This window comes from Toxoplasma gondii, chromosome V, assembly GCF_000006565.2.
Source record: "Toxoplasma gondii ME49 chromosome V, whole genome shotgun sequence".
Taxonomy (NCBI): Eukaryota; Apicomplexa; class Conoidasida; order Eucoccidiorida; family Sarcocystidae; genus Toxoplasma; species Toxoplasma gondii.
In genome coordinates, this window is record NC_031472.1 from 1,410,429 (window position 1) to 1,476,216 (window position 65,788).

The following is a 65,788-nucleotide window of genomic DNA, read 5'->3' on the forward strand; positions in this document are numbered from 1 at the left end:
CTTTCTGTCTGTACTCTCCCGGCCTTTGCCGCTCTGTGTTTGAGCATGCGGGATGACCTCAGTGCGTTGAGCGCCACTCTCCTGAAACGACTTTTGCTCCTCCAGTCTCGCTTGGTGCAAAGAAGTGAGAAAGAAGTGAGACATCTTCGGTGCAAAGCCAGCATTCGGAGACAGAAATCAAGGCGAGACATAGACGCAGAGGACCCTTGAGCGGTCTGTGTGCCTTGGACTCCTCTCAATTGAGGCAGATCCTCAGATCCTGGGGACGAAAAGCGGCCATAGTTGACGGATGTGTCTCCGGCAACTCGCGCGCCGTCGACTTCTCTGTTTGACTCTTTTCCTCTACGTTCTGTTTCCTCTTTCGACGCGTTTCTTGGTCTTCTTAGAGACGGCTGCTCGACGATAGGCCGCCTTTTTGATAACGGATCCAACGCTGCACTTTTGTCTCCGTCTGTGCCTCCCAAACCTCCCTCGTCTGTGGTGGGGCTGGTTGTGTTTTCGTAGCGGGGCTGGCTGCACATGCGTCTTGATTTGATTTCCCGATCACTCGCCTGTCTCCACTGCATGCAGAGGCTTCGTCTGCCTGGAGATTTCCCTATTCTCCCCGCACCAGACCTGCGCATGCAACGAGCATAAAGTGATGAAGTCTCTCTTGAGAGCCCTTCTTTGCCTTGTTTCTAGGAATTGAATTACTGGACGACCATGACTGCAAATCTCCCGCCGCAGCTTCCAGCTGGTGCTGGCCCGACGGCGCCCGCCCTGCTCGGCGCGGCGCCCCCGGAGGCTTCCGGCGCCCCGCCTGCCTCGGGTGTACATACACCCGGCACCAAGCTCGCGCCGAGTCCACATCCAACGCAGTTTTTCCAAGCTGCTCAGGTTGAGGGCCGAAACCGCGGCGGCCGCGAAGACCAGTCGCCGCAGCAGCCGCGTAAGTCGCCAGTTGGGCGGGGAAACCCAGGGAAGGGGAAGGTGAGAGGACGGCAGACGCAGAGGGAAACGCGGCGTGGTGGACGAATTCCAGAGACTCTTGGACAAAGAGACACACATAGAGAAGGGGGAGCCGGCCGCCCAGGCAGCCGTCGTCTCACGCTCATGTCCCGCCTCTCTCGTCCGTTTTTTTTTCGACGCCCCCTCTCGAGTTTTCCATCTCTCTCTCTGTTTCCACCGAGCCTCTCTGTGTTCATCCCTGCTGCGTTGCGCACTTTCCCCGGTCGAGCTTTCCCTGTCTCTTCTCTCTCGCTTTCTCTCTCTCGGGATACCCTGTCCGCTCTCTCTCCTCCCTTCCACTTTGCCTCTGTCCATCGTGTGTCGTTCTGTCTCTCTCTGTCGCTGTTTTTTTTCTCAGCCAGCCGGGATGCCGCCTTCCCTGCTCAAGGCGGAGTGTCTCGGAGCCCGTCGGTCGCCAGCGGTCGGGCCCAAGAAGGCGCGCGCCCCCAGAATGCTCCTTCTCTCCCTCCGGTCTCTGTGGCGCCCTCGCCCCACAGTGCCTCGCCCTCTCCGCCTCCGCGCCCGCCCCACGTCGCCAGTGTCTCCTCTCACCCCTCCCTCTCTCCCGCCCCGCCGGTCGGGCCGGTGCACCCCGGTCTGGGCCCTGCGGGCCCCGCGGGTCAAGCACCCCTGCAGGACTCCGCGCGCCCCCCTCTGGCCTCGATGCATGCGCACTTTCTGGGGGCCTCTGGAGCGGCGAGCCCCGCCTTCGGGGGCTTGGGCCCGAGCCTTCACGGCGCGCCGAACGGACCTCGCGGACCCTCACCCCAACTCGCGCCCACGGGTTCGCCCCAGCTCGCTCAGATGCCTCACCGGCCGATGGGCGCCGGCGACCCGCTGGCCTACGGCGCACCTGCGCTGGAGCGCGAGGAGCGGCCTGCGCCCCACCACGGTGTCGCTGCGGGGCCAGGGCCCTTCCAGGCCTACCCCCACTTCCATCCGGGCTTCCAGGCCCAGTTTGGCCCCGGGCCCCGCGGGCCCTTTCCGGTGCAAGAGAACCCCACAGACGGGACCCAGGCCGGAAGCCTCGGGCCAAATGACCCCTGGGGCGCGCAGCCAGAGGGCGCCGGGCCCGGGCCGGGCCAGGTGGCCCAGCCCATGGGGGAAAACATGCAGAGTCCCTACATGAGCCAAATGGGTGCAAACAGAGGACCCGGCCGGTCGGGCCAGTCGGGAACCTCCCAAAGCAAGTAAGCAGAGAGAAGAAGCGTATTTTGAAAGCGAAGAAGATGGGAGCAATTGGTCCGGAGAAGAGAATCGCGTCGGGGAAGTGACCCTCGAAGAAAATGATACAGTCAATTTTTTTCGATTTTTTTCCCTCTCTTTTGGATTTGCTTGCGTTCACAACTCCTCTTGTTCTGCATTATCTGCTGGCACGTCTGCGTCAAACGCATTCAACTTTCTCCCCTGTTTTTTGCGCCTTTCCATCCGGCTCTCCCCGTCTCGCTCCCCTTTTCCCCACACTCCTTCATTTCCTGTTTCCTCCACCGCCCCGGCCTTCGTGTCTTCAGGCCCCCGCGCGCGCGGAGTCGCTCCTCTTCAGCCTCTGCGCCCTCGCCGTATCCGTCCCCAGCGATGTCTCTCACCCCGTCGGAGGGCTCTGCTGTCTCCTTCGGGACTTCTGGTGGCCCTGCCCCAGCGCATGCGTCCTTTCCAGGCGCGGAGCCGAAAGAGGGGCAGGTCCTGCGCGCCCGGGGCCCCGAGAGCGGCGCCAGAGCCCCGAAGAAGCAGCGCGCCGCCTCGCGCAAAAGCCCCCCGGCGCAGCCCGGCCTCGCAGGGTACCCCACAAGTCTTCCAGGTGTCTCCTTGGGCCCCGCGGGCCCGATGCTGGGGCCGAGTCCGGTGGGCCCAGACCCGCATGCGCACCACGCGGCGGGGCTGATGCATGCGCACGAGATGGGCGGCGTGGACCACGGGGCCGCGGGGCCGGGGATGACCGCCGTGGGCCCTGCCGGCGGCCCCGTCGTCCCCCACCCCGGGGGCATGCACCAGCCCCATGTGGGGGGCGCGTAGTCGAGGAAACGATGCAGACAGAGACACAATCGAGGGGCAGACAGGGAGTGGAGAGACAGACACAATCGAGGGGCAGACAGGGAGTGGAGATGATTACGCAGAGGGGTAACGAAAGACTCGAATGGGGTTGCATTTGTCAGTGTGGCACTGGTGACGCGGCCGGAAAAACAACTGGCACAATCAGGTCCGCAAAAAGGAACAGAAGACTTTTCCTTTTCTCAATAGATCAAAGCCCTTCAAGGACTCCTGGAGGCCCCAACATCAATGTGGGGCCTGACGGTCGTGCGTATATCCATGTATTTCAACATGTGAGTATGTATTTGTATATCTGCATGTACATCTCTCTGTAGAGATGCAGATGCAATATATGCGTTTGCAGAAGTTTTTTCAGGGGGTTTGAGTGTAGGGTGTTTTCTTGTGTATTTGTACGAATCCGGTGCATGCGCGTGGCGTTTGCTTCTGCGAGCCGCGGGGCTCTCAGGCGATTCTCAGCGAGTCTTGTTCCACGGGGCCTGCCCGCCACTGAAACTCGAATTTCAGTTTCCGTTCATGCCCCACCTGCTGAAATGGAGAGAGTCTGACATTCCATCTGTTCACGCCGAAGAAGCGGAAACAGGCCAGTGTTTTCGCCTCGCAGAAAAACGATCCTGGCGCTAACAGCGTTCTCGATTGCTCTCGCTCTGCGCGGGGATACGCGCCGCGAGTTCGTTCGAGGGTCACCTGACAGCAGTTGTTCCGTTTCCTTCCCTGGCCCGTTCCTCAGCGTTGCCTCACACTTGCACAGCGTCAAGCTCTTAAGATGGGCGTCCGACGCGGAGATTCAAAGGACCTGCAAAGCCCTAGAGAACGGATTCGATATTTTTTCTGCTGCGATTTTGAAGCTTTCTCAAGAAGACAGTGAACGTTTTAACGAAAAACGCGTGTAGACTGACCGTGAAGTTCCACGACCAAGGCAGCCAACGAGTAGCGAAGGAAAAAAGAAGCAGAAATCTATGGTTTTTACCTTTTGAGCACTCTGTCCCACTCCACTCCACGCTATCGCCTTCTTTGTCGAAACGTGGTTTTTCGGGAGAGTCTCGCGGTGGATTTCCAACCTCCCGAAGTTTCTGACCGGCCGGCTCCTGTGTCCCCCATTCTTTCGAGGGAGCAGATTAACAAGATATCTTTTCCTGCTCGTGAACGTCCTGAAGCGCAGCTGGAAGCGGTTCGTCTCTTTCCACTCAAAAGTTCGGCGGACAGCTGCGTATACGTGCAGCCAACTGGGGGAGCAGAGGAAGCATTTTGTGGCGTTCTGGGTCGCCCCGCTGGTCACTTGCACAGTGCCGATCTCTGCTTTTCAAGTGATGAGTACAGAGGTGAAAGTGTCTTTGGACTTCCACCTCCTACAACGAACAAAATAAAGAAGATGACGCGAGCCGTGAGATGCCGCCCAGATCTGGACGCCCATTGTTTCTGTCAAATTCCCTAACTGCACTCCAGAAGCAGCCTTTGTTTCAACGCAATATATATATATATATATATAGGTATATGTATCAATGTGTGTATTTTCGTGTAGATGTGCATGTGGATCCGTACAAGATAAACGTAAGTATGGATGCAAATGTAATGGCTAGCAGGTCAGACCCACAGAGTCCTTTTGTGACGAATTCGATTTGCGTTTTCAAGGAATGGTGCTCCGTTTTCGAACGAGGTGCACATTGGCCAGACTCTCCACTTTTGGAGCAGAGAGGAAAGCGTTTGCATGCGCGTATGTTTGTTATAAAGCGAAGACATGGAGATACGTGGGTCACATCACAAGAGATTTCGCACAAGAAACGAAGCCAGAGGCCTTCCGCATCCTCGTTGTCTCCGGGATGAATCTGTCCTCAGCGCTTTCTCTCTGCCTCGAGAAGCCTGTTATCTCGAAGAAATGACTTTTCTCCGGTACCCTCGCACCCGACACACAGCCCCGCAACATCTCGCTTTTCGAAATCCATGAAAATTAGAGAGTTTTCTTGCACTCGGCGAGCTTCGCGGCGAACTCTTTTTGCATACAGGCGACTCTCTCGCGCTCCTTCGTTTTTCGAAGAAAAATTCTTTGCCTGTGTGTTTCCGGGCGTCGCTGTCCTCTCTGCATGCACCGGACGTTCTTTCTCCATGCCGTCTTCCTACGGAGGACATGACTGCGACCCCTTCTGGGCATCTTTGTTGACGGATCGTTTTCTCTTGGCGGTGTTACGGGGACAACAGCGGAATAAATACGGTGAACGTCGTGAACAAAGCAAAGACCCTCACGTTCAGCCGTCTTGAACCGCTCCAAGGTTTTTCTTTCTATGTGATTCTCGCGCGTATTTATCGACTGTTTGGGCGCCGCTTGGCTGCAGCCTTTCCTGCTGCTCTCTTTGATGTCGGCGTCGTTGCTTTTCTTCCTGTTTTTTTCTGAATCGTCTTCTTCACAGTCACTCCTGCGCTCGCACTCTTCTTCGGAGCTCCTCCTCGAGCGTTCTTCGTCGCTCCTTTCTTCCCCGTCGCCTTCTCCGCCTTCTTCTCTGCTTTGCTCTCTGTCTTCTTTACTGCTTTTCGCTCTCCCTTCCTCGCTGCTGGCTTCTCGGTCTCTCTCTGCTTCTTCTCGCCGACCCTCGAGGGTGGGCGTGACGTCTCTCTCTTGCCGCGGGGGACTGTCTGAGGCTTCTCTTGCTGCGACGCTGCCGAGCTGGGTCTCTTGCTTGTCTGCTTCGACTCTGCTCTCTTGGCTGTTCCACTGCTTCCACGTTTCTGTGCCTCCTTCTCGATCTTTTCCGACGCTCCGGACTTCTTCTCTCGTCCTTGAGCGGCTTTCGCGCGCGAGACTCTTCCTGAAGCTGTCTCCTTCTTCTCAACTGGAGCCGCAGAGTGTCTCCGCGGCACACGCCCCCGACCGCGAGAGGAAGGCTTCCTCTTTTTCGCAGCTTCCTCGCTTCCCTGCAAATCGACAGTTACGTCTTCTACGTCCGAGTCACAACCAGACGGCGCGCCTGCCGCCTCTTCCGACACTGCCTTTCCGCTCTCTTTCTCATCTTTCTTCGTTCCTGGTGCATGCGAAGCCGCGCGGTGCGCAGGCGACCCTGCAGACCGTGGACGCTTCGCGCCTCCCTGAACCGCGTCGTGCTTCTCTTCGACTTTCCCTGCCTTGCCCGCTTCTTTCTCTTCGTCTTCCTTCGCTCCTTCTTGCTGCTCTGCTCTCTCTCCGTCCTCGTCGCCCAGGCCAACCTCTGCGTGCGACGCCCCTGTTGTTGCCTCCGCGCCGGTCTCCAGAGCGGAAGGACCTGACACAAAAACGAAGAGGAACTCCGCAAGGCCAGCCAGAAGTTGAGGAAGCGGAACTCGACAGCTGCAGCTCGCGAAAGGAAAGGAACGCCACGGAGACAAAAGGTTTGAAATTGTGCTCGTCGTCCTCTCTCCTCTCTCGCGGGTCTGTCGCCCTCCACAACACAGAAGAAAAGCAGTGAAGAAAGAAGGGAAAAGCAGACAGTGCGGCTAGGAGGAATCGAAAGGGACCGAAGAGCAGGAGAAGAATGGAAAGGAAGCGGAGTCTGGAGCGCCTTACGTCTTCTCTTGGATTCTCTCTCGGCTTCGTCTTCCTCTTCGTCTGTGTCTGGTCGCTGTCTCTTTCTGAGCGCGGCCTTTGCAAGGTCTGTCTTAGCCTCCGCATCCTTCGGCGCGTAGCGTCCCGACCAGCACAACACCATGCTGTGCTGCGAACCCCCGTGAGCCTGTGGCGAGGCAAATAACAGAAGAAACGCAAACCATTCGAGACGCGAAAACAAAAAAAGAGGGGAAGACGGAAAAACGATGGAGAGAGAGAAGGCGACACGAAGCAGGAGAAACGCTTTCGCAAAGCCGCACAAACATGCGCCGAAAACCAGCGCGCAAACACGCGCCAGGAAGCCGCAAGACGGTTTCTCGAGAGTTCACCCTCGTCTGTGCTCCACACACTCTTCGATCCCCCTGGCTTTCCTGCAAACGATGACCTGCGACTCGCGTGATGGCGCGCAGCCGAGCTTCATCCCCGAGAGACGCCTTCACGGTTCAGTCCTGCGGCCTTCAACTGGCCCCTGCGGAGTCGCGGTCTCTTCGCGTCCGCCTCGCAGCTCGCGCGCAGCCGCGGGGAGCTCACCTGCAAGACGAATTTCGAGTCGAAGAGCTGCGGATCGACCAGGAACGGCGTACGCCGAATGTCGACGTCTTCCCCGTTTCCCAGCTGAAAGTTCTGGCCGGCACCCCAGGTGTACAGACGCCCCGCGTCGGTCGCAGCTAGGCAGTGGTCGCTTCCGCACTGCACCCAGTGCACTTGGCCTGCCAGTTTCTCCAGAACTCGCGGCTCCTCGACGACGCCGTAGCTCTCCGAACATCCATGGCCTGAGTCAAGCAAACGCAAGAGGCGCTGCGCGATGTTCTCCACTCGTCTGGATCCTCCGGTCGACCTAAACACAGCAGCGCTGCACCGCTCCGCAGACGAAACCTCGCGACCTCAGAACCGCAGACACAGCCGAAAGACACCCCGCAAAAAACAAATGACGTACGCTCGAAGTTCACGCACAAAAAGACGCATGCGCGTCTTCCTGTCGTACATATAAATATATACAAATATATAAATATTTAAATATAAATATATAAATAAATGTAAATTTATATAAATATATAAATAAATATAAAAATAAATACACATATCGTGTCTGTGCCCACAAAACGTCCTCTCTCTCTCTATAAAGTCTAAACGCATATAAACGGGTGAAAAGGATATTTATATATGGAGAGATTTGTGTAGGTTTTTTGTGTGTGTCTTTGTGTGCTTGTTCGCTCTTTCGTCCGTGAGTTTTCTCTCTGATCCTTTTTTTTGTTTTTCCGCGCGTTTTTCGACCTGTGAAGTCGCTTTGTCCCCAGGTGTACAGACAGCCGTCTGTTCGGAGCGCGACCGAGAAGAACTGTCCTCCGCCGACGAAGTTCAGGTCTACATTTCTCAGCGAGCGGATTTCCTCGAATTTATCGACGACCGCGCCCGCCGCTGCTCCACAGCCGACCTCGCCTTGTCTGTTTCTCCCGCATCCGACGAGCGCCTGTTCGACGTTTTGCGTCGCTTCTCCATTGCTCGCGTCCCGCTCCCCAAACCGGGCAGTGGCAGAAGAAGAGAGAGCAGGGGAAGCGAAGGAAGAAGAGAGAGAGAGGAACGTAGTGCATCGTCCGCAGAAGATGCGTCTGATGGAGAGGTTGCGGACCGAAGGCGCCAGTTCGCCGACGGTTCTTCTTTGAGGAAGAAGAAATCCGAGCTTGTCCGCGAGAGCACACTCGCCTCCCTGCGGAGAGACGAGCGCTTCGTCGCGCGCCTGTGCAGCTGAAGCAGTCGAAGAAGAGGAAGAGACGCCGAGTTGTCCGAACTCGTTGCTTCCCCAGACGTAGAACGAAGCGCCTCCGACTTCCAGCGCCGCCGTGTGGTTCTCTCCACAGGCCTGAAGACGCAGAAGAGTTGAAAGAAAGAGAAGCCGGAAGACAAGAGAAAACGAGAGAAAACGCGTGGAGCGCGAGCGAAAGGGACAGAGGCAGGGAGCAGCAGAAGAGAGGAGCAAAAGCGTGAAGAGCAAAGACACGCACGACGCAGGCAGGGCAGAAAAAAAGGAGAAGAGAGACCTCCACAGCAGACGTATCGAGTGAATGGAAGCCCCTGCGAGAAGACTGAAACAGGACCTCTCTGAGATCCGAACGGAGTTCAAGTCAGCGCCGACACTGCCCGAAAAAGTCGTTTCCTTCTTGTGTCTACGAAAAGCGGTCGAAAAACCGAGAGAGGAGGCCGTAAAACACACGAAAATGACAAGAGCGAAGAAACGAAGAGACTCGCGGAGGTCTCTGCAGCGTACCACTTGAGAAATGGAAGGTCGATTCAGGCCGGAGAAAACAAGCGCAGGCAACGCACGGTGAGAAATGAAAGTCGGCGCGACTCCTGCCCCTGCGTCGAAGTCAGGGAACCCCAGTGCGCCGTATGCATCCTACAGAGAAATTTACAAGAAAATGGTTTCAGAAATGCAAGAAAAACGACGGAAAGAAGCAGAGAGAGAAGAACGAGAAGAAGACGAGAAAAGAAGACGAGAAAAGAAGACGAGAGAAGACGGACGGGGAATAACAGGAGGGGAAAGAGAGGAGGAAAAGGAGAGGCACAGGGGAGAGGAGAGGGTGGAAGTGCATTGAAGAGACGCCAGCCACCAAAGAACGGCGAGAGAGACAGCACGAGACTGGAAAAGAGAGCGAGAGTGAGAAGCAGAGAAAGGAGACAGAGACCGGCGACCTGGCTAGGAAACGAGAACAGAGAAGAAGACCGGCAACAGGAAGAGACAGGAGACTTGCTTCCAGTGAAGAACACTGACGAACGCGTCAGAGACAACGAACGGAAGCTCACATGGGTCTTCCTGCAAGCGAAAGTCTGATACAAGAAAAGGAGACACAAATCTGCGCCGGAAAAGGAAAAAACGCATTCGCAACCTTACTCGATAAGTTCCAGCAAGATACAGTTCCCCCTCGCGAGTAAGGAAGGCCGTGTGAGAGTCGCCGCAAGCAACTGCAGTGACATCGTCGATGGAAACGGTGGCTGAGAGGAAAACAGAGAGTCCGGAGAAATGAAAAAATCTAGAAAAGGCACGACTAATTCTGAATGCCAGATAAGAAAAGACCTCACAAAGAAGACAGAACCAATGTACAAATATATTTATATACATATATGTATATGTACGTTTTCTTGGTGTAGGTTTTTGGGAGCGATCGGAGAACGAGTGGGTGTTCAAGAACTCCAATGGTTCGAGACCCAAAAAGTGTATCTCCAGAGAATGGCCCGCTGATTTCAGACATTTACAAAGACTCAAGAGAATCTGCAGTTGCCAGGGTGAAAAACAGCAGACAAGAAGCGGAGAAGACGTCTGGAAGTTCTTTTCGTGAGGAGAGAGGCGCATGAAAGAGCGAGTCCTTCGTCGAACTCTGCGTTTTCGTCTTCCTCCGAGAGAAAACGCGAAAAAAGCGACACCCTCTCATCTCTCTCTCCCTCACGACATTCGCGTTCTTTCCTCTCTGCGCCTTCCGTCCACGTAGACGCCGAATCCCTCTGTCGGTCTCTTTTTCCTCTCTTCGCGTCGCTCTCAGCCTCTTCGTCGAAGGCATCAAAAAACGCACACCGCGCGCGGTGAGAGAACGCGTGGACCTACAAACTCCCGACAGGATGCGCGAGAGAGACGCGAGCAACGCGACGGCAAAAAAGAAAGGAGAAGCCTCACCTGGAGAGAGGGCAGCGTCCCCGAGATCGTCGCCTCTGCCCAGAGCTCCGCCGTCGCCACAGCCGAACGTCCAACAGCGGCCGTCAGCTGTCAAGACAGCCGAGTGCATGGCGCCGCTGGTTGCTCGAATGACATCTTTCTCCTCAAACTCTTTGACTTTCCGTGGTTCCAGGACCTCGCGGTCTTCGTCTTCTTCTGCGCTGCGCCAGAAAGGCATCTGATCCATCTCTCCCGAGCCGAACATGAAGATCATCGCGGTTGGAATTCGCGTCTCGTCGCGCGCCGGTCTCTCCAGTTTCACCTCTAGTCTCTTTTTCTCCTCCTTCTCTTCTTCTCGCTGCTTCGCCTCTTCCGCTTCCTTCTCTTCTTCTCGCTGCTTCGTCTCTTCCGCTGCCTTCTCTTCTTCTCGCTGCTTCGTCTCTTCCGCTGCCTTCTCTTCTCGACAGGTCTTCTCCGTCTCCTTTTCTTCCTTCTCTGCTGCCTTCTTCAGTTCGTGCTCGCTCTCTCCTGTCTGCGCAGACGCCGCGAAGACGGGGACGAAGCCTGCCGGGCGCTTCTGCCTCTCTGCCTCCTGCGCGCCTTCTCCGGACTCTCCGTTGCCTCTTCCTCGCTCCAGCGCCTCCGCGGGCACTGTGCTCGGAGCCGACGCGCTGCTTCGTACAGAGGAAAACGCCTGAAAGACGCTGACCTGAAGAGCTGCAGGCGCCGGCGTCGCCAGGTCCGGACGGAAGCCTTCGCTCTTCCTCCCCGAAGTCCCTCCAAAGAAGAAACCAGCAGAAGAAGACAGCGACGCGGAAGACAGAGGAGAAGAAGAAGAGACGGCGGAGACAAGGTGGAAGCCGGAGCCTGCTGTCGGAGCGAAGGGAGACGCGCTGTTCGACGGACGACTCGACGCCGGAGAGGACTAAAAAAAAGGTCACACATCCGCATCATGAACAACAGATCTGAAATGTACACCTATAAAAACCGCAGTGCATATGCATATAGATACATATACATATATATATATATATATATATGTATATATATATATATATGCATTTGTATGCAGGCAGGCATGTGATGTATGCAGACGCACAGACAGAGTTGCTTGAATCTTCTTGAGGGCAAATACTCAGATGTGAGACAGGCTTGTCGACGTCGAACTACCTGAACAGCATACATTGGTCAGGCAGAGAGACTCGGAAGACGCCGAGACCTTTCTCGGCGCAAGTTTGTTGAATTTCTTTTTCTGTGTTGTTCGCAGTTCCCAGCGCTACACAGTTAGGCATCCCTCACACTCGCAGACATCTGCAGACGGCAGGGACCCCGCATGCGATGACATGCAGAGTTTTTACAAATCTCCAGACGCGGACAAGGAGAGATGCAGATAAGCATAGATACGCGCATACACACATGAACAGGGTACAGAGACAGAGGGATCGACGCATTAGACACGCAAATATACATAAATATATATATATATATGTATATATATATATGTATATATATGTATATATTTTAGCATATGTGGTGTAAAGCGAGTTTTTTTGGGTGTACGTACAGTCGGTAGGGTGCCTGGTTTCGGTCCTTCGCAGCAAGGACAAGTCAAGTCTGTGGGGGCGTTGACGACGAGGCAAATAGGGCATCTCCATTCGACCTCTGGCGGCGACCCGGTTGTCGTTTTTTCTTCCTTCTCCCCACTTTCTTTCTCTTTTTCCTTCTCGTTCAGCTCTTTTTTTTCTCCTTCTTCTTCATTTCCTCTGGGCTTCAATGGATCTTCTTCCTCAGCCAGCTGCGGCGCTCCGCGACTTGAGTCCCCAGACGCGGGTGTATAGACACTCGGAGCTTCTGGCGCGATGCCCTGGGCGAGCGGACATGCATGGCCTTCGCCTCCAGTTTCGGCTGGCCCTGAGAGCGCGAGTCGCTCGACGGATGCGTTTGCGTCCATTGTCGGCGTCGTCGTTTCTGCAGCTCGTCGGGAGAGGAAGAGCAGCGAAGCAGCGAGGGAAGACCCAAACGAACGGCGGACACAGAGAACTGCCGGCGACCAGACCTACGGAGGAGCGTGAGAAAGCGAGAGCAAGCGAGCAAGACTGCGGGAAGATGTTGAACATGAGAACTGGAGAGAAGCCGAGAAAAACTTGAGAGGAGCGCGAATCGGAGAGACGAAGAGCCGGAAACAGTGCAGCTTCTGACAAGAATTCGCGCGTTCGTTCTTCCTTACAAAGGACAAGTCTGTCGCTTCTCCAGGACGATGCAGCTGCGAGGTCGTGATCGTCTCCAGCGGCTGGGGTGTACAGACGACGGAGGAGAGGGTGCTTTTTGAAGGCTTGGAACAGGAAGGAAGGCCGCTTTTCTCGGGAGAAGCGCGGGACTTTTCTCTCGCAGAACAGCGCGTCGGCGCTGACCATTCCCCAACGCTTCTTCTCGTGTCAACCGATCCGTCTGGAACTTCCCCAGACAAAAAGACTGCTTTGTCGACTTTCCGGAAACGCCCCGGCCAGCCGCACCGAGCCGAGAGAGAGTGGGAAGGAGTGGAGGAAAGCAACTGGACGCAAGAAGGAATGGAAGGCGGAAAAACGGAGCAGAACGCGAATGGGAGGACATGAACGGGAGAAAAAGCAGAGAAACGGAAAGAAACGCAGAGAAATAGAAAGAAACGCAGAGACAGCCGAGGAGAAAGAGCGAAGCATGCGCGCCCCTGAGGTCCTCTCCAGCGACAAGTCGGCAGACACACGAGAAGCGAAGCCGCGGGAGGAGACTTTGGACATGTTTCTTCGATTCAAACGGGGTGCTGTGGCTGCCGAGCGACAGGAGAAAAACAAGAAATAGTCGGAGAGTGAGGTCAGTTCTCAATCCTTCGAAAAGCGAGGAAAGCGAGGGAGGGGAACGGCAAGACCCATCGCGCCGCAGAGAAAAGCCTCCCTTCTCTCCCAGGTGCTGCTCGCTGCTGGAGGCCGGCGAACAGTCCGTTCTCAGCAGGTCGGAAACTCTGGAAAACGAAGAGGCGAACCTTCCACCTCGAACGTTCGAAGCGCGCAGCAAGCAATTCCGAGAAGCGTCGGAACCTGCCCTGCAGCAGGAAACGCGGAGAACGTCCTCTCTGGTTCCCTCCTGCGGAAAGGCTCGAAAGAAGACGCAGAAAACGCCGCGGGGGAGGGATGAGAGAGAGGCGGCGGCTCAAGCGACGACACCCGCGGAGCGGAGCTGGAAACTCTGCTGCTCGCGCGAGAAGTACCCCCCAAAGTGCAGTTTCGGTGCTTTATCTGACCGCCTGACTACGCGTTGGCCGACGAGAACAGAGAACCCGCTCCAAGATTGCTGCGAAAAAGCGCTGTAGTCGACATACGAAAACGCGAGAAACCGGACGAGCGCAAAAACCGCAGGCGGCCGCGCTGTCTGGACGCACACCGCCTCCCGAGGGTCTCGCAGTCACTTTTGCTTCCGGTTCCTCCGGTGCAGCCAGGCTCGGACGTTCGCAGTGAAGCGAGCCAGGCGGGAGAGGCGCGCACAGGCGAGCTGAACTGTGTCGTAGAAAACGCATTTTCCCGTCGAGGCGTCCGTTTTCATGGAAAAGGGACAAAAACGCAGCGAATCTGAACCGCCAGCCAACTGCCGGTTGACTGCGCTGCGGAGAGCGGCGGAGCGCAGCTGTACATATATGTGTGTGTGTGTCTCGCTTGAAACTCGACGTTTTTTCTCTCGCGGGCAGAGGACTTCCGCAAAGTCCAAAGCCTCCACGTCGACAGATCTCCGGCGAAGAAAATGTGAAGGACGCGTCGCGTTCGACACACACCGATCCCAAAAACCGGCGCCCTCAACCAGCTCCGGCCTGTGTGTATGTATCTATACGCATGCAGGAAGGAGAAACGGCCGCCCCATTCTCGCCTCAGCCTGTCAGTCCATGCTTTCTGCTTCCGCCTTAGATCGAAAACCGTCTCTCTCAATGTCCGAGAACCGCCGCAGAAATCAGTCTCACCCAGCTGTGCAACTGCAGAACCGGCGAGGTGTAGGTCCACCGGCGCTGCAGCACCGTCAGGCTCGGAGTGGCGGTCCCCTCCGCAAATTCTTTTTTTTGCTGACAGAAAACGAGCCGTTTCATGTTCGTTTCGTCCATGTATTGCAGAAAGTAAGAGGACTCAAAACTAATCAAGGTTCCTCGTTCTATCGGGATCGCACAGCGCCGCGCTGTGTCTCGTCGTCTTGGGCGTTCCTGCGCCGGTCTGTCGCCTCGAGAGAGTTTCAGGCGTCCGCCTCTTTTCGAGTTTCTTTCCTTTTTTTCTCCTCACTTGCCCTGGTTTCTCTTCCTCCTTCAGTCTTTCTGCTTCTCAAGATCCTCGGGTGCAGCTTTTCGCGGCTCTCTCCTCCAGAACCGCGCATCATCTCGTTGTTCCTGTTCTCCTCGATCCCTGAAACGTCGGTTGTTCCTGTTCTCCTCGATCCCTGAAACGTCGGTTGTTCCTGTTCTCCTCGATCCCTGAAACGTCGGTTGTTCCTGTTCTCCTCGATCCCTGAAACGTCGGATTTCCATCCTTTCTCGTCTATCTCTGTCATTAGTCTTGCACCTTCCTCTCTCCTCTCGTGATCCTTCGTTCTCTCTGCATCTTTGTGAGAGTCGTCTTCTCTCGCCGTGGAGAAGCGAACTGTTCTGCAGTCTTCTCGCACAAGCGTTCCTGTCGTCCCTCGCGTCCTCGCCGACTTCCAACATGGAAAAGTACCGCGTCTTCGGCGACGAAAGCACTGGAGTTCATCCCTTCGTCCCTGTCGCGTATATGAAGGCTCAGCTGTCGCCGCCGCCAGCCTCGGTCGTCTCTCGTCTTCTCTCCGCCGGCGCGTCTGTCTGTTCTCTCGCCTTCTCGAGTCTGTTGGTGACCCTGCGACTGCTGCTGCTGCTTGTCGCTGCGCTCTGGGCGATTCTTCTCCAGCAGCTTCTCCTCGTCTTCTCGCTCTTTCCGAGCCTTCACTGGCGCCTCTCCCTCTCTCTCCTTGCCCCCCCGGCGCGCCTCGCTCTCTTTGCTCTCGGCGTCTGGTGGCTGGACGAACAGCCTGCAGGTTCGCTTCTGCCCGAAAACGCCCTGACGTTTTTCTCTGTTGCAAAGGGCCGTATAGATTCTCTCCCCCGCATTTCTGAAGAGCTCTGCCGAACCGCTTCAACCCTGCGGAGCGTCACGGTGTCTCCAGTTTCAAAAAGATTGCTTGTGGCGCTTTCCGATCCGAAAGGAACTCTCCATGCTTTTCGACTCTTAAAAGCATCCGGAGAAAAGAACCTCAGCGGTGTCTTCTGATCTCCGAGGAACGTCTCTCTTCATCCAGTTCCCTTTTCTTTCAAGTCTCCTTCTGCCTTGTTCTCTCTCTCCCTTTCTTCTCTCTCTGTGTCTCGTCTGTCCTCTGTTCTTCTCGCTGGATCTGCTTGTCTCTGTTGCACCTTCTCTCTCGCTGTGTTCCAGACTTCCGTCGGCTGAAGATTCGGGCGCCTCCTCCGAACGCGCCAGCGCCGTGGTTTGCGTTCCTCTCTCTCTCTGCGCCTCCGCGCTCTTCCGCCTCAGCTGCGAGGACCAGCAGCTGTCGAGTCTGTCTCTCGAGCTTCGCGAGTCTCGTCGAGCCGCTCTATCTCTCCTACCGCCTCTCCCCGCAGTTCGTCCTCCTCCACGAGGAGGGCGGCTTCTCCTTCTGCTCGCTCTGGGCCGTCCTCAAGTTCAGCATGCAGTTTCGAGTGAGTGAGGCGCGGTGGGAAACGCACGAGGCGACAAATCTTTCGGGGGGACTGCAGCGAGAAGCACCGGAGAAATCCGCGAAGCCACGATAGGAACCACCGAGGACCGACGGCGTCGCATGCAGCCAGCTGTCTGTACACCCGGAAGCCGAGTTGCAAAAGGCTCCGCGGTCCGTTGCTGAGCACAGAGGCTTGTGGCCTCGGCTTCCTCTCTTTGGACGCACTCAAAAAAAATTCGTTTTCGCCAACGGCGACCCCTCTGCGCCGGCGTTGTCTCCCTGTCGCCCTCTCGTATCTCGTGACTTTCCTCTCTTCGTTGTCTTCCCTCTCTTCCTTCGCTTTCCTCCATTCTGTTTTCTCCCTCTTGCCTCGCTCCTCTCTCCTCTCCTCTCTCCTCTCTTTGCCCTTCTCTCGCTCTTGGTCGTCTCCTCTTCTCTCGCGCTTGCCTTCTGCAACGTCCCTGTGCGTCGCGTCTGAAGCGCCGACGGTCTCCTGCCGTTCGCTGGCTCCTCTTCGCCTGGACGCCAAGAGTTCTTGTGACCCTGCGAATCCGGTTTCCTGTCTGCAGAGCGTCGAGTGGTTTGTCGCTTGTACGCTCGTAGCTGTCCATTGCATGCGTTCTCAGCTCGCGCCGGGGAAAGGCGCCTTCCGCTCGCTCTCTGCGCTGATGCTGGCCCACGAGAAAAACTCGTCTCCTCGGATCCCCCTCGTCATCTTTCCTGAAGGGCAAAAGAGCAACGGAACTTGCATTCTCCAGTGGACAGCGGCAGAGGGAGGCGCTGGAAGAGAAGACCGAGAAAAAGTCGACGCTGGCTTCGACGCCGCTGCCCTGCATGCCTTAGACGGCCGCATCGCTGAAGTCGGGTGTCTGTACACCTCACTCCTCGCCAGTGGGAAGGCGGGAAGCCCCTCGCGAGCAGTGCCCTATGGTCTTCCCCACACAGTAAGACCAAGATGAAAAGCGGATTCCTCCTTTTCTTCCACTGTAGAAACCGCACTGCCTTGCAAGTCGATTCTGTCTTTCTTCCATGAAGTTCTCTCTGTCTCTCCCTCTGTCTCCTCTGGAGTTCTCTCTCTGTCTCTCCCTCTGTCTCCTCTGGAGTTCTCTCTGTGTCTCTCCCTCTGTCTCCTCTGCAGTTCTCTCTGTCTCTCTCCCTCTGTCTCCTCTGCAGTTCTCTCTGTCTCTCTCCCTCTGTCTCCTCTGCAGTTCTCTTTCTCTCTGTCTCTCTCCCTATGTCTTCTCTGGAGTTCTACATCCCTGTTTTTTCACTGCATGCGTTTCCAGGTGAACGCGCCGCTGGAGCATCTGCGCCGAGTGTTGGCCGAGAAGGCTCACGGAGTATCTGCGGTGTGGGCGGCGCCGGCGGCGGTGCAGGCGTCGGTGCAGCAGCAGCTGCAGAGCCGGGGCGTCAGTACGCCTGCGTCTGTCCTCGACTGTCTGCGGGAGGTGATGATTCGGATGCTTCCTGGAGTTACGGGAGTCCAGAGCAAAGGCGGCGCAGATCTCCGCGCCTTCAACGCGTACTGGGAAAGAACTCAGAAGGAACAGTATTTGAAGAACCGGTAGAAAATAACGGCAGGCGACTCTGAGAGGGGCGCGCTTGCGACGAAGCGCCGACTGAAATCACGTCGAACGAAAGTGAACTGCGAGACAGACGCAGCAGGGTCGCAGAACCGAGAAGTGTGTCGCCGAGAAGTAGTTCTGCTTGGCCACCGTCCTTGCTTCTGTTCAACAGCGTTCTGTCTTCTCGTTTCTTCTCTCTTGTTCTTGGAGGTTTGTCTTCTTTTCTTCCTCCTCTGTTGCCGCGGTTGGTTGTTGCGTTTCCTCCCGCTCTTCGTTGTCATTTCTCGTCTTTTTCCGCGTTCATTCCAACATCATCATCGTCGCTGGGTCCTCTCGCCTCGGGTCCCTCTCATGTCCTCTTCGCGTCCCCAACTGCGGCAAGGCCTGCCTCCGAGAGCGCATGCACTGTTTCAGTTTTTCCCTGACTCTTGAGACGTCAAACTCCAAAACATGCTTCCGAAACGAGACGTCTATACCCAGTTGTTGCTGACGCAGAACATGTCAACTCAAAAGAATCGAAAGAGCCTTTGCTCCTTGCAAGAGCGAGGCCGTCGCACATGCAAGTCCACGCTCGTGTCACCGGTGTATGTACACCCTACTCACCACAGGCGCTCCCAAGATTGCAGCTCTTTTTTCATTTCCCTCTCGCTTCTGAGAACTCCCGCCAAGAGCGAGCGCTTGCCAGAGAGTTGCCGGTCGTCAGATGCGTTGAGTCTCGAGTTTCTCTCAGAGTTGACTCCCGGCCGCTGTCTTTCGAAGTCCGGCTGTTTCTGCAGGTGACGAGAAAAGGAGCGAGTGCGTTGTGCTTTTCTGGGGGTTTGCTCTATCTCTCGAAGGTCCTACGCGCTTCTGTCTGCTCTTCCGCTGTCGTGGAAGCCTCCGTTCTTCTGTGTCTTCTCTTGAAAAAGCGCATGTCCAAGTATGCGTTGAATCAGTGAAAATGAGGAACTAATATTGGTCCCGCGGCTCTTACCTCGAAGCGTCTGTCGAGCGCGAGAGAGACTTTCAGAAGGTACGCTCTGTTTTTCAACGTCGGCAATTTCCAAGGTGCTTCTGGAAGTCATATCGATTACTGCAGTTCCTTTTTTGCGTGTCAACATACGGTTTTGATGGAAATGTAAGGAACAAATCTGGAAGGCAGTCAGTCGGAGAGACGACGCGTGACTCTGGGTTTCGTCTGGAACTTCTAAAGAATCAGTTCTTGACTCTAGAACGGCCTCTGAGAATCTTCAGAACCTCTTGTATCAGAAACGTCTCACCAGCAGCGTCGCTCGAGCCACTGAAATGTGAGAAGACGGCAGGAGAAACTAAAAGACGGCAATGCAACATTCAGCAACGAAAATCGCCTGAGAAAGGCGCGCGAAGCAGAGACAATTTCCTCGAGAGAAAACCTCAGTGTTCTGTCTCAGGGAGAAAAGGCAAGCACTCGGCAGATCGGCAGACGCTCTTCTGGAAGTCAGTGGAACAGGCGCGTTGTCAAAAAAAAAACATGAGAATCGTCCCGTAAAAGTGACAAGCGACATACGGTGTTGCTCTCAAGAATCGAACGCATGGGGGGGGAGCAGGGGGCAAAGACTGCAGACGCTCCACAGGCTTTCCTCGCTTCTTTCTTCCCCCTCTACGACCTGCACGGTGACTTCGAACGTATCGTAAGGTTCTCGAGAAAAAAAAACCAAAGCAGGTCGTTCGCTGTCTCCATGTCATCCAGCTCTTCTAATCTAGAGCTGCTTCGTGAGCTCCGACCTTCCTTCCGCTTCTCCTCCTTCGCTTCCTTGTGGTATTCCTTCTTCCTCTGTCGCGTTCGCCTCGCCATCTTTCGCTCCCTTCATGCTCTCTCTGCGTTGTTCCCAGTGGGCGCTCTCTCGGAACTTCCTGTCCCCCGCGCTGCCTTCCGTTCGCGCTTCTCGACCGCGCGTAACCGACGCAGAATAGACGGCGTAGGGGATTCTCAGACATCTCTTGGATGCATGCAGTTGCCTCTCTCGCCTCACCCCACATCGGGCCTTCGAGGAGACACCTTTCTCCTGCGGGATCGAAGTCGCCAAGCCCACCAATGGGTCTTCTGGAAACGCGAGAAAAACAGAGGAAAGCGAAGAAGAAAACGAAGAAGGAGAAAACCAAGAAGATGGAGAGGACGAAGCCGAGGATAAAGATGACGAAGTCGAGGACGAAGAAGAATTTTCCGGCAGAGAAAAGTCCTTGGAGCGGTCGTTTTTGGGCGTAGGTTGGCGATCCGCTTGCGAGTCTCCTTGGCTGTCGGTGTCGCGCCTTTCTGGTCTCTGAGACGTATCTGTCACTCCAGAGAAAGTCCGTGAATCCGGAGAGGAGAGCTCGCGCATAGGCGCGTTCGAAGGAGGCGAAAAAGCCTCGAGCGGAGAAGGAGGCGGCAAGGAAGACGCAGAGGGCGGAGACGCGGGAGGGAACAGGGAAGAGAGACACTCGACGACGTCTGCGAGCGTCAAGCCTTTTCGCCGAAGGAGCGCAAACAACTGAGACCGCAGAGACGCGAGCTGGAAATTGTGTCTCTGCAGAACAGCGAATCGAGTCCAGAACTCGTCTGCACAGAGATGGGGACTCAGCGACTAAGGAAAGAATTCAAAGAAGAGAAGCAAAAAAAGGCGGCAAGAAAAAGAACGAGGGGGGCCAGTAAGGAGGAGGAGAAGGGGACGACTCGCAAGCGAACGCACTACGCAACGAAAAAGGGAAACATGAGGCGGCGAAGAAGCAGGGAAAACAGCGGAAGGGGATGGAAGAGAACAGGAAATCGAACTGTCGCCTGTGCGCTTGACACAGTCTTCGACTTCAGAGGAAGCGCAGTCTCAGATGTTCAGAGAGGGATCCGTGGAAGAACCGAACTGTCGCAGAGCTCGAAAAAAACTCAAGACGCGTCCTCTCTCTCTCTCTCAGCAACCGAGGCTCTTGACCCCATTGTCGCTCCCGCTACGTAACTATTAAAAATGAATTTAGCTGAGGAAGATACACGGCTCTCTCCACCCTCGTAACAACGCGAGCAGGCTCCTTTCTCTCTCTGAAAGAACGAAAGCAGCACCGCTGCGAGTCTCCCTTTCGAAGGGAAACGAACTCTTTCCTGACTTCACAAGTCAGTCTCGAGACTGAGCGACCGCGAGACAGCGAGAGAGAAAGACACACAGCGTGAGAGACAGTGAGATACAGAGAGAGACAGAGAGAGGTGAGCAAGGGAGAAAGAACAAAGGGGAAGTCTGAGTTGCGGATTTTCTTCGGTTTCTTGGAACTGCAACTGGAAGACAACTTCAGAGCGAGAAAGGGCAACAGGAGGGGAGAGACTGCGTTCAGGATCCACGTTGCTTCAGAGCACAGACGTCGAGGAAGCGTCTGCTGCTTGTCTAACCTGGCGAGCTTTGTCGGCTTGTTCTCGCTGGTGCTCCAGCTGCTGAACTGCGTAGCGAAGCCACCAGGTCCGCAGACGATTCAACTCTTCGTCTCTGGAGAAAGAAAACGCCCGGAAAGGAGACGAGCTTTTGGCCAAAGGGAGAACAAGTACACGGGAACTCGCATGCTGGGGAGAGGAACAAAGAGAGCGGAGTAGGACGGAGAGTACTGAGTGAAGAAACAGAAGAGGAGAACTCGAAAGCAGACCCTCGGAGCTTCCCTAGGGCAGGTCCGAAGGGGGAAACCGATGATCTTGGAGTTCCTGAGTCAGAAAAAACGGCGCGAGGTCCCCGCCGCGGAGCGAAAGCGACTCAAGTTCCTTGCAGGACGCAGAGAGAGAGAGAGGGAGCGAGCTCGGCGACGCGACGCAGACCGAAATAAGCGAAGAAGGAGACGCGCAGTGAGAGACAGAGAGAGAAAGAAGAAGCGTGAGAGGAAAGACAGGAGGAATGCACAGCAGGGAAGATGTCAGAGGGAGCGACACAGCGAAGGCAAGAAAAGACTGGAAAAAAGAGAGAAAAGTGAATCACAGATGACACAGTCGGAGAGGCAACTAAAGGAGGCGAAGACCCTTGGGGAGGCGAACTCGATACGCAGAAAGAGCAGTGTAGAACAAAACCAACGAGGTTGGAGGCAAGGAATGAGGCTTGACAGAAGATATGAGCGCTGCATGCGCGAAAACAGAACGTCAGGCAAGCTCTGAGAGACAGCCTTCAGTCTGTCGAAACTAGAACAACGAAGACGCCTTTCAGTCTCCACAGTTCTGTCTCCTTTTCCCTGTCGCATCCGAATCCGTTCTTCTTCTCTCTCGCGCGCGCGCTGTCTTGACACCCCAACAAAACGCACCGTGCAAGCAACTCCTCATGGCGCGCCGCGAGCGCCTTCACTCTGTCTTCGCTTTCTTCTTCTCCTCCTTCTCCGTCTTCGCTTTCTTCTTCTTTTCCGTTCATTTCGCGGCTGTCTCGTTTCGCTTCCAGGCGTCGCAGTTCTCTGCGGAGGTGACCGAGCCTCGCGTCTTCTCTCTGCACACCGGGAGAGCAAGCAGGGAACAGCCTCTCTAAAGCGGAAGATGGGTGACTCTCTGGAAGCAGAAGCGACGCGCGCTGAGAGGCCTCGTGACGCCTGAGGCGCTGGTCTGCCGCGGACGACAAGAAGTCGAGCGGGGACAGACTTCGAAGTCCACACGAGGGTGCTGGGACGCCGGGGTGGACTGAGCAGCGCAGGAGTTTTTGGATATGTGGAGGGGAGGCTGAAAAGCGAAAAAGCGAATCTGCTGTGCACAGTCTGCGCATTTGCAAGGTCCGAAGATCGCCAGCGAGAGTCTGAAGAAAGAGTGGAAGGGAGGGGCAGGGAACGAGAGTTGAAGAAGCATGACACTCGAGAAGAAGCTGACCTTGAGAGCCTCGTCGAGTTGCTGTTCTTCCGCCTTCGCAGCTTCCTGGAAACAAGAAACGTCGGAGAAAGTGAACAGCGAGAGATTCTGGCGTTCGGGCAACGCGAGGGAGAAACGAAGACTGAAGAACTGCATCTCTGGCGTAGCGCAGCTGTGGAGCAACCTGGCGGCGCAAATGGCGCAGCAATCGTGAAGAGCTTCCTTTTTTTGTCAGGAAGTCGGAAAAGAACTTTCGGCCAGGCAATGCGCCTGTTCTCGCGGCTCGCTGCAGTCGAGAAAACGGGTGAAAGTCATGATGTCCACGGAGCATCTGGCGAGCAGAGACTCGGCGGCGAAGAGCGCACCCGGTCATTTCACAGTGTGGGCGGACAGCTCGCGAAAGGAGGAACGAGAAGGAAACGCCGAAGAATGCAGCGGGAGAGGGACAAACGAAATCCGCGAGAGACAGGACCCAACCAGGGAGGCCTCAAGAGGAGCCGAAGCATGCGAAGAAGAACACCAGAGAGAGAAAAGAGCAGAAAAGAGAAACGAGCTGACTCACCAGCTGGGCGTCGAGGTTTTCCTGCTCGTCGACCAAGTCTTCTGAAAAAAAAAAGCAGACAACGACGGATGCGCGGACGATGAGGTGTGTGACAAAGAGAAGATCGCGCGCAGTCAGAGAGGGGGAGAGCGAAGAAGTCCAAGCGCGTTCAAACCCACAGAAGAAGGCGGAGAAGCGACGAGGGCGCTGACCGCACTCCAGGCGAAAATTTGGAAACAAAGAGAGACGAATCCGAACGCAAAAGGTAAGCGGGAGAACAGACGCCGTCTGAAACTTGACTTCTCTCCACCCGAGTCTCGTCGCCAGCAAGCGAGAATGCTAGTCTCCGCGACAGCCGCTCACCAGAGAGACATGCAGGCGCGTCGCAGTCCCGATGGCTGCGCCTGAACGAAGCGCATGCAGCACAGAGAAACCATATCCGGGGGATCTGGAGGCCGACAGCATGCGCTGCATTCGCGAACCACGACGCAGTGGTTCCTCTGTTGAATACAGACTCGAGCAGGACTCTTCATTCACGGCTGGAAGGCCTTGTTCCCCGAGTGCAACTTCTCTTCTTAAGCGTTTCTCGGCCACCGTCGCAAATGCGTCAAGTGAACCGCTGTTCCCCGCGCAGAGTTAAGAGGTCACCAGCTGCATGCAAGCTGGACATATGTCTTTTTTCTTATGCGCGTCGGCCGCTTCCTGCCTCGACTGTCCGCTGCTCTCTCCAGTACACACAGGCAGACAGATCGACGTCGAGGCGATCTACCACAGGGACATGCTTCACCCATGCGCGTAACTCGACGAAACGAACAAGTCCTGAGACCCATATGCACAGTTCGCTCCACTGATACCAAGACGTGGAGCAGTGAGATCTATCAACAAATGAATACCTCAACATATATATATATATATATATGTATAAATATGTATATCAGCATATATACATTAACGTGTAGGGATAACATGTATCAATATAGAACGCATTAACCGCAAGATATTAGCAGCTAAAATCACAGATCTACATGGTTTTCATATGCATGTATACATATGCACATATATACAAATATATATATATGGATAGCTGTAGGTGAGAGACGTATTCAAATACAGCATACAAACAAATATCAGTAGATCGATACTTTAATATATATGTGCATGTTTTTCATTTATATATATATATATATATGTCTATAGGTATGGATATAGACATGTCGATATAAAAACAAAGGTGAGACAAATGTTTATGTATACCATTCTAGCATATGTCAGCACGCGGATATACAAGCGTAAATATCCATATATATATCTATATATATATAGATATATAGATATAGATAGATAGATATAGATAGATAGATATAGATATGAGTAAAAGGAGAGGGAGAGAACTGCCCACGGTCGCGCGCATTCGTTTCTATGTGTGTTTGCGCCTTTGGCTTTCTGGATGATTGGTCCAGCAACGTGAGTCTCCTCCAGACACAGAGGATATTTACTGGGGGGTTCTCGACTTGGATTCCCTTTGTGAGAGGTACGAACCGCGAGAAGAAAACCTGAGGTCCGAAGGAGGAGTAAAGGCAGGGGAAGTTCTGCTCGAATTTCAGTTTTCTGTTCTTTCTCGTCTTCTTCCTTTCCGGATCGACTTCTTGTCTCGTCCTTCTGTCCTTCTCTTCTTTCTCCTGCTCTCGTCCTTCTCTTCTTTTTCCTTCTCCCTCTATCTCTCTCTTAGTCACTTCGTTTCTCCCTTTCTTCAGCCGTTCGCTCTGTTCCTTTTGCTGTCCACTCTCTTCTCTCTCTCCTTTCTTTATCTCCCCACTGCCTCCGTCCACAAAGACTTCCGTTTTACTTGTTCTCCAGAAAGCTCCGCAGCTCCTCCACTGCCGCATGCAGCTTCGCCGTGAGGCTCTGAAGAGTCGAGCACAGGCAAATCAGACGGTCGCAGAGAATCGGAACTCGACATCCGTTCTCCGCCAAGAAGCAGATCTGCTTCTCAGAACCAACAGCGCGGGAGAGGCTGCGTCGAAAACGTCGCAAACCAAAGGAAGGCTCTTCCTCACTCTCTTGAACATGCAGCAGAGGACAGGCTCCCCTCACAGAACTTGCACTCCAGGGCGGCGGCTGCCGAACGCGGGAGGCGGCGCATGCTGGTTCACAAAAGTTCAGTTACCACAAAGACTCATGTCCTCTGCTTCTAAAGTCCCCTTCTCTCTCGCCCACTGTGTGTCTGTGTCTCTATTTGCCGACGTCTACTTACGACGCATGCCGCTTTTTTCCAGCAAGCTCAAACATGAACGAGTGTACGAACGGAGAAAGTTCACAAAAAAACTCAGGATGCACATGCTAAAAATCACGTATACATATATATATATATATATATATATTTGTATGTTTACATATAAAGAATACGTGGAGTGATGTAGATAGCAACATCGTATATGTAAGAAAAATGTATTTTAAAAAAAGTAGGAAATCATTTTAAAATATGCAAGTGTGTGTGAAACGTGAATGCAAACAAAGTGCTCACACATACAAAATGTATGCTACAAGTGACACCTAAATCGGTATGTGCATTTATATAAACATACATGCATACATATATATACACATATATACATATACATATATACATACACATATATACACATATATACACATATATATATATACATATATATACATATATATATATGTATATATGTATATATCTGTGTGTATCGAGACCTCCTGGAAGATGTAGACTGTGCAGCGCGAGAAGACTTCTGAAGGAGAGATCACGTTGACAGCGAGACGCGCGTTCTCACACAGAAAGGCCTTTGGGTCGAACTCATAAGTCAAGAATCGGCCTTCCTTTTCGTCCTTCGTTTTCTCGCTTCTGTCCTGCATCGCTGGAGATCCCTTCTCACCTCTTCTCCACTCTCCTGGGAGGAAATTGGGGTGAACGTACCTCTGCAGTTGCACGCGTCTCTTCTCGGTGAAGGCGCAACGCTTCTTGCCGTTTGTTCAGCGCCTCTTTTCGCTTTTCTAATTCGTTATCCGTGTGGGATGGTCCTCCTGTTGCATCGCGTAAAAGACGAACTTCCTCCTCTAGTTGCTGCACCTGTAGAAGCAGACAAAGAAGGCAAATGTTCAAACGTTCTGTCGTTTTCTCATCTTTCCTGCAGCGTCCTCTTTCACTCGATCTATCTCTCCGCCTCCTTTTCGTGTCTTCTCGTCTCTTCTATCTTCCTCCTGTATCTACTTTCCTCTTTTCTCTCCCCTCTCATCTTTCTTCTCGACCCTCGTTGTCTCTTGGTGTATGCCTTCTTCACTTTCCTCCTTTCTCATCCTCATTCTGCTTGTCGCCTTCGCTTCCCGTTGCTTTCATAGTGCTTGATCTTCTGTCTCGGCGTCTGCTAACCTCCTCTGACAGGTCGTTGGCAGCTTGGCAGAGTGTCTGCTCCTCCTCTTTGAGTTTCCTTGTCTGAGCGCGAGTTTTCTGAGTTTCTGCTTCGATTCGCTCCACTGTAGAGAAGTCCGCCTGCGTCTTTTCTTCTTCCTCGACAAGTTTTGTCCTCAGCGTCTCTGCCACGATAGCGGCAGGCAGGCCGGAGGACTTCGACGCGTCTTCTGCTCTGTCTTCTGCCCCCCTTGGCTTCGTCTTGTCGCCTCCATCCATCAGTCTGAACAAGTCGTTCATCTCGCGCTCTTCCTCGCTCTCCATCTCTTCTCCCTCTGCCGTCGTCCTCTCCTGGAATGCTTCTTCTCCTGCATGCAACAAAAAACATGCACTGAGCTCTTCAATCCGTTCGAATGGCGCACAACGCACAAAAGCAGAGGGCGGAGTGAGGATACGGAGAGACGTCGAGTCCTTCGAAAACGACAAAGAGTGACAAACAAGAAGCGCCCTCTGACAGATGGCAGTAAACAACTCAAACGCAAGTGAACGCATGTCCACCTGTGCATGCCAGGGTGCCTGAGGGAAGACTACGAATTCTGGAGAAACCTGCGCGTCTTCATCTTTGCAGCCAAAGACGAAGAAGCGCTTTTTTATCTTACGACGACTGACAACAGGTGGACAAATCAGTTGACAACGCATTCGAGACCCGGTAAAACGCATTTTCAAACTGTTGGGAAAGCATCTTGATGAGAGTCTGAAAGCATAAAATGCTTCAAAGTGACTGCTGGTAGTAAGGACGTCTGAGCAGACTCGAAGGACTCGTGCTCCTTCGCCGTCAAGACGAGAGAAAACAGAACGTGTATGAATTGTGTTGAGACGAAAGCCGCAGGGGGAGGAACCTTGATGTCGCAGGGCGCCTAACATCGAAGTCTAAAACTCTAGCTGTTTGGAGGTTCGTCCGGATTGAAGAGACAAAGGTCGTCTTTTCTGCAGACTGCATGCCGTTTAGAGAGTTGTTATTTCCTCGATAAAAAACTCACCTTCCCCAGCAATTCTCTCACAGTGCTTGTCCATAACGCTGCAGACTTCTTCTTGCGTCGCTGCCTTGAGCAGCCCCGCGACCGCCTCTCGGGTGTCTGTACACCTGAAGACCGTCGTGGCTTGTTCAAGTCTCCTCTCCAGAGCCTCCGTGAGAGTTTCCAGCTCGACGATTCGTCGCCGGTCTTTCTCCAGTTCGCTCTCGTAAAACTTCCAGAGCGAGAGACCTGCGCCGCACTCGCAGTCGCGGGAGAGCAGTTGCAGATCCTGAGGATTCGAAAGAAAGCGATGAGGAAGGGGAAGCGGAATAGATCCACTATTATATATATATATATATAGGTGGATACTGATGTGTCTAGTCGTTTTCTTTCCTTTCCGGTGAGACGCGAGCTACTGTTAGACCCGTTTGCTTCTAAAGCAGATGCCGAAAGAAGCATTCCGTGATCCTCCCTCGTCTTCTCTCCAAGTCCAACATTTCTCGGTCTCTCGCGACTCTCGTCTTTCCTCGCGTCCTGTCTCTGCCTCTCTCGCGATATCGCTTTCTTCTTTTCCGTTGCCGTTCGTCTTTGTCTCTCCCTTCCTCTTCTGTCCTACCTGCGCTAGAGCATGTCGCTTTGCAGCGCGGACGTCTGCTTCAGTCGCGGGTCGATTCTCTTCCAGCCTCCAGCCGGTTTTTCCGTCCGGTTCCTCTGCGATGTCTCCTTTTGCAGCCGCGCTTGAGCTCCGCTCTCTCCTCAGTCTCTCTCTTGTCTTTGCCTTCACTCCATCTCTGCCCTCCTCCGACGCTCGCCTCTCTTCCGGTCCGCGTTGCCTCTCGCCTTCGTGATGTCGCGACACCCGGCTCGGTCCCCTGTCGCGTTCCGTCACCACCCTTCCGAGTGCGACGCCGTTGCTGTCCGAACGGCTCTTCTCCTGCTCGGCTTCGCCAGCCGCCTTCGAGCGAGACGAGGGAAGAATGCGTCTGCCAGGCGCTGACGAAGGCGGCCGGGGACGCTGCGGAGAAGTCGCGGAGGCGCCGGAAAAGGCAGAGGCGCCGGGAGAAGCAGAGACGAGGGTCGCGCGTCGTGGAGCTGGACGCCCGACAGGTCCTCCAGCGCTTTTCAGAGAGGCTTTCTCCGTCGAGTTTTCTGTTTTTTCCCCCTTCTCTGGAGTCCTTCGAAGTCGGTTTCTCGCCGCAGCCTCGGCGCGAGCTGCAGCGCGAGCTGCGGTCGCCCTGCCTAGGGCAGGTCTCGCGGGGAGCGCGCGCTTGCTGTCGAAAACGCAGGACGTCGAGCGCGCAGCTCTGAGGACTTCAGGAATCGGCAAGAGAGCGGCGTCTGCCGCCGGGGCGGACGCGTGAGACGAGCAGGTTTTCTGCGGCTTCTTTTCTCCAGGAGAAAACGACGCCGCGCGCGCAGAGGCGTCTGCGGTGGTGAGACGCAGCCTGCCGGCTGCCCGAGCACCTGGAGGAGACTGGACGTCGTGGAAGGCTCCTGCTTCCTCCAGGCGGTCCTGAGAGACGCCGGCGTCCCGCTGTGAAGATTCATGTTCAGCTGCGATGTTCGATCGGCAGTCACCGTTCTGTCGGCGCGCGGGAGTCGGCGGAGAATGCAGACGAGTGCATGGTGCGTCGGCGAGTGAACCGCAGGGCGTTTCGCGAGGCTCAACAAGGAAAAACGTCCGAGGCTCGGTCTGCTCGGTCGGTGCTCGAGAAGCAATTGAGGCTCTCGAACCTCTGGGTCGACGCATGACAGGCGCGTCGGTCTCGCGAGGTTGAGGCGGCGGACAACGGCCGTCGCCCAAGGAGTTGAGACACCGCGAGTCCGTGGGCGGACGCCTGGCGGTGTCAGCGCGCGCGCCTCGGCAGACGGCGGCGACAGCGGCGTCTCCAGGACGTTTTTCGATGCGTCGGTAGCCGTTCCTGTCACTCGTCGAGGCGACGTGGAGTGAACGAGCGAGAGAAGTCCTTCCTCGCGGAACGCCCGGAAGAAGAAGTCCCCCCCCACACCCAGCGCGCTCCACGGAGGTTCGCGAGAGAGCGGCCATCTCGGCAACTTGTGGCTCGGCGCCGCGCCCGGGCAGGCGAGCGAGCTGAGGGGGAAAATCCGACGGGCAACGGTCAACCTTGGCGACAGAAAAAGGTGGAGAGCGTCGGTCTTGCCTCTTTTTGCCTTTTCCGGCTAACTGTCGTGAAGACCGCCTCGGAGCCGGGGGAACGGCAGGAAGGCTCGAAGGAAGGAGCCGCGAGCGGCCAAGAGGAGGCGAGGTGGAAGGATCACAGTGCGATAGTTTTTGGAGGGAATTTTCTGCCGTTCGTCAGAGAGAGTGGAAGGAAGGAGCAACGAAAAATACCAAAGGCGTCCCTGTAAAAAGTCGCAAACGGGAGGGTGGTGAGACAAGCTCTGTGCCGCCGACGATTCATCCGCCGCTGTGTCGCGAGCGAACTGAAACATACACCTCAGGGATTTCCTCGCTTTACCCGGCAGTTTCGCCAGTTTCTCAGCGAGAATTCTGCAAAGCCACAGATTCGAAAGGGAAACGCAAACAAGAAAAGGTCAAGCTAGCCAGTCGGAGTCTTCTCGGCGGCAGCGACAAGGCACACGAGGCTTTCTGCAAGACACGAAACAAGCTGTCTTGAGAAGGCGCGTGTGATTTGACGGAAGAGAGGAAGAAGCGGGGAGGGAAAAAAAGACAGAAGGATGCAAGAAAAAGAAGAAGAGAAAGCGGAGAAACGCCGAACTGCGAGTCGAGAGAAAACGCCTTTTCGCAAGCGTCGAACAGTCACACAAATGGCGGCAATGGAGGGGTGCGCGCGCGTTCGTGGTTGAACGTTTTTGTGCTGTACAAACTGAAAAGACGCGGCCGCTGCGTTGAGCTCGAGAGTGGAAAGCGAATCGTTTCTACGACGCAGCTCAAAATCTTTTCCTTGCTTCATTTGATATTGTTCGTTGGAGCGTTCTCCCCAACTAGGTTTGGAGGTCGTCTCTTCCGCAAAAACTCGGTTTGGAGGCGCTCTACACTGTTTAAGTGGCTGGGTTTTGCTGTGCTCTTCGAGCGTTTTCTTCATGTTCGGGCAAAGACGGAACTCACTTCAAAAGCGAAAAGTTTAGATCGACACCCTCAGCAATCCGAGACATTATGCCCCCTCAGATACGGAACTTGGCTGCAAGAAGTTGTTGATAGCCATTACGCCGAGACGACGAAACAGCCAATGACCCGTCGGTTTCCAATGTTATTTTCAACATCCCATAAGAAGAGGCTTGAAAATATATAAAGAGATAGACCTAAGAGTTCCGTACAGACAAACATTAGGAAAGAGTACCACAGTGAATATCGTGATACTTTTACAGCTTGTGTGTAAATGTTGGCTTCTCAAATAGACGATGACTACCCTATTCAGGATCGCAGATACTATAATGTCTCTGTTTATTCGGTTTGAGATATATAGTTCTGACTTGCGGAGCATCTGTACAGAGACAGCATTTGCTATAATACTGTGACAATTACACTACATGGTGTAGCTCTGGTCTCTATGTTATTAGTGTCGGGTGTGTTCGAAGGATGTGTGACGGTCCCAATTCGCCAGTGCCAGCGGAGTTAAGATGAGAGTTGAGGAAGTAGAACCACTTAACACCATGGACTGATGCAACAGAGCTCTTTTTTCGCCTAGATTCGGACTGTCTGTGTGTTCAGCGGTTCAAGGTTCCACGGTGTCGCCACACTTCAGAGCGGAGTTGGAGAGAAATAGAGAGTTGACAGAGAAATACCCTGTCTCGGCTGCTGCAATGAAAGCTGTTAAGAGGCAAAAAGCGACCGACGGGCATTTTCCGCACAGACAATCACGAGACAGGAACCTGCCGAAACGAATATCGCGATATGTGTACAGCTTGCATGCAACTGCTGGTCTCTCAAAGATACGCGGGACACCATTTCACCTGACGCATTTAACACGATGGTCGAGAAAAACACAAGAGAGCGTGCATGCGGTGAACCGAGACCCACTGTTTTCCACGCTGCTTTTGCGTGCATGATCCGGTAATACGAAATGAGAGAAAGGCTGAGTCGTTCGTTGAGGCCTTGCTGGAATGGTACAGAGCCCGCACATTCGTTTCTTCAAAAAACGCTAAACTGTTGAAAAAGAGAGTCAAGGTCGACACTTCTATCTATATTAGAGTCAGTGCAAGATGCGACGTGACGTTGTTTCCCTGCTCTCAACTGAAATTGCTAAGTAGTGTGCACGCCGCTAGTTTCTTTCGTAGGTTTTCTAGAAGCTGGAAGGCGGAGTCGTTTGCTCTCAAGTGGCTTTGTAGGTGCTTTACCTTTGGTACCTTTAGAGCGAAAATAACAGCCAGGGTTGCTGCTTGCGCTCAATCTGGAACTGCCCTGCAAATGCTGTAGAAAAGAAAGTCTAGCCGTGTTCCAACGCGTCATTTGCTGTCGCGGTCGACAATGCTGGTTCCATGGTTTCCATCTTGTGGCGCTAGTGGGGAAGTTATGTTCTAAACTGGGGAACAAGTTCCAGTTTTTATCACGAACCTCATCACTGGATCTGCGACTCTGTAGGCCATGCGTGACACAGACACAGCAAACGCTTCAGATTTTCTGTCGGAAGAAAGTCGCATTTCTGTATGATCTCTTCCTTTGCTTTGCGCGGCATTTCAATGAGGCACTGTCAGTGGAAAAGTTTTCTGAAATGATCTCTTCCTAAAACCCCGTTTATGGTACGATGGAGTGACGCCGTCAACTAATGGACAGCAGTCCCGGGTGAAGCGCATGCTTTCCCTTCTAATCGAAAACGTTTTAGCTCGTCCGCCGTATGCAGGGACGGTGGTGTTGGTGCCTTTCTGTCTCGCTGTGTTTGTGCTGTGTTGCTTCTTTTTGAAGAACCGTTTGCGGCTTGAGGCAGCCGGCATGACGGCTTTCAAGCTTTTGAGTAGTGCCTCCGGAGAGGCGCGTAGGAGAACTGCAATAAAAGGGAGGCATCTGGAGCTTCCTCGGCACTCCAGTGCCTCGGTCTGTTCAGTTGAAGTTGAGCACTCTGGAACAAGGACTCCACGTTCTCTTTTCTTTTCGTGGTTGAGTGTTAAGTGCAGGAAGGACAGTGATCTGCGAAGCCTCGACATGCTTTTCTTCGGCTCCGCTTACGAGGCCTGCGGAGAGCGTCTTTTATGGGGAATCAGGAGTGGCGCAAAACGATACGAAGACGACAAGAATCTCTCGTGTAAATGCCCTAAGAAAAACGCCTTCGGTGAAAGAGCTGGTCAGTTCAGGGCTCTGTCAAGCGGGGTACTGGAGTAGGTGCGTGGCTCGTTGCGCTGGCAAATTGGAAACGAACATGGCGAGTGATACATTTACGCGCAAGACCGGTCGACGCTCGTGGATATGTGCTTTGAATACCTTGTTATGCAGAGCTGTTCCTCAAATTATCCTCAAATTATAGTGTTGATGAATTCCCGAAGAGCATTCACCTAGAACAATAAAACATTGAGAAACCAGTCTTTCCAGATGTCGGCCGCTGCCGGGATATATCTCCAACAGCACGCGTCGAATGTACCGTCTGGATCGAGTGAAAAAGACCAACAGACTGCAGGCGCTGCAGTCTTCCGCCTCCGCCAGGCGAATTTCTGGCGTCTTCGAGCGAAAATGACCTGTTCAGAGAGTGTTCTGTTTCCTGATTGAAGAACGTTCGCGCTGCTCGACTCGCAACCTCAAGACCGTGTGCGAGGCAGAAGTCGGCACTGTTCTTCGACGAGGACGCACTCGCTCGCGGACGCGAGCTTTTCCTGCAAATCTTTCGCCGGGTCTCCAAACGCCATCAGCAGACGAACTGCGAGCGGTGAAACCTTTGGTGTCAGTCCAGCCCCGCTGCCACAGGAGCGTTCCTGCGCCGCATGGAGTGAATCTGCAAGGCTTCGCCGGTGAGTAGACGAACGCGGGCAACACTGAAGACGGGAGCAGAGAAACGTTCGGAGGCACCCGTCCACCGCGACTCGCGAGATCCCCGCCGACACTCGCAGGTCTGTAGAGCAGCGAGTGGCGTTGAGGAGCTGACGGAAAAGGCCCCGGGCGTGGAAGACGAAACAGCATGCGCCCGCTTCAGTAAGAAGTTCACGCGGAAGCTCGAGGACGGAAGCGTCCCCGACAAACGCTGAGCCTTCCCTGGGAAGGACCTGTCGTCACAAACAGAGAGCTTGGCTGTCGCCCCTGTCCTCCCGTTGCGGAAGTGACGCAGCGAGCACCAAAGGCGGCGCTGCCACTGCGACAGCCATCGTCCAAATTCAGGGAATCAATCCTTGAACACTGGAGAAACTCCTCGCGCGTTTCGCTCGTCAGACAGCAAACTCGCGTTCTGTCTCTGCCGCATGCGCGCATGCAGGCAACTGTTTTATTTCGAGTGAAGAAGTGTGATGTGCTCGCAAAGCCGTCGCAAGCAGCAGAGTTGCGTTTGTGGGCTTCGCATGAAGAAAGCGAGGAAAACGGTTTTTATTGCAGACCCATAGTCGCGTCTGCGTGCATTCGTCTTGTAGTTCCGTGATGTTTCTCTCTTCCACTTGCCTCCCGAAGAAAATCCAGCTCGCGGAAAGGTGAGTCGCCGGGGGGCGTTCACTGCTCGCGTCCGGCTCACGTCCTTGATTTGCTTGGGTCTTTTTTCTTCCTTCAGTCTTTTGCCGCAGTGATCGCATTTCGCTTCGGCGAGCCACCCTGTTTTTTTCCGCAGCCCTCGCGAAGGCGAAAACCTTCCTCAGCTGCTGTCCTTTCTCAGGAGCATGTGTGTCGATTCTCTCGCAGCATGCAACCTGTTCCACTCTTCAGAAAGTTGGTATCTGCTGTTTTTCAAGGCCGCTTCTGAATTTCGTCTTCACCTCTTCTGTCCCTCGTCGCAACGTCGCCTTGCACGCTTCCGTCTTCTTCGAAACTCCTCGAGGTCCGCTGCTCTCCGAACTCGGCCCTGGCGATAAGTCGAGCGCTTCTGTCTTTTTCGGTCGATTTCTTTGTCGGCGACAGAGAAGATGCGCAGGCCGTCTGGACCAGGCTTCCGTCTGCGCGCCCTGTTGTCCTCCTCACGATTTCTGTCTGCTTCCCCCCTCCAACTTGCGTCTCAAGAGATTCCTTCGTCCAAGGTTTCTACCGAGCCCCGCTGTGCATGCACCGAAGGAACCTGAGCGTTTTCCGCTGCCGTGGAAACTTCGCCGCGGAACTCCGCCAAATCGACGTCTCCGCAGGGATCTGAGCATCCGCCTATAAGAGCAACGCTTCGAGCCGCCAGGCTCGGCTCCCCGGCAAGAGCACCGCTGCGCGTAGGACTCTCCGGAGACGCAGAAAACGGTCTCTGCTGCGCAACTCCTTCTGGATGAAATTCTTCTTCGTCTCACCTCTCCGTTCCTCGTGCGTCGCCGTATATTCGGGCAACGGCCGCAGGAGGCGTAACTGTGGCGGACTGAAATCTTCTTTCGTCTGGTCCATCGGTCGCCGCAGGACGGCCCGGTCGCGTCGCAGATACTCTGTCGACTTTGTCTGTTTCCTCACAATTCGGTTCAGAGGTCATTCCGGAACTCTGCGTCTTCAGTGCCGGCCGGATACGCAGGCTTCGGTGACGAAATCTGCGTCTGAGGGTGAATGTTTACGCGCCGCGACTTGAGGATCCGCGCCTCTGTCGCAGTCTGCCTGAGACTCGAAAGAGTCGTTTTCCGAGGCCTCAGGAACCTTCGCCGATCTCTCAGCGGCGGAGCGTCGCCGCGTCTGAGGGCATCGGAGTTCTCTCGCTCTCTTCGAAAGCGAGAAAGTCCATGTCACAGAGTCAACTCGCCCAGAGTGCATGTGCGACAAGGAAAGCAGCCTGAGGAAAGGAGAGGTCTGAAGCTGAAGAGGGCAGGGTGCCCACCTGAATCACAGAGTTTTGCCAAAGTCTCTCCCCTCCTCTGGTGTTTGTGGTTCCACGCTCCTCCTTCTCTTCCTCGAACTCGTTCACCGTCTTCTTCCCCTTCCGCGTCTGCTTCTGTTCGTCGAGTCCTTCTTGTGCCTGCGTCCGTTTGTTCTCGCCTGTTTCTTCTCACTTTTTGACTGAAAGATGTTGCCGTTCTGCGGCGTCAACGCCGAGACGCTGGTGCAAGCGCTCCAGAAGCAGAAGCTTCGAGTCGACGGTCGCGGCCCGGACCATTTCCGGCGTCTCCAGATTTCTTTTCGGCAGAGCAATGGCTACGTAAGATGTTGACGATCTGTGTGTCAACGGAGACCTCAGAGTTCTCTGGCGGTCCATCCTCGTCTGTTTCTTCGCTCCAGTGCCTGTGGCTGACGCGCGTCTGAAACGCCCTCGCGAAGGCACCTTCAGTCCTCCACAGGGTCTCCTGCAAAGCCGCGTCTCTCCAAGCACTCAAGAACGCGTCGACAGGCGAATGTGAAGGGGGAACTTCCGCGCCTGACTTGCCGACTGTCTCTGGAGAACTGCTCGCTGAAACCGGTGCAAAGAACTTGCGTCTTCTCATGCATGAAGTTGCCTTTTACAAAGAGTAACACTGTGGCGTTGTCCGGTGTTCAAAAAACGAGACTGGCTTAGCGAACGCGTCACTTCGTCCTTGGCATTTATCGCAGAAAGCTGTTTCTGTCTTTGTCTTTCGCTGTCGCGCCCCCACTTACGCGGTGCACCTCACGTTTTGCGTAGGCAGTTTCTTTGACTCCTTCCTTTGTCATGCCAGTGTCTCGGACTTTGTCTCCTTTCGTCCTTTTTCACCTCTTTCCTTTCGTTTCTCTCTCTCGGCCTCTGCACCTTCTTCCTCGGCCTTTCTTTCCTCTCCTCTTTTGCTGTGAAGCTGCTGCGCCGTCTGATGGTCCTCCTACCTTTCTCTTTTCCCCACTGTTTTTCCACAGCTGGTCCTCTGCTTTTCTCCAGTTTTTTCGTTTTTTGCTCATGTTTCTCGCTTTTTCCCCTTCACTAGGTTTCTTCTGTTTTCCCCATTCTCCCGCCATTCTTCTCTCTCCTTTTTCATTCTGATTGGAGGACGAGCACGGAAATTATTCTTTTCAATAGACGTTTCAGACTATTCAACAGATAATTCAAATGAAAGTTCACTAGTACTCCCTAATATGATCTCTGTTGTATCCATGAAACGCCTGGATATTCCCCTGTCCATAGCATGAACTCGGCTTTTCGCGTTCGCTCACTCTTCCGCTCCACTCGGACTCTTCATCGTCTCCGTTCTTTTCTCCTTTTCGGCTTATAGGCGGAGATCGCGTTGGGTCACACCCGCTGCGTGTCTCAAGTAACTGCGCGCCCGTTTGCCTTGCTGCCGACGGACCGAGCGTCTGACGGGGAGTTGTCGTTCCGCGTTTCTCTGTCTCCGTCCATTCCTGCAACTTCTGCAGAGCTGGCCGGACAAGTTGCGCTTGCTGCCTCGCTAGCTGCAGACAGCCGCAGACGCGGAGGCAAAAGTTCGGAACTCGAACGCGAGCTCGAACGCATGCTTCGTCGCCTCCTCAAAGACAGTCGAGTCGTCGACACCGAGGCGCTCTGCATTCAAAGCGGAAAATGGGTGGGCAACTCGAGTTCAAGGCAACACACTTTCACCACGCAGTGGCGACAGGCACATGCGACACAGCTCACTCGATATATATAAATATATATATATGTATATATGTATATATATGTGTGTGTATACGTGGGAATCTGAAATATATATACATATATATATATATATATATATTTATATCCCTGTGTATGTATGTGTACGGGTGTGTACAGTTGAGGTGTAACAATGCATATGAGCGTTTTCGTTTGAGGGCATCTGGACGCAGCATGTGTTTGTCAGCGTTTGTTGTTTTTGTTGTTGTCTGATTGAACCTGTGTAAGACCTGGAATTTCGTTGCATGCATTTGTTCCTGTCTGGCTGCCTTGTGTTCTCCAGGCTTGGCATGTCCTTGTGGCAGTGACGGTTCTAGAGGACGATGGAAATTTGCGGGATGCGGCTCTTCTGGCTGCACTCTGCGGACTCATGCACTTCAAAAAGGAAGTACGTCTTTTTCCTTTTTCTTTTTCCTCCTTTCTCGTCTCGTTTTTCACATCTTTCGTCTCTCCTGGTGCCCCCTTCCACGTTCTCTCTCCTAGTGTGTCGTTGCAAGTTGGGGATATGCTCTGAGGACCTTGACGAGTCTCTTCAGCGGCGTAGCATGTTTCAGTGTTTTCTCGTCTTCTTCGAGAACCGGCGAAACAGACAGAGCCGTCTCTCGTTTCCAGCGACGGCCTGTGACTGTCACCTCGAAGAGAACCGATGTAGATCCTCCTGTTTCGTGTATAATGCGTTTCCTTCCTTCGAGTATGCGGCGGCTCAAACCACTTGGTATTTGCGTCTCGCACGGAGACATTTGCTGCTTCCCAGGTCTTTTCCTGATGTGCAAGAGTCTTAACACTGTCGGATTCTGGACCGGTCGGAAATCGTTTCGCGCTGTCGTAGCCAAGTTCTAGTCAGTGAACATGGTTTCGAGAACTCTCAGGATGTCTGAGAGTCTATTCCGGGCAGCGCTTGTCTCTTCCCGGTGTGCTTTCAATCCAAATTCATCTTGAAACTTTGCAAAGGCCGTCGTTTTCCAAACATCCCAGGGGCCGTTCCCGGTGAGGTTGTGGTGCACAGGCGACCAAGCGACTTTACTTGTGAGTGACGCGCGCCGCGCGCAGGTGTCGAAACGGCTGGAGGTTTCCCTCGGCAGGAACTTCAGATATCCTGTTCTCGTTTGGCAAACCAGTTGGAACCATATGCGAGAATGCTGGTTTCGTCCTTGCCAAGAAGTATTCATTCGGCGTGATAGGAGAACAGACCGCTGATGCAGTGGAGGCGCGTATCGGACTTCTGATCTACCAAGCAGCGAACTGTGCTTGGTCAGGTTTCATCTGCTTTCGGATTCTTGTTCCGCCACCGGCGATTCTGCGTCCTGCCTCGGACTCCCGTGGAGTTCTGTTTGAGAGAAGCGTACTCCCACCGCCAACAGCGTCAGTATTGCCTCAGAGAATACGCTTCACCCGTTCCTTGTCTCTGAGAGTGTCTCCTCCCTTCCAAAGTCGGCTTTCCTTGGCTCTGAGAATGTTTCTTTTGGCTCAGTTGTTGGTATTTGCAGGCAGTGACCGTCGACGGGGAGACAGCGGTGCTTCATGCTGCGGCAGATCGCGAGCCGCTGCCTCTGTGCATCCACCACCTGCCCGTCCTCGTTTCGTTTGCTTTCTTGCCGCCTCGAACGTCGCTGCTCAACGTCAGTGCGCCGAAGACCGAGGGGGAAGAAGAAGAAAATGTCTCCGGATCTTCTTTTCCGAGTGACCTGCGCAACGTCCACGATGACGACGACGACGTGGACTACGTCGTCGACCCGTCAGCTCTTGAGGAGGCAACTCTCCCAGGCAAGGTAAAAACGCCGTCGAATGGATGCCTTTGAGTTCTCTTTTAAAACTCTAAGGAGAGGTCACTCTCTGTGTTGGTGGAGATACGTTCGACGGAACGCTTCTGTAGCAAGTAGAACGTTGAAATTCGTTGTTGTAGAGGACAATCTGGCCCGAGAGGCGCTTGTCAGGTTCTCACCCAGTAGACTGATCGATCTGTGTGTTTGTCGACGCTCAAGCTCCCTGCGATTTCGGTCTCCACGGGTGTATTCCTTGCATGTCTTATACCCAGTTGATCTTTTCGATGAACGCTGTTTGTGTCGACACAAGCGTTCAACGTTGAAACGGTTCTTTCTGTTACCGCTTATCTCGCGTCTTCTAGGTTGTATTATCTAAGTTTACGTAAGGTCCGTATCTCTCCTACTTCCATTTGAAAGGTTCCTAGCAACCCTGTAGGTCTCTTTTTTCAGGCAATTCCGTCTGTACAGCTGGTGATTTCACGGCTCTTCTCGTGCCTCCTCTTCTTTCCACGGGTGTCTCCCTCCTTTGTGTGCTTCCAAATGTCGATGTTGAAAACGCAGTCGAGGTGCAGTCGTCTCTTCAACGACGCCGTTAGGTGTACGGAGTCAGGGGGTGTACTTCCTCTGTGTGAAAAAAGATTTGCGCGCGGACACAGCCATGGCACTCAGGCGACGTTTGATTCGATAAATTTAGTCCATTCAGAGCATTCAAGAGACAACACAACTTTGGAGGCACCTGTCACGCATACATAATTGATTTGTTCCCCAGCGGCGTCTAGTATGCCGGGAGTACACACACCCAGGCATCGCTGAGCGTCGCTTCCTGTCGTGTCTGAACGAGTTTTTTTCCAGGGCGTTTCGCGGCGTTGAACGCAGTGTATTGGTGTCAATTGTTGCAGGTTCCTCGAAGATTCAGGGGAACTTCTTTTTTGATGTGGGCCGCAGAGAGAACGGTCTTGAATGTCCGGAAGTCCTTGTTCAACACAACCGACTGTAGCTTTGCAGATGGACATGACTTTTGTTTGAATTGCACCCGTTAGTCTCCGTAGAGCTGGATATAGCCAGTCTTTTTACGTTGTGTGTAGGCTGTTGCCCTTCGGAGACTCCACCTCTCTTGTATCGATACTTGAATCACACGGGTATCAACGTGACTGAAATTTGTGTCACTGTCAACTGTAGAGTGTGCAGATTCGTTTTTCAGATGCATGCGTATCGCGTGAGAGACTCTCCCCTTCGCGCTTGCATTTCGTCTATGCCTTTCTCTGTGTATCGCGAGTTTTGCAGGTGTCGATTGCCGTAGGGAAGCAGGGCGAGCTCTGTGGCATGTACAAAGTCGGAGGACCTGTTCTTCGGTTTTCTCACCTCATGAAACTCACCAAGGTAGTGACCTTTGCCTGAAGGGAATTTTCTGTTGTCTGTGGTGCGAAAACTTAATTTGTTGCAAACGGAAAAGAGATGGCCAAAGTGAACTTCTCGATCGTTGTGCGACTCGCCTGCACTTCTAGCTTCGTGAACACTACGCTGGGTACCACTGCTCGTGCTGCCCTCAATACGAAGGTCATAGCAAGTTCAGAAGAACTTGGACAGCGCGAAGCTCGGCACAAGACAAAGAGATTTTATCTGAGCCTAAGAGTCGTCTTCGACAATCTGTCGTATGCAGAATGCACACGCAGGCTTTCTCTGTCGAGAAACGGAATATTTCCCTGCCAAATTCACGGTGGTGGTTCTCGCTCAGAAAGGGATCCTTGGGTGGAAAGATGAATCGCTTCTCGGCATGTCGACTTTCGTTTTCTGCAGCTCGCCGCAGCGAAGGCGAAAGAACTTTTGTCGATTGTTCAGGCGGCTATCCAGCAGGAGCGCGAGGGCCAGCAGCGGCGCCGCCGAACAAACGCGCGAAGCCGGTGAGGATTTCATGTTCACCCTTGAGACCGCAGTCGAGTTGCCTCCGCGTTCTTTGCCGCGCGCATGCAGGTGCATTCATGCAGGAACGATGTGCAGCCAACCGAGTAGCAGTTGAGTCAAATCCATGGCAGAACGGTGTAGGTTTTGTTTGTGGTTCTCGAGCTCCCCTCGACCCTACGAAGTCACGCTTCTGGACTCGCAGTGTACCTCACTAACTAGCTTTTTCACGGCGATGCTCTCAGTGCAAAAGAGAGCCGAGGGGATGCGGGAGAGTCCACGAGCTCTTTCGTAAGCCTTGCGACCCCCTGCTGACGGGTCTGGTGCTGTAGCTCCAAGAGACACCACAGACACAAACGAGAAGATGCAGGAGTGTAGCTGGAACCGTATTCAACTCGAAGAAACACAGACACTGTGGTTGGTCGAGTGCTGAAGAGGACTCGAGTTATTTTGAGGCGCAATCGACGCCACCCTGTCACTGGGCTGAACAAACAGTGTTGGACTGCGTAATCGAAACCGCCATGTGTGCCTCGCGAGGCATGCCGTGCGGAGGAGAGAAGCTCTTTTGGCTTCTTTCTCGGAAAATGTTTTTTACAACAAAGCAGAGTCAATCCAAATCTGTTGTGTTCATATACTGTGCCTAAACATTGGTCCTGGAAGACTTGCATCACGAGTTGCTGCATCCATTTCAAAGTTTCTGTCCTGCCTGTCGCTCAGGTACGACGAGCCGTCTGTTCTCCTGACTCTGCCGGAGAAACACACGCTGCCGCTTCCGTCAACAGGCCTGACGGTACCGAGTGCTCCGGTCCTTCCGACCCAACCGTGTTTTTCTGCTTCTTCTCCCGAAACAGAGTCGCCGACATGGCCTGTCGCTACGCTGGACGACTCGCGAAAGTCTTCTGAATCCAGTTCTGCGTTGCCACCTTCGCCACCGCGCCTGTGTCGGAGCTCCGAGCCGCGAGAGGAGGGCCGCGCTCACGGAGAACGAGTTTTTCACGGCGGAGGAAATCGACGAAGTATGGAACAGAGAGAAACAAACAATTCCATTCAGAACAGCGGAGCGGAGCGGAGCAGTCCGGCGAGGCTGACCTTCCCGTTCACGCAGCAGTTTCTGAAGGGGCGCCTGCGACGGAGGATCCCGACAAACCGGTGCAGCAACGCGAGTTGGGAGTCAACTCACGATTCCAGATGGGTTTGAATGGAGAACTCGGGGATCCCGGAGAGGAAGACCTCGATCTGTCGAGTGCGATTTCATCTTCGTTCGCCTCCAAGGTGAAAAAACTGCGGAAGTCGCCGTGAACAAATAACGCCAAACTTTGTGAGTGCGTGCGTTTTGCGCTCCCGCCGTCGGGGGTGTTCCGGTGGGCAGACGAAGTGTTTCCGATTCACTGCGGGTTGCCATCGCTGTCGAGCTCTAACTTCAGACTCGGTAGTAAACTTTGGTGCCAGTTGTTTGTCCAGTTCGTCAGATGCGGTTCGCAGGGACGAGCTGTATTTTGCTGAATACATGGTTGTCAAAGCAGACTTTTTACCGGCAGGTCTCGACCAGTGCGCTCCCAAGCATTGGTGCTCCACCTAGCAGCACCAGATGGTCGGCAGAGCGACGTTAGTCTTTCATGCGTATCCTCCTTCCTCTTGCCGTATACAAGCCATCCGCAGAGCTAGCAAATGGCAAACGAAATCCACAACACCCCGTGCTGAGTTCGCATCACAGCAGGACCCCACTCCCCGTTGCTGTGTCATGCAGAACTCGGTAGCTACGAGAACCCGTGTTACGACTCTTAAAGGTCCTTCTTTACCGGATTCAAGTTCCGCTGTGCTTTTCCCGACCATCGGGTGAAGTTTGCGAAGTATATCTGTCGGTTGCATGTGTTACACGCTAACATTTCGGCACTGTACGAAGGTGCCACTTTCATGGTAGCTGTTCCAGCAGTTAAAAGCCACGGAAACTTCATGCCGAATTTCGGCCACAAACGTGCAGACTCATAATCGCAAGTATCTAGAGTTACTTTCTGCACGTATGATCACGAGCGTTCGAAGGCGGTCCCGTGCCTCCTCTGTCTAAAAGATACATTTTTTTATGAGCAACCACAGGGTATATAGCGGTCTGAGTTAAGTGCGAGAATGGGAACCGGTGGGTTTCTACTCGAGGGCTCGAGTTCGCTGCACTTTGTGCGAAGACACTGTACTACGCAGAAGTCGAAGTCACATCTTCTGTGCCTGTCGAATTCGTTGTGACTGGAAAAAGCTACGCTGAATGCACGGAAACGGTCTTTCGACCGTCTGTCTTGTCCTTTTGAAGGATCGGAGGAAACGGCACCTCGAAGTATTTGCTGTTTGTTAGCATGTATTACAACAGTGTTACACGACCCCGTCTACAACGACTGCGCCACCTCTCTGACACCCTCCAGTCTGAACTACTGGACCGGGTTTCGCTGGACTCTCTAGAGCCGCAGCTTCAGTCCTCGAAATGTATTCTGGCGTCTCAGCGAAAATTCTTGATACAACGCTGCTAAGCGCACGCATGACTTTTTTGTGCGTCCCGTGCGCGAAGGGTACCGCCGGCGCTACGTCGTCTGGTTGGGTTGTCTTCGCTTGTTCAGTGTTTCCACATGCGGGTGCGGTTGAATTTCGAGAATCGGTGCTCTCGAGTACTGGTTTCGTACGGAAACAGGCTTGGATGCCACAATTGATGTTCAGTTTGAGCAGGGGAAGCGATACAAGCGACGACGCAGTGAATTTTCGCTACTCTGAACGTGCACTTGCGAACAGCGACTAACACGCAAGTGCTGAAAAGTCAGTGAAAATCCCCATAGCCTCAGGTGCCCTTCATGTGTACAGAGATGTGTAGCCATGTGTTTTTGTCCACTAGCGTTGCCGCCGTGGGTAAAAAGGTGAAAGTCGGAATATTTATTCAGGTACGGCTACTCTCGAGACTTCAACCGCCTTCAAGCGCTGCCGCCGTTGGCCAGCTGGCATTGCTTCAGAGCTTCGAAGTGGTGCTGGCACAGGCTCAGGTCTGAGTGACGCTGGATGCACTGCAAACACACATCAAAAAGAAAGCGCCACCATGTAACTGGACGCAACATCCAAGCATTTGCACCATCTAGTCCTATGGATAATCCAACCTCTGCAGCATCTAGCGATTCCACCCTGTAGCCCTCTGCGCCATCGAACTCTTTGAATTACGTGTCTGGAGGGGATGTCTAGTAGACCTCTCACATGGTACGGTCGCCGTGACCTCAGAAAAGCGTCGACAATCCGTGTATGTTGGAACTGTTTCGACACTAACACTACACAAGAAGCGTCGTCTTTTTGCCCCATTCCGCACACATATCCTTCGTCGTCCTTAGTCAGTGTCCACCTACGAAGCAGCCTCTACAGTCGACGGGAGTTCCTCCTCTGCACCAACCCTGCAGATGTAGAGGCGGCGTGTAAAGTTGTCTGGCATCCTCGTATTCTTTGGCAGATTCTAGATGTCTACCAACATTCGATTCGATGTGTCTTCTTTCACGCGGCTCAGCCCGCTCAGTTGCGGAGACGCCGCACACACACTGGGGGGTCAGTCTCGGCGGAAAACGAAAGTAACTGAGTTCTTGCGCATTTGGGCGCGTCGTTACTTTGGAAGCTGAAAGACGGACTCGTCATTAAGTGTCAGGGCGTCCTGGGCACTGCACGACGAGACTGGCCACTGTACTCTGTTCTAGTGTCGTTTGATGTTTTTTGCGAACTTCCCGGGTGGACGCTGACGCACAAAACCGGGACATGAAGGTGGGATGCACGGCAACTTCTCGCACGCAATCTCACCTGATTCAACTCTTCGTTGAGTTGCTGGCAGGCTCCGAAGGCGCGAGGCGCAGCAGCAGCCGGAGCTGCAACGGGAGCAACTGGCGCAGCAGGCACAGATGCGTTGGTGTGAACAACCTCCACCTGGCGGGCGCCCATCACTGCGTCGACTGCGCGCTGCGCGACTCCGAATCCGACTCCTGTAAGGATGCAGAAACGCGAATCAATTCGACAGGCTCAAGAGTCAAGGCTAGACGCCCACGGACCGACTTTCGGCTGCAGGCCGGGAACAAGAGACCACACAGACGCCCAACTCGCCGAATCTCCTTCAATCACGCGGCTGGCCAACAGAACGTGAGGATGAACGTGGTTGAGACCATTTCTCCCGCGTTCAGTGCTGGAGAACAACGGCGCCAAACGCACGGAATCCCCCCGGTAAAAACACGGAGCCTATCTTCCACCGGCTCCTGAATCCGAGTGAAAGCTGCACCTCGATGTGACAACCGCAGCCCGATGCTCAACAAAAACACCTAGACAGAGGTCAGTAGACAGCATAGACTCGTGCTCGGCTTTTTTAAAGATGTTCATCTACTCTCAACTTGCCGCAGGAGAAACATACCAGACGCCATTCCTCCGGCAACATTCGCCGCCATGTTGGCCATGAAGCCGCCGCCTCCGCTGGACGGGACCGGGGGGGGTGCATGGTGAACTGGGGCAGGCTGGGAAGAAGACGGCTTGCTGACTGAAAACACCAACCAGAGAAAAAGCCGCCGCCTTCCGTTTGAGATCGTCTTTTAACCACATCTAAGACACAAAACAGGGCTGGTCACGGTGCACTGTATTGCCTCAACGTGTCAAAAGACGCCAAGACGCCGACACTCGAGGAGGAGAGGGTGGGTACCATGGCAGGAGCCCTCGCGGCTGATATGATCGTGTCCCTCAAAAAACGGGTTCGTTACGTCTCAGACGAAAAATGAATTCGCTGCGCCTCAAGAAAAGGCCCGGCTTCTCAGACCTAAAAGAAACCGCAGCAATTCACGTGGGAGTGCCCGTAAGCCCGTTTCTTCGCAGTCCGATGCCAGTTCGGAGCCAGCCAAACACAACGTCCGGTGGAAAATAGCATTAGCACGTCACTGACGCCACGGACACTCAAGAAAAAAGTCAAAAAGAAACTGCAGCTTGCACCGGAAGAAAAGCGCCAGTTCCTACGAAAAACGCAAAACATCAGTTATCATCGCGACAACTGCCAGTGTTCAATCCCACCACCTGAGACCCGTCCTGCGTCACACAGCCGGAGCAATTCGCCACCGGAACGAAAAACAAACGAGTGGATCAATCAGACACCGAGAACTGTGGAACTGTTTTAACTTCCGATAGTTACAGGAGCGAAGCCCCGCCATTCGTGTCCGGGGGGAGGACGGTACAAAGGTGGGGCAAAGCGGGGCGAAGACTGCGAAGTAAAAACAGCGACGCGGCGGAACTCCACGACAGGAGAGTACATCAGCAAGGCATGAAAAAGACACGATCTGAAAAAGACCGACTGTTCCCGAAGATGAGGTTCTCACGTGGAAAAAACTTACAGAAGCCGCTGCCGCCGCTCGATGAAGACCTCCTCGCGCCACCTCTTTGGCGTGCCATTGTGTTGGGGAAGCGGACGAAAACAATGGCGAAGCGAAGACACAATCGAGAATGAAAATGGTAGCGAATAAACCTCAAAGGCAAATGCTTTTGAACTGAAAGCCTCGCGCGTTCACAACCTCCCTTGTCAGCTCGCCGGGGGATGCCGAGGTGCCGAGCATCCCGGATCGGTCGTCGTGCATGCAATTTTTCCGACGAAAAATCACAGCTAACAGCTGATGACAAACCGGTGCCGCGGCTGCCGCCATCTTGCCGCGTATAGTGCGACTGCAAAGGGCCAGACACTGAAGAGCCTCAATGGCAACACTTTTCGTCGACAGAACACAACGTGTCAGTCAAGTATGCGGATTCTTCTTCCTTAATTTTCCGTGCACAGCTGACATTACGAACATAAAGATGTATGATCCGTTGCGTACCAGTATTACCTCATCAGAAATAGATAGAGTCTGAGGACACAAGATCCTCTATTGAGAACTGGGTACGTCAAGTAAACTTTATGGACCTCGTGGCTCCACTCCGTCATGAATGAACACGGTAACTGAATATATTTGGAAAGTGTGAGGAGATTGTTTTCGCGTGTGCTTCAACAGCACTGCGGACTGAAAAGGCGCTGCCGAGTCCGCCGCGACGCTGGCGGGGTCAGTTGGGTCATTAAAAAAAGAACTTTTCACACTGGTACGCAGTGTGGTTGTTGCCTACGTGAAGACATCAAACCACTGTATTTTCGTGTTAGGAAATGGCCTCCTATAGCACTGTCAATCGGTTTTACGGTCCAATCGTGTCTCGAGTACTTGTGGTCGGCTTCGCTTCATACGAAGTATCATGTTGTTCAGACCCAGCGCATACACTGATCAGGTCTCACTCATAAGGTTACGCTTCCAACCACGTGATACGCCGAATGTGCAAGCCAGCCGCGTACATCTGCCGCACGATGTCCTGTGTCCCGTTTGTTGGTCAGGTTGAATTCCGAAAGGATGGCAGCTCGTCCACTGAAATCGTCCTGTCTTTGCCGGAATGCCTACCACGTAACATCGTGAGAAAGCGCGTGTGTTCGTGTGCGCACGACGTGGTTTCTGCAACAGAGAAGTTTTGGGTAGTCGGTAACTGACTGTCTTGATTCTACGTTCACTCCGTGCATTCCTTGACATATCAAGAGACGGCGGTATAATCCAGTATCCGGCGCCTTTTTGAAAACAACTATGGAATGGGTGGCACCCCTTTAGTTGTGGACGAGTGCCTCCCAATTTCGTTCGGGAAACTTGACTCATTGCACCGCACGGGACGAGAATAGGTTTTCGTTATTCTGTCGGTCTTGTGGGAAGGAACGGACCGTCCGAACCGGTGGCAGCCGCCTCTTCTGCAGCAGGCCTGCAATTCCGTTCTGTCTGACTTTCCTTAGAGTCCGGCGCTGTTCTGGTGAAAGCGATGGATAATTTAATTAGGACTACAACTACAGGTGTCACGCTTCTGCGCCTGGGGGGGATGCTCTGTTGGCATTCAACTTTCACGCGTAGCAGCTCTGGTAAAACTAAACGCTACAGCTATCACACAATTCATGCAGTTCTAGAAGTGTTTGGTTCTCCATTCAAAACTAAACTATTAGGTTCTTCCAATAGAAGGTAACGCTGATCATAGTGTACACTGGCCAAGGTCTCGACGAACCATAAATGCATAGTGCTTCTGTTGGCTCCCCGTCGTTTCGCATGTGGTTACCGCAGCCACTCCGCTACTTCGGCAAACAGTGGAGGAACTTTGTTTGTTTACTGTGAAGCAATGTACGAAGGCCGTCATTTTGCTCTACAAAGAAAGATTCCATTGATGAAGAAGATTCATCGTGGTACTGTAACCCCAAAGGCTGGTCGCGCAACACAACTATGTTTAGGGTTGGACGTGTCTCACGCTCCCATGCAAATCACTCTCCTGTTGGTGCTTGCCGATCTCAAGTTGTGAGACGTAGCGCCATCTGAGTGTGTGTGGTTCCGGTGGGTCAAAAAAAAGTGCATTTTTTAGAATTCACGAATGTGTGTGTACTCCCCCTTATGGATTGTACCAAGGCAAGTTTCTACTCCACCGTGTGCATCCCGCCCGGTGGCGGGGGAAACGAAGCTTACAGACACTCGCATTCGCAACGTCCGCTTAACACGTGTGTTCCGGGACGGAAAACGTTCTTGTCGTACAGCACCACTGCTGTCACTTCCGACAGCTGCCTACTAGAAAGGCACGTATATCCCCGTAGTATTCAGCTGGACAAACTTTGGTCGTGTTGCTCAGCCATTTTCATCCTAGACTCCTTCAGTAGTCGGAAAAGGCTCAGTTGATTACTTGGGGAACACAGAGCCATAAACGGCCTCGCTCCCGGAACTCGTCAACCTTTGTTAGACGCTTAGGTCGAAAACTATATTGCGGGTTTGTAGCGACGCAACACTCCGCAAATGGAATCAAGTGGCAGCTCAGTCGCACACAAAGGTTACCTGGATACGTCCACAGAATGTGCATTGAGCTGCATTAAATTCTCATCTATTGAAGGGCTGAGCCCCACTGAGTGCCTCGGATGCTGACGGCATTCGCGGAGCCACTGAGCGATCGAAGACTCGGACGAGGCTTTCTTCCAGTGGTTCCGTAGAGGCATGCGCGATTGTCGGCGTGGTTTGAGCCGCACTATGCCATGCTCAGCGGTGCACAGTTCGTTCACTGAACTTCGCAGCGATATCCACTATGGAATGCAGGCCGTACCCCACCGCCGCTACACGATTCGGCGTTTCAGTTTCATTTTGCAGGGAAGTCCCACAATTCAGACACACAGGGGCGTCAGTCTGTTTTCTCATCCACAGGCGATTTCTGAGACGACCTCACTGGCTCCTTTCGGCAGAAGTTCTGAATGAACCCCCAGGCGCTGACGACGAAATCAACGAAAAAGATAAAAACAGCAATTGCGAGGACTCCCCAGGACGTCAAGAAAGCGGCGTTGGACTGGCAGACAAGGCGGGATAGATAAATGTCGTAATCCAGCTGTCGCACCGGGTACTCTGAGTAGTTGCAGCTGAACTTGAGCTGGTGCGCGCCGAACAGCATTCCGCCGACACCGACAGCATTCACAACGACGAAAACAAAATTGACGAGGGTATTGACAGTGGCGAGGACGTGGGAGCGACTCCAGGCAGCTAGACACCCGTACAGTCCACAGCCGACATTAACAAAGCCCATAATGTACAGCGCACTCAACGTCGTGTCGAAAAAAAGCGAGTATTGGGACGCCACAGCTACAGGTAGGATATTCACCGTCCGGATGATGCTGTCGACAGCGGTTTGACGAGAGACGTCCGCAGCCGGGTTGAAGAGTCCGCCGCGAGTCGGCTGTCCCATTTGCTCCTCCAAGGCGCGGCGTAGGAGAACGTTCCGGATCTCGCGGACCAAGTCCGCATACTGGGAACTGTCTCGAGCGACGAGCGTGGCCATTGAGAGAACTGTGGCGCCCGCAGCGAACTTGAGATAGCCTAGAATCAGAGTCGCCTCGAAGAAGCGTGTATATCCCCTGAAAAGCAAAGACAACTCGGAGCAGACGGCCGCAGCAGCAACGCCGACGGTCATCAAGATGAGCCCCTTCTGGTCGCAGAGCGACTTGCCCGCACGGACCGCGGCCACTGTCGGCTCGGCGTAGAGGTACGTCCAGTCGTAGGAGTTGAAGTTGCAGAATCCCTGGAGGACGAGGAAGACTGGCGCCACGAGCACCGCGAGACAACAGGTGCTGATGAGGCAGCAAATGATGGTCGCTTTTTCCTCGCGGGCGAGGCTTTTCTTCGACCCACTCTGAATCGCTGCAAACGTCATGTAGCAGTTCACGGAGATCGTCAGGACGAGGACGAGCAGGGGCAGCAGCAGCTGCCACTCAAGTGCGACCAGCATGTCGTCTGCCCACGCGTAGCCTTCTCCGACGGAGAAAACGTTTTCGCCTTTGTAGCAAATCGCTTCGTTGCATGCGACGCTGTCGCGCACACGGGAAAACGTGAAGAGGCCGACGCCGAGAAGCGCGACGGCGCAGACCAGCCGGAATGTCAAGGCGAAGTGCAGCGGCAGGGAGCTCCGTGGCGGGCGACTCTTTTGGCGTCTCCCGTACTCCGCGAGCTCTCCAGAAACCATTCGCCGAGAAAATGAAACGGTGTATCGCGTGGAGTCACCGGCCTGCGGCTTCAGAGGAGAGGCTGTCCGGTCGACCTCGAATGCCGCAGGTCCCGTTTGTCGTCTGGAAGACCGAGATCCGTTCGTCACGCGACTTGCTGCAGGCAACTGCGGCTCCCACCGAGTCGCAGGTCTCTCCAACTCGTCCACAGGGCCCCAACTAACGCTGATCGGCGCATCGAAAGCCTCCCCAGCCATCCCTATCTCGTCGCTCCCAGTCGCAGAGAGATCTCTAGTCGACCCCGGCATCTCCAGGTGGACCTCCTCACCTTCGCCGTCGATGCCACTCAGTAACCGCCCCCCAGAAGTCGCTCCGGACGGCGCATGCGACCGCGCCTCGTCCTCCCGGGTCGACGCGGGCGCAACCTGTCCAGAGATGGAAGTCTGCCGAGAGGCAACTCCCTCAACTGTGTCCCGTCGCTGCAAATGAGACCCGGAAGCTCCTCGCTCGAAAGATGACGTCTGGTTTCCAAGAGACATTTCCAGCAGTGAAGAAACTGGCAGGTCTAAAGAAGCGGCTGGGACATCCGACGCCGCTCTCGTGTAAGAACCAGCTCCGACATAAGACGGATTGGCATCTGAAAAAGCTTGGATATCTGAAGACTTATGGGCATCTGAAAAAACTTGGATATCTGAAGACGGATAGGCATCTGAAGCTGAGCCCTCTTCAGCATCCAGTGTCACCTCGCAGGCTCGGGGGTCTGAGGATGGCGACGCCGAAAGCGGTGGCTCCTGCCCCCGCTCCGGCAAGAAGTCGGGGATGATTTCAATACTCACGGAGGATGTGTCACTCATCTTGGCGCAGTCTGGAAAACAGCAGCTTCGCAGGAACGAGGGAAGTGCAGCGCCAGTGTCGAACCACGCACGGAATCTCTAGGATTCAAGTCCGCGCAAGTGGGGAAACCAACTTTGGCACACCCCCCAGAAAACGCGTGCGACGCTGCTGGTTGCGACGTCACCCGCAGTCCCCTGCATGCGCGGAGACATGGACAGAACCATGTACTGGTTCAAGAACCTGGCTCCTGTTTCGTTGGCGTTGGGGTGCTTCGCTCGCCTGCAGCGGCAGTTTCGGGAGCTTCGAGTTGCGCAACTCGGGACGTCGTCCCTGCTTCATGTACAGAAAAAATCGGCCACGCATGCAGCAGCGCTGGTGGCATTCGCCCGGAGATACGCAGAGATGCTCGACGGGTTAGCCAGCGAGAAAAACTCCGCTGTCCAGCCTTCGGCCCGCGCTCTGGGAACCTCTAACGCCGGCAACGACCAGCAACGGGCGTCAAATGCAGGAAACTACGAAGCCCCTGTCTACCCAAAGGCATGTTCCCGATCAGACGTCGTGCGATCCCCCATCCCTCATCTCATTCACCGCGTTCTCAGTTTCCCTGTTGATATCGAGCTGTGTCTGGTCTGTCGCCAGTGTAGGGTCCAGGACCGCAGTTGGTCGCCAGGACCCACGCAACGGAGTCACCGCAGCCGCCCGTGTGATGCCTTAGAAGGCTAAGAAACCTACAGGGAGTGTCTGGGCGGCGAATTGAGAGGGAACAGAGGGAGAACCGGCGCAGTCGAACTCTGATCTGGTAAGCAAAAACTGCAGGAACTAGAGCAGCAGTCGAGTTCCCACGCAAGCATCGCTTAACGCTGAATCGCACTTTCGTTCTCGTCGACGAAAAGCCACAGCAGGGATCCACCCAAAGGACGAGGATCGAGAGGACTAGCGGCGCGCAGAGCAGGGGCTACTGAAACGAAACGCGGATGACACCGAGAGCAAGCAAAGAGAGGGCATGCCGTTTTTTTCCGCAGACAGCAAGCGAGAAGACGGACATCAAGTCGTTGACTCACGGCGAGTGCCGCGTGGAGACCCTGGACCGCCTCCGGCCCCGGGAAGCAGCCGGCGGGGCTACACGCCGGGGCAACAGAGCCTGGCGGGACTTACACTCCTCTCACATTACGTCAGCATGCCCACAGAACACAGCGTATCATGACGAAGAAGATTTGAGCTCCGTTAGATGCAGCAGTCCACTGGCACTCGAGGCGCTGAGACGCAGCTCGGAGACAAGATGCCATGTTTCACGGTGGAGCCGCGACGCCTCTGGAAGCACCGCCTCAAACGACGGCCTGGAGGCGACAGAGGGACAAGACGGATCCACTCGAAATCGGACAAATAAATTGAGATGACGTGTCGACACGGTAAGCGAAAAAAACGCGCAGAGGTAAAACAGAGAGCAGATGTGGGCGACTAGCCACAGGTCCGACGCGAGCGTAGCGTAATGCACTACCTCCCCTGCTTCGACGGCCACTGAGGAACCGACCGGTGGCCGCTTTTGGTGAAAAACTGGATGGACCAAAAAAGAGTAAGAAGGGTCAGAACGAATGCGCTTCGTGCGAAGCGGAGAGGCCACTCAAAACCCGACCCTGGATGTACCACCAGGGCGGGAGCAGCGGCCGCATACAACAGGCGCTAACAAACAGCGAAATGAGACCTGAACAAAGGCTGGTCTTCACCATTAAGAAGAGAATGCAAATTTCCGGGGAAGTCTCAAATGGGGCAGAAGGGCAGACACACAGACAGAAGGACACCTCCGGCGCGCCGAACCGCAGCCGTGGCGCAGTTCCTCGGAGAAGACAGCTGAGGTCGTGCCAGAAAAGTCTGGAGAACAGAAACACGTGTGTGGCTCAGAAAAACAAATGACGGATTCACCCGGGTTGGAGAGCTGCAGAAAAAACCGCTGGAAAAGACCTCAGGACACCACGGGGCGAAAGAGATGCACGCGTCTGTCCCCGTCGTGCAATGCAGAAGACTCGGTGTTTGGCATCGAATTCCGAAGAAGCTTACTTCTCCAGTCTTGCGTCCCAATCAACCTTGCCGCAGTGAAAAAGTGCTAAGAGCCGCCTCGTAGCGAGCCTATCCATTTTGATAGACATACGCGAGGGAATGAACGTATGTTGGGCTGGAAAGCACCGCCTCTGCAAGTCGTCAACGTCCAGCGGTCTCTTCTACCCCGGCGCAGCAGTCTACGACCAAGCGCATGCACTCAGAGGTGACACGACCCCTGTGGCGAATTAGCAAAGCTGTTCTGCGATCGAGTCAAGGCCGTCTAAGTGAGACCACGGGTGTCGAGTGTTCCAATTGTTCAGGAGCAACTGTCGCGAAAACGCATTCCGGATTTTTCAAAGCCGGGTTGATTACGCAAGCACAGTCACCGGCAACGGAGTCTCTGGAAATACGCGGGCGTGTTCCGCGTCACTCCAGCCCCGAATGCTGAGGCATTATAGGTTTGCGTTCCCTGCGCAGATCGAGCGCCGCTGTATTCTTCAGCAGTTCACGTTGTTCCCTGCATCCTGGTGTATGTACACCGTGGGCCCGGCATCCGCGCCAAGGTTCCATGCCTGGCAATTGCCGAGGTGCTAGGCGTGTGCCCTAGTCCTACCATTAATGAGCGGGATATCTCTTAACATTGCCAGGCATCTGAGACTCGGCAAACAATGCACGTGTTTCCTGCGTCTTAACGAACAGAAATGAGTCGTACTTCGTTACGTGTGACGCTTCCGTCGGCGGCACTACCGATTGAAGAACGTTCTGTGGCGTTTCGACGAGGCGGGTGCGACCTCCAGTCGTACTGTAAATTGCTTCCGGTGCATGCGTTGAGTACAACGTGGCCAAAGGTACACAAGATGTCAATTGCCCGTTTCGTCTTTGTCTCTCGTTGGTCTGCCCGAAGTCACCAAGCCACACGGAGCTGAATGTACCGTGATATCGTCTCCGCATAGTCTGCCACCCTACTCGTCATACGCCCCCGCCCCACCACGGAATTCTGCGTAGAACCTCGTGTCAACGTAAGTAGAAAAATGTGTCCAACCGTTTGTGATCCCCAAGTGCTTCCGGCTCTCGATTCAGGCCGAACACTGCAATGCATTTATCACCCCGACCCCTGCTGTCGAGCTCGTCTTCCGAACGGTGTCCTCATCCCAAAATGAACAAAAGGGAACGCTGAATCGCAAAGAAGAGCAGTCTTCTGGCGTTCGGCGAAAGGGTCGAACCGACGCCCTGGGTCCTTGCGGAAGTGGACGGGGAACTGGCAGCCGGCCCGGCCAAGACGCCAAACAGTTTTTTAACCCGTCTGAAAACGGTGATCTTCGGTAAAAAAGTCTGCTTCACCTGTACACGTCACCATCAACGGGAGTTTCATTTCTGACACGTCCGGTGTTTCACCGGAATAGAGCTTCGCCTGTCGCCGCGTTACCCTGCAAGCATCGTCCCCGCTGCTTACCTACCTTTACTTCGCCATCATGAACGCTTTTCGCCTGCGTCACCTCGAGCAGGCTCTAGAACTGTACCACAAGCTCCCCGCTGCCACACCCTCTGCTTCCACGTCCCCGTTTCCATCTCTGCCGCTCGACCTCTTTGTTCGACACTACTTTAAATGTCACAAGTCGATCAACAGCGCAGACAAGCTCTTCATCACTAGCCATCTGTACCAGATCATCAAGTGGAAAGGACTTCTGGACTTCCTCACTCCTCCCCCGGCTGCGTGGAGCAGCCGCATCAGAACCTATTTCATTTCTGACAGGTGCGCTTCTACACGCGGAATTTCTTGCCTCATCGCTGCGTACTGCACCCAGTGACGCAAGCACTCAGGCAATGCAATGCATCTCTAGGTCACTGTGTATATCTGTCTACGCGTGTAGAGCGAAATGTGTGTTTATGTCAACTTGTCAACAATTTATGTCCCGAAATTTAGTCAGTGGTGGGTGATTACTTGGGGATGTATTGTGAGCCTTCTTATCGAAGGTATTGCTATTCCACAAGCAACATGCTTCGAGAACAGTCACTGTGTTTAGGAATCTATTCGGGGCACAGCTTGTTTTTTGTCGCCGTGCTTTAATTCCAAATGCATCTGGAGAAAAGGCGTGGAGTGACTGCCGCACCCCAGAAAAACACTTGTCTGCATGGGAGTACACATCGAGGAGGCCAGTGGCTTATATCTGTATCGCATGGTGTCCTGCGAGTGTATACCAGCCGACCGAGGCACACTATGGAGAAGCACGCGAGGCGCTAAGGTGCCCGTTATCACATGATTTCCACTGGAAAGCACCAGCATCTACTACTGCTTTCGCCGTATTTTCTTTCAGATGGAAGTTGCACTCGACCAACCAGCGGCTTCCTCCCCATCTGCGCTGCTCCTTTCCCGAGCCTCTATTCGCTCGGTTGGAGGCAGCTCTGGGGACGGTTAAGGCAATCCAGGTCTGCAATATTCTGAATGAGGACCCTCCGACCTTCCTTCGCGTCAACTCAAACAAAATCACCCGCGAGAGACTCTACAAATTTCTCGTTAACAAGGGTAAGTGACTGACGCAGAGCAGTCCCGACATATTGTTGAGACCGATGATATGTATGTGTAGTTGCGCTGAAAGCATGACGCCTGGTGTCAACTGCAAATGCCATGAAAATGTATGGTAGCTACCGGGAGGGGGGCGGTGCGTATGGGTCTGTGAATTTTTCGCCCTTGCATGTACAGGGTCACACCGGGACTCTCTTGCTCGCGCCGCAGTTCGGGACGCACCATGCTTCCAGGGATATCCGTGAGACGAACAATGACAGACGCTGTTGTCTGCACGCAGCGACACGGGAAAGAAATGTGGTTATCCAACAGCGTTAATGAATGAATCGCACGTCAGTGTCCCGAAACTGTAGAAGAATGAACGTGAAATAGGACCTGACAAAAGGAGTAATCCGCCACCGGCCGATGAAGTGAGTAAAAAGGTAATCTAACAACTGCGGCGGAGTTCCGGGTTCCACAGAAGAAAGAGTCAAGGAAAGAGCATGCGAACCGCGGCGTTCTGCGCAGGAGACGAGAAGTTCTGGAAAGATCTAGACTATTAAACAAGGGCTCTTTCTGTGCATTTGCTTTGTCAGGGGAATTTGTCCCAAACCCTGCAGCAGTTGTGCATCTGGTTTCCGGGAAGCCCTTCCTATGTGCACGCAGGCGTTCTGGTTGAAAAGTGCGCGAATTCGCCCTTCGGTCTCGTCCTTCCTCAGAGGCAAAAGCTGGGAGATTTGCCCGAATTTAAAAGTGGCTTCTTCGATATTCAGGACGAAGCCTCTCAGCTGGTGGCGTTCAAGCTACAGGTCAGAAGACAGGGGTCACCTATATCGCGGTCCTGTTATGGATAAACTCAGGAAACTTCTCCAATGTTGTAGAGTATTGCTATGTCTGATCAGTATGATACGAACGCCAATGTGCGCCACTACGCATGAATTTTCAAGAAAAGTCTTTTTTAGTTGGACTATGACAGGGTTTTCTCAGGATAAGAAGTAGGCACTTGTGTCGGAGACGCACTCTTCAGTTACGGAGTCTGGCAATGTCGAACCGAAGCCGATCGGCGGTTACACAGTTTTGTAAATCAAGCGATGTCACACGCCATACTGGTGTTAGGTTAGAGTGTTTTGTTTCATGTGGCAGCGTCTTTGCCTTCATCAGTTAAACCTCTATCAGTGCTTCAAGAGACGGCAGGAACTCTGCCTGCTCTGGCGTCGCCTGCCAACTGGTCAGTGAATGCACTCTGTATCGAATGCGCAAAGTCTTGAAACACCACGGTGACTGCAGACGTTCTGCCACTGGCAACCATTGTTTCTGCCTTCTATCTTTGCACCAACAGCACATCCACTTGAAAATTAGATTTCTTTGTGATTACTTTCCAGGTTGAGCCGGGACAGAAGGTCCTGGACTACTGCGCCGGAAGTGGTGGCAAGACCCTTGCCTTTGGGCCGCTGTTGGGGAATACGGGTCGACTGTATTTACATGACACGAGAGAGCATATGCTTCTGGAGGCCAAGAAGAGACTGAAACGAGCTGGCATTCCCAACTATCAACTTCTATTCCCACACGCAACTCCTGATCATGTGTTCAAGAAATTGAGGGGCCAAATGGACTGGGTAAGTGGTCTCAGCAGAAACGTGAAGGTGTCCATCTAGCTATAGGGTCGCATGCAATCATATTGCAGTCTTAGGAATCACCCGATACAGTTGGTGTCGTAGTCTCGAGGCGCCGCAAATGTCACGTTGCTTTCCATCTGTACAACAATATTTGTGCTCGTCAGCCGTCGCGTGTGAACCCACTAGAAACAGTCAGTGTGTCGGTAGAAGTCCTCTGTTCTGGAGCGTGAGTTAGCTTCGCCTCAGACAGACCCCATACCAGCATCTGCAGCCAGGTCGCCGATCTCTCGTTACTACTCCTACATTGTGATTCTACTTTATATATGCTTAACTGACGCCTGGCTATCGGTCTGTTGTGTCATCAGGTTCTGTGTGACGTACCCTGCACGGCAACGGGGACGCTCCGACGGAACCCTGAGCTGAAATGGAAATATTCGGACGATAAGGTACAGAGAATAATTGAAACCGTGTCACCCTCTCTGTTAACAGGCTTCTACGAGCAATATGCTTGACACGATCGTCTGTCATATGCATGATTTTCGTGAAAAACGAGCTCTCATCACGGCGAAAAGGATACCAGTGAAGCATGGCCCCATGTCGCGTTTCTCCCATATTTCCTGCTCTCCCGCTACCCCGCGTGCATGTGGTGCAGCTTTTTGATTTGGTTGCATTGCAAAGGGAGATCTTTGCTTCGGCCTTGATCTACATGAAGCCAAACAAAGGTAGAATTCTTTACAGCACCAGCAGCATACTCGACGAGGAAAACGTTCACCAGGTAAACACCCTTAGCCAATTTTGTGATATAAAGGTAGCAGCTGAAAGCTAAACACGTCGGGAGACTTTGCCAGTGTGTAATTTTGAAAAAGGTTATGCTGGTTTTGCTACTGTATTTAGGCGGAACCTTAACGCCCAGCATATATAACCGAGTATCAACTGAGATGCGCAGGTGGACATAATGCTTGTACCGTTTGTACCTACTTGACTCCTTAGGTTAGGCTAAACAGTCCTTTGTGTACACCCTGGAGTCGCATTGGGTATCCTAGCTACTGTAACTCGCTTTGTTTATTCGATTTGAGTTATAGCAATGTGAACATCAGCGTCGATGTATTTCTATCAGCCGTCCTAGGCGCTGCTGTAGCAACCCGTCCCTTCCCGTGACCACGGCTGTTCTCTTCCTGTGAATCTGCTGTTCGTGGTACTCAGGTCAAATTCTTCTGCCAGCAACACGGTCTCGTTCTGAGCGAGGCCCCTTTCCATGCGCTGCCTCAGTCGAAGGGCATGGATGGTTTTTTCTGTGCAATCCTGGAAAAACGCCGTTGTTGATTGCAGCACCCAAGAGCAACCATACACGAAGTGGCGTAGTACCCCCAGCTGGTCAAAGATGTCCCGACTGTCTGCGGGCGAATCTCACTGTAGAAGCCGATTGATCCGTGATCTTTCTGTCTGTTGTCGTGTTAGTAAGTCTACTACGCACGTCAGTATTGTCTGTTTTTCACATGCTTGATATTCTACGTTCAAACTGTTCGCAGACATCGTCCGGGACTTAAGCTTGTTTCTAAACTGATATATTGAGAAGCAATCTGTGTGTCTTCAGCGGACACGCTGGATCCTGTGGATTGACTCTACATTCTGACTTTGTCCGGCCGCATTGATGCGGGATACCGAGCGCCAAACAGGCATGTGCCTGGAGCGACAGCCTCGGAACAAGACAGTTAAGAGGACTTTGTCCTCCGATGAACTTTCATACGTGAAAAGGAAACGGCCCCCACCTTCTTCCTTTTTCTCTTCGAGTTTATTATTTCCTGAGTAGCTGGTTAACTCAAATTATGACTTTTCAGTTCCTGCGGTATGAGGCAGAATGCAAGTGGCCTCGTCGGGTGGTGAAGCACTCTTGTTTCCCCGCAAAAAGTCAGGGAAAGAATTCAGCAATCAAACACCGCTTAATGAGTAAAGCCTCTTCTAATAGCTGGCCTACCCGTTTCCGCAGTCTGGCCCTTGCATTTCATCCCGAGCATGAAAAGGCTTTCAATCGAAAAATGGTGTCAACCAATACGCGACTTCACGTCATTTACCTCTCCATGTGTCAACCGACGAAGGCCAGAAGGCAAGTTTCATCAATTTACATTCGTTAATGGCGAAAGAGCTGTCCTCATTGAAACTGTCATTATTATACACAAGCGAAATAACACAGACACCCTCTCTGTCTAAACCACAAGCTCGTGGATCGAACATTTTATAAACCTTATCAAAATAAGTCTGTACCCCTTTCTCTGCTTTATCACCTCCTCCAGGCAAACGCCAAAGCAAATAATTAGTTCACTCGTGTCATGGAATGCAGCTCGTCGTTCAAAGCATAGACGGGTTGAAGTGGTGCTGTTGATGGTTCGACTAAGGTGAGTTAAATATTTTTATTCTTTGCTGTTGAATGCGGTAGTCACAAAATACAATGAGGTAATCCGAACAAAAGGCCCTCAAGTCATTACTGGAATTATAAGAATCACCAGCTAGGCGTCGTCTCCAGGAATCATTGTCGACATACATGTGATGTGCAATGTGACGGCCACCGCATCGCCTTCAATACCATCGGCGCAAACACTCAGGACTCTCGATTGATCTGACCGCCTGCGAATAATACCCCGTGGGATCATGCATAAGTGTCACAGGATCCCTGCGTACCTAGAGAGGCCCTTACATTGCTAATGTTCCTTTTCATGCTATTGGAGGAAAGCGTCAATCGGACTCCTGTTGGTCTCGTCGTAAAGGATATTCATAAGAAAAGGATATGTCCGGAAATAATAGAGAGAATAGCGAAGAACATGAGTCGGGCAAAGAAGTAGCGGAGGAAGACGGTAAAGCATTCGCTGTGTATCGTAGCAAGAACTTCTTTCGGAAATCCTTCTGGACCAGTTGCTTCGTGAGTAGCAGATCCGTGTTTGGGGAAGTGATTTATTGCAGTTTGTTTAAAAGGGCGAGAATAGCCGATGTCATTTTAAGCAACAGCGTGGGATCGCATGAGGATCGAGCTTCCTGCGGGAAAAAACAATTAGAGAAACTCCAAGCTATACGAGGTTGCCCTGTACAAGTCCTATACCCGCGGGGCAGCGGTCTGCGGAAGTAGGTCACACATGGACGTTTTCTTAAACCTCTTCACAGTATGAAGCTTAACAAAGGTCTCCCGGCGCGGGAACGCAATCTCATCCTACAGACGAAAAACTTTGGTTCTTCGCCGTTTGTTACAAAAATGATGTGTGGCCTCCGTGGATTCTCGCGCGAAGTGCTTGATTCACACAATCCCCGCTTACACACCTAGCAGGGTGCTTTAAAATACTAGGCACGGCAAGAGGTACCTGGCTAGTACCACGACAACAACGTCCAAGGTAAACGACGTTCTGGTAGCTTCTGACCGACATCGCGATGATGGGTTAAAGGGGGGGTGGCCCGCCAGCTATGTCAAGGGAAATCAACCTCGGAGGGGACTTTTCACGCGGCGTATGAATTAGTGATATTGTCCTGACAAGTTAGGCAACGACGCTGTTGCAGCTCTCTTCCAACATGATCAGGTCAAAACATTCAAGCATTAGATATGAAGATAGTAGGGCGACAGCTTTTGTCACGGTCCCACTAACAATCCTACTTGCATATCCTTGATAACAGGACACGATACCACATCTAGAGAACGAGACAAAAAAAAGAACTTCCTTAAATTGTGGGAAATTTCCCATCTCGGGCAGGATGCAGCTTAGCTGTATTCTATATTTTGACACCCCCTTCTCTCCCTCCTAAAGCTGCTGTCTCTATTCCAAGGGCACAAGACAACATTACGACAGGACATATAATGTTTGGTTTTTCTGACATGCTCCTTGCCGAAGCATCCCGGGATGTTCGATCACGTCGACCTGCGAGATTGTGTAGGATTGCCAGGTGGTCAGTGACCCACAAGAGACAGCAACAAATGCGTAGGTGTGGTCGGCTTCCCGAGAAACATCCTAGAAGTCGGCATGCACGTGACTCAGTCTGGTTTAGACGAGGATATCCTGACAGGCAGTCCGGCAAGTAATACCATATGGTTTCGCGTCTTCGTCACAGCTCGCGAGCTTCCGCTCTGACGATGAGAACGTGTTTGTAGAGAAAACGATATGCCCAGGGCCTTCTGGGCGTGGGGCAAAGAAGAGCGGCTGTCACAGCAATGCCCAGCGAAGCAGCGTTGCCCAATTTCAAGTGATACAATCCACCGCCACCTCTTGCGGCTACGGCCGGGTATTTCAAGTGCACAAGATAGGACCCGCCAAAGTATGCTTGACTATCACAACAGCTCATACACTGTTTGGTTTTGCTGATATGATCCTCGCTGAAGCGTCCCGGCAGGTTCGATCACGTCGACCTGCGAGGTTGTGTAGGATTGCCAGGTGGTCAGTGACCCACAAGAGACAGCAACAAATGCGTAGGTGTGGTCGGCTTCCCGAGAAACATCCTAGAAGTCGGCATGCACGTGACTCAGTCTGGTTTAGACGAGGATATCCTGACAGGCAGTCCGGCAAGTAATACCATATGGTTTCGCGTCTTCGTCACAGCTCGCGAGCTTCCGCTCTGACGATGAGAACGTGTTTGTAGAGAAAACGATATGCCCAGGGCCTTCTGGGCGTGGGGCAAAGAAGAGCGGCTGTCACAGCAATGCCCAGCGAAGCAGCGTTGCCCAATTTCAAGTGATACAATCAACCGCCACCTCTTGCGGCTACGGCCGGGTATTCCAAGTGCACAAGATAGGACCCGCCAAAGTATGCTTGACTATCACAACAGCTCATACACTGTTTGGTTTTGCTGATATGATCCTCGCTGAAGCGTCCCGGCAGGTTCGATCACGTCGACCTGCGAGGTTGTGTAGGATTGCCAGGTGGTCAGTGACCCACAAGAGACAGCAACAAATGCGTAGGTGTGGTCGGCTTCCCGAGAAACATCCTAGAAGTCGGCATGCACGTGACTCAGTCTGGTTTAGACGAGGATATCCTGACAGGCAGTCCGGCAAGTAATACCATATGGTTTCGCGTCTTCGTCACAGCTCGCGAGCTTCCGCTCTGACGATGAGAACGTGTTTGTAGAGAAAACGATATGCCCAGGGCCTTCTGGGCGTGGGGCAAAGAAGAGCGGCTGTCACAGCAATGACCCAGCGAAGCAGCGTTGCCCAATTTCAAGTGATACAATCAACCGCCACCTCTTGCGGCTACGGCCGGGTATTCCAAGTGCACAAGATAGGACCCGCCAAAGTATGCTTGACTATCACAACAGCTCATACACTGTTTGGGTTTTGCTGATATGATCCTCGCTGAAGCGTCCCGGCAGGTTCGATCACGTCGACCTGCGAGGTTGTGTAGGATTGCCAGGTGGTCAGTGACCCACAAGAGACAGCAACAAATGCGTAGGTGTGGTCGGCTTCCCGAGAAACATCCTAGAAGTCGGCATGCACGTGACTCAGTCTGGTTTAGACGAGGATATCCTGACAGGCAGTCCGGCAAGTAATACCATATGGTTTCGCGTCTTCGTCACAGCTCGCGAGCTTCCGCTCTGACGATGAGAACGTGTTTGTAGAGAAAACGATATGCCCAGGGCCTTCTGGGCGTGGGGCAAAGAAGAGCGGCTGTCACAGCAATGCCCAGCGAAGCAGCGTTGCCCAATTTCAAGTGATACAATCCACCGCCACCTCTTGCGGCTACGGCCGGGTATTTCAAGTGCACAAGATAGGACCCGCCAAAGTATGCTTGACTATCACAACAGCTCATACACTGTTTGGTTTTGCTGATATGATCCTCGCTGAAGCGTCCCGGCAGGTTCGATCACGTCGACCTGCGAGGTTGTGTAGGATTGCCAGGTGGTCAGTGACCCACAAGAGACAGCAACAAATGCGTAGGTGTGGTCGGCTTCCCGAGAAACATCCTAGAAGTCGGCATGCACGTGACTCAGTCTGGTTTAGACGAGGATATCCTGACAGGCAGTCCGGCAAGTAATACCATATGGTTTCGCGTCTTCGTCACAGCTCGCGAGCTTCCGCTCTGACGATGAGAACGTGTTTGTAGAGAAAACGATATGCCCAGGGCCTTCTGGGCGTGGGGCAAAGAAGAGCGGCTGTCACAGCAATGCCCAGCGAAGCAGCGTTGCCCAATTTCAAGTGATACAATCAACCGCCACCTCTTGCGGCTACGGCCGGGTATTCCAAGTGCACAAGATAGGACCCGCCAAAGTATGCTTGACTATCACAACAGCTCATACACTGTTTGGTTTTGCTGATATGATCCTCGCTGAAGCGTCCCGGCAGGTTCGATCACGTCGACCTGCGAGGTTGTGTAGGATTGCCAGGTGGTCAGTGACCCACAAGAGACAGCAACAAATGCGTAGGTGTGGTCGGCTTCCCGAGAAACATCCTAGAAGTCGGCATGCACGTGACTCAGTCTGGTTTAGACGAGGATATCCTGACAGGCAGTCCGGCAAGTAATACCATATGGTTTCGCGTCTTCGTCACAGCTCGCGAGCTTCCGCTCTGACGATGAGAACGTGTTTGTAGAGAAAACGATATGCCCAGGGCCTTCTGGGCGTGGGGCAAAGAAGAGCGGCTGTCACAGCAATGCCCAGCGAAGCAGCGTTGCCCAATTTCAAGTGATACAATCAACCGCCACCTCTTGCGGCTACGGCCGAGTATTTCAAGTGCACAAGATAGGACCCGCCAAAGTATGCTTGACTATCACAACAGCTCATACACTGTTTGGTTTTGCTGATATGATCCTTGCCGAAGCATCCCGGGATGTTCGATCACGTCGACCTGCGAGATTGTGTAGGATTGCCAGGTGGTCAGTGACCCACAAGAGACAGCAACAAATGCGTAGGTGTGGTCGGCTTCCCGAGAAACATCCTAGAAGTCGGCATGCACGTGACTCAGTCTGGTTTAGACGAGGATATCCTGACAGGCAGTCCGGCAAGTAATACCATATGGTTTCGCGTCTTCGTCACAGCTCGCGAGCTTCCGCTCTGACGATGAGAACGTGTTTGTAGAGAAAACGATATGCCCAGGGCCTTCTGGGCGTGGGGCAAAGAAGAGCGGCTGTCACAGCAATGCCCAGCGAAGCAGCGTTGCCCAATTTCAAGTGATACAATCAACCGCCACCTCTTGCGGCTACGGCCGGGTATTCCAAGTGCACAAGATAGGACCCGCCAAAGTATGCTTGACTATCACAACAGCTCATACACTGTTTGGTTTTGCTGATATGATCCTCGCTGAAGCGTCCCGGCAGGTTCGATCACGTCGACCTGCGAGGTTGTGTAGGATTGCCAGGTGGTCAGTGACCCACAAGAGACAGCAACAAATGCGTAGGTGTGGTCGGCTTCCCGAGAAACATCCTAGAAGTCGGCATGCACGTGACTCAGTCTGGTTTAGACGAGGATATCCTGACAGGCAGTCCGGCAAGTAATACCATATGGTTTCGCGTCTTCGTCACAGCTCGCGAGCTTCCGCTCTGACGATGAGAACGTGTTTGTAGAGAAAACGATATGCCCAGGGCCTTCTGGGCGTGGGGCAAAGAAGAGCGGCTGTCACAGCAATGCCCAGCGAAGCAGCGTTGCCCAATTTCAAGTGATACAATCAACCGCCACCTCTTGCGGCTACGGCCGGGTATTCCAAGTGCACAAGATAGGACCCGCCAAAGTATGCTTGACTATCACAACAGCTCATACACTGTTTGGTTTTGCTGATATGATCCTCGCTGAAGCGTCCCGGCAGGTTCGATCACGTCGACCTGCGAGGTTGTGTAGGATTGCCAGGTGGTCAGTGACCCACAAGAGACAGCAACAAATGCGTAGGTGTGGTCGGCTTCCCGAGAAACATCCTAGAAGTCGGCATGCACGTGACTCAGTCTGGTTTAGACGAGGATATCCTGACAGGCAGTCCGGCAAGTAATACCATATGGTTTCGCGTCTTCGTCACAGCTCGCGAGCTTCCGCTCTGACGATGAGAACGTGTTTGTAGAGAAAACGATATGCCCAGGGCCTTCTGGGCGTGGGGCAAAGAAGAGCGGCTGTCACAGCAATGCCCAGCGAAGCAGCGTTGCCCAATTTCAAGTGATACAATCAACCGCCACCTCTTGCGGCTACGGCCGGGTATTCCAAGTGCACAAGATAGGACCCGCCAAAGTATGCTTGACTATCACAACAGCTCATACACTGTTTGGTTTTGCTGATATGATCCTCGCTGAAGCGTCCCGGCAGGTTCGATCACGTCGACCTGCGAGGTTGTGTAGGATTGCCAGGTGGTCAGTGACCCACAAGAGACAGCAACAAATGCGTAGGTGTGGTCGGCTTCCCGAGAAACATCCTAGAAGTCGGCATGCACGTGACTCAGTCTGGTTTAGACGAGGATATCCTGACAGGCAGTCCGGCAAGTAATACCATATGGTTTCGCGTCTTCGTCACAGCTCGCGAGCTTCCGCTCTGACGATGAGAACGTGTTTGTAGAGAAAACGATATGCCCAGGGCCTTCTGGGCGTGGGGCAAAGAAGAGCGGCTGTCACAGCAATGCCCAGCGAAGCAGCGTTGCCCAACTTCAAGTGATACAATCAACCGCCACCTCTTGCGGCTACGGCCGGGTATTCCAAGTGCACAAGATAGGACCCGCCAAAGTATGCTTGACTATCACAACAGCTCATACACTGTTTGGTTTTGCTGATATGATCCTCGCTGAAGCGTCCCGGCAG

At 53.5% G+C, this 65,788-nt stretch overlaps 9 protein-coding genes across 9 annotated transcripts in view; 5 read left to right on the plus strand and 4 right to left on the minus strand.

The window, feature by feature from the left end:
* TGME49_213890 (Myb family DNA-binding domain-containing protein) overlaps positions 1-3,000 on the plus strand; it is a gene marked incomplete at both ends in the record, with an annotated part of 8,929 nt that extends 5,929 nt beyond the window's left edge. Inside the window, 3 exons of the mRNA XM_002371085.2 lie at positions 682-928; positions 1,346-2,177; positions 2,499-3,000. Coding sequence (XP_002371126.2) covers positions 682-928; positions 1,346-2,177; positions 2,499-3,000 — 1,581 coding nt within the window. The remainder of the gene's footprint in view (positions 1-681; positions 929-1,345; positions 2,178-2,498) is intronic.
* Positions 3,001-4,654: 1,654 nt separating this feature from the next.
* TGME49_213900 (regulator of chromosome condensation RCC1) lies at positions 4,655-14,672 on the minus strand. The gene is made up of 8 exons (XM_002371086.2): positions 11,815-14,672; positions 10,272-11,175; positions 9,495-9,595; positions 8,871-8,999; positions 7,880-8,465; positions 7,136-7,377; positions 6,566-6,731; positions 4,655-6,284 (listed from the first exon to the last, which is right to left on the minus strand). The coding sequence occupies exons 1-8, from the start codon at positions 12,199-12,201 to the stop codon at positions 5,332-5,334; spliced, it is 3,468 nt and encodes a 1,155-aa protein (XP_002371127.1). The 5' UTR covers positions 12,202-14,672; the 3' UTR covers positions 4,655-5,331.
* TGME49_213910 (hypothetical protein) lies at positions 13,710-18,348 on the plus strand. Its single transcript, XM_018779627.1, has 4 exons — positions 13,710-15,305; positions 15,701-15,966; positions 16,592-16,909; positions 17,252-18,348. Exons 1-4 carry the CDS (start codon positions 14,960-14,962, stop codon positions 17,531-17,533), a joined length of 1,212 nt encoding a protein of 403 aa, XP_018637911.1. The 5' UTR covers positions 13,710-14,959; the 3' UTR covers positions 17,534-18,348.
* Positions 18,349-18,420: 72 nt separating this feature from the next.
* Positions 18,421-30,055, minus strand: TGME49_213920 (hypothetical protein). Its single transcript, XM_002371088.2, has 11 exons — positions 27,863-30,055; positions 27,271-27,535; positions 26,252-26,598; positions 25,799-25,951; positions 24,701-24,759; positions 23,218-23,258; positions 22,876-22,916; positions 22,335-22,379; positions 21,788-21,963; positions 20,901-20,994; positions 18,421-20,055 (listed from the first exon to the last, which is right to left on the minus strand). The coding sequence occupies exons 1-11, from the start codon at positions 29,291-29,293 to the stop codon at positions 19,249-19,251; spliced, it is 3,459 nt and encodes a 1,152-aa protein (XP_002371129.1). The 5' UTR covers positions 29,294-30,055; the 3' UTR covers positions 18,421-19,248.
* Positions 30,056-33,587: 3,532 nt separating this feature from the next.
* On the plus strand, positions 33,588-42,255 carry TGME49_213930 (3' exoribonuclease family, domain 1 domain-containing protein). The gene is made up of 7 exons (XM_018779628.1): positions 33,588-35,447; positions 36,466-36,774; positions 37,147-37,251; positions 38,351-38,632; positions 39,911-40,006; positions 40,424-40,527; positions 41,243-42,255. Exons 1-7 carry the CDS (start codon positions 35,316-35,318, stop codon positions 41,721-41,723), a joined length of 1,509 nt encoding a protein of 502 aa, XP_018637912.1. The 5' UTR covers positions 33,588-35,315; the 3' UTR covers positions 41,724-42,255.
* A 626-nt stretch (positions 42,256-42,881) lies between these two features.
* Positions 42,882-46,046, minus strand: TGME49_213940 (CHCH domain-containing protein). The gene is made up of 4 exons (XM_002371090.2): positions 45,892-46,046; positions 44,931-45,053; positions 44,333-44,511; positions 42,882-43,563 (listed from the first exon to the last, which is right to left on the minus strand). The coding sequence occupies exons 1-4, from the start codon at positions 45,947-45,949 to the stop codon at positions 43,474-43,476; spliced, it is 450 nt and encodes a 149-aa protein (XP_002371131.1). The 5' UTR covers positions 45,950-46,046; the 3' UTR covers positions 42,882-43,473.
* Positions 46,047-46,283: 237 nt separating this feature from the next.
* Positions 46,284-53,051, minus strand: TGME49_213950 (hypothetical protein). Its single transcript, XM_018779629.1, has one exon. The coding sequence runs from the start codon at positions 50,918-50,920 to the stop codon at positions 48,758-48,760; it is 2,163 nt and encodes a 720-aa protein (XP_018637914.1). The 5' UTR covers positions 50,921-53,051; the 3' UTR covers positions 46,284-48,757.
* TGME49_213960 (hypothetical protein) lies at positions 50,725-53,053 on the plus strand. Its single transcript, XM_018779630.1, has one exon. It carries the CDS (start codon positions 51,099-51,101, stop codon positions 51,621-51,623), a length of 525 nt encoding a protein of 174 aa, XP_018637913.1. The 5' UTR covers positions 50,725-51,098; the 3' UTR covers positions 51,624-53,053.
* Positions 53,054-53,201: 148 nt separating this feature from the next.
* On the plus strand, positions 53,202-58,926 carry TGME49_213970 (ribosomal RNA small subunit methyltransferase B, putative). The gene is made up of 7 exons (XM_002371093.2): positions 53,202-54,690; positions 55,253-55,461; positions 56,107-56,249; positions 56,823-57,056; positions 57,422-57,502; positions 57,709-57,831; positions 58,260-58,926. The coding sequence occupies exons 1-7, from the start codon at positions 54,410-54,412 to the stop codon at positions 58,377-58,379; spliced, it is 1,191 nt and encodes a 396-aa protein (XP_002371134.1). The 5' UTR covers positions 53,202-54,409; the 3' UTR covers positions 58,380-58,926.
* Positions 58,927-65,788: the final 6,862 nt, after the last annotated feature.

Coding starts and splice junctions, on each gene's coding strand:
- TGME49_213950 (XM_018779629.1), bottom strand. CDS start 50,920: ATGAGTGACACATCCTCCGTGAGTATTGAAATCATCCCCGACTTCTTG.
- TGME49_213910 (XM_018779627.1), top strand. CDS start 14,960: ATGGAAAAGTACCGCGTCTTCGGCGACGAAAGCACTGGAGTTCATCCC. Junction 15,306..15,700: donor GCTGGACGAACAGCCTGCAG/GTTCGCTTCTGC, acceptor GCTGTGTTCCAG/ACTTCCGTCGGCTGAAGATT. Junction 15,967..16,591: donor AGTTCAGCATGCAGTTTCGA/GTGAGTGAGGCG, acceptor ATGCGTTCTCAG/CTCGCGCCGGGGAAAGGCGC.
- TGME49_213930 (XM_018779628.1), top strand. CDS start 35,316: ATGTTGCCGTTCTGCGGCGTCAACGCCGAGACGCTGGTGCAAGCGCTC. Junction 35,448..36,465: donor TTCGGCAGAGCAATGGCTAC/GTAAGATGTTGA, acceptor TTCGGCTTATAG/GCGGAGATCGCGTTGGGTCA. Junction 38,633..39,910: donor AGGCAACTCTCCCAGGCAAG/GTAAAAACGCCG, acceptor CGAGTTTTGCAG/GTGTCGATTGCCGTAGGGAA.
- TGME49_213900 (XM_002371086.2), bottom strand. CDS start 12,201: ATGGACGCAAACGCATCCGTCGAGCGACTCGCGCTCTCAGGGCCAGCC. Junction 11,176..11,814: donor AACCAGGCACCCTACCGACT/GTACGTACACCC, acceptor CCTTTTTTTTAG/TCCTCTCCGGCGTCGAGTCG. Junction 9,000..9,494: donor ATCTTGCTGGAACTTATCGA/GTAAGGTTGCGA, acceptor ATTTCTCTGTAG/GATGCATACGGCGCACTGGG.
- TGME49_213920 (XM_002371088.2), bottom strand. CDS start 29,293: ATGGCCGCTCTCTCGCGAACCTCCGTGGAGCGCGCTGGGTGTGGGGGG. Junction 24,760..25,798: donor AGACGCGTGCAACTGCAGAG/GTACGTTCACCC, acceptor TCGACTCTTCAG/AGCCTCACGGCGAAGCTGCA. Junction 20,995..21,787: donor CATGAGGAGTTGCTTGCACG/GTGCGTTTTGTT, acceptor TTCTTTCTCCAG/AGACGAAGAGTTGAATCGTC.
- TGME49_213960 (XM_018779630.1), top strand. CDS start 51,099: ATGCGCGGAGACATGGACAGAACCATGTACTGGTTCAAGAACCTGGCT.
- TGME49_213970 (XM_002371093.2), top strand. CDS start 54,410: ATGAACGCTTTTCGCCTGCGTCACCTCGAGCAGGCTCTAGAACTGTAC. Junction 56,250..56,822: donor TGGTGGCGTTCAAGCTACAG/GTCAGAAGACAG, acceptor ATTACTTTCCAG/GTTGAGCCGGGACAGAAGGT. Junction 57,832..58,259: donor ACGAGGAAAACGTTCACCAG/GTAAACACCCTT, acceptor CGTGGTACTCAG/GTCAAATTCTTCTGCCAGCA.
- TGME49_213940 (XM_002371090.2), bottom strand. CDS start 45,949: ATGGCACGCCAAAGAGGTGGCGCGAGGAGGTCTTCATCGAGCGGCGGC. Junction 44,512..44,930: donor TGCCGGAGGAATGGCGTCTG/GTATGTTTCTCC, acceptor GCATCCTTACAG/GAGTCGGATTCGGAGTCGCG. Junction 43,564..44,332: donor TCAACGAAGAGTTGAATCAG/GTGAGATTGCGT, acceptor GTGTGTTTGCAG/TGCATCCAGCGTCACTCAGA.